Source organism: Cottoperca gobio, chromosome 15 (assembly GCF_900634415.1).
Source record: "Cottoperca gobio chromosome 15, fCotGob3.1, whole genome shotgun sequence".
In the NCBI taxonomy this organism is placed as follows: domain Eukaryota; kingdom Metazoa; phylum Chordata; class Actinopteri; order Perciformes; family Bovichtidae; genus Cottoperca; species Cottoperca gobio.
In genome coordinates, this window is record NC_041369.1 from 19,837,551 (window position 1) to 19,909,639 (window position 72,089).

The 72,089-nt window shown below is 39.2% G+C and overlaps 1 long non-coding RNA gene across 3 annotated transcripts; it reads left to right on the forward strand.

Moving 5' to 3' along the window:
- Positions 1-2,750: 2,750 nt before the first annotated feature.
- On the forward strand, positions 2,751-54,464 carry LOC115020392 (uncharacterized). 3 transcript variants are annotated; one of them, XR_003833567.1, is made up of 5 exons: positions 2,751-3,035; positions 16,436-16,485; positions 46,263-46,366; positions 53,865-54,071; positions 54,162-54,464. It is a non-coding gene; the product is annotated as an uncharacterized LOC115020392 (long non-coding RNA). The 3 variants fall into 3 exon arrangements; XR_003833568.1 differs by having other exon boundaries at positions 53,865-54,067; XR_003833566.1 differs by having other exon boundaries at positions 2,756-3,035; positions 53,865-54,464.
- Positions 54,465-72,089: the final 17,625 nt, after the last annotated feature.

Consider the following 72,089-nt stretch of genomic DNA (forward strand, 5'->3'; position numbering starts at 1 on the left):
ATGTTTTTTTGCTCGTCTCCTAGTTTGCCTTTTTCAATGCAGAGTGTGCCACGTTCAAACTCACGTTCTTGGGAGTTTATTTATGTATATTTTATTGTGCCATCGGGTACAAAAGGGCTTCTGGGGATATTATATATATATATATTATATTAAAAATATATATAATATATCTTTCTATATAATATGTATTTTTATATATCATTTATATTTTTTATATTATATATATTTGATATAATATATATTTGATTTATAATATATATATTGGACATATATTATATATATATTTTATATATTATATATATTTTATATATTTTATATATTATATATATTTATATTATCTATATTTATATATTTATATATTATATAATTTTTATATATTTTATATCTAAATATATATATATTATATATATTATATATATTTTATATATTATATATATTTTATATATTATATATATTTATATATATTTTATATATATATATATATTTTATATATAATATATATTTTATACATATATATATTTATAATTTTATATATATATATGTATGAAGTAATATTGTTTATGACTGTACTTGGCTGTAGACCTTGAAATTGTTCTTGGTCTGAGAACAAAAACTCAGACAAGAATGCAGATTGAGAAATAAATAAAAAAACAAAACTACACATCACAACAAGTAGAGAACCTCCGCTCTTGCCAAAGGAAACTATGTTCACACACTTGTAGCTGTTAGTGAGGCAGTGTGTCTCTTTATCAGCTCCAGGGTTGGTCTTCTTTCCAACAGATAATCTAAATATTGACTCAATAACACTGGCAGCTGAACCTTTCTATGGTTGGATTTGTTGTAAATCAGGATCAGATTTAAATGGCCAACAGAATGTAAGATTGTGTAATAATGTGGGAGTTGTGTTTAGTCCCAGACTACACCGAGGCGTGTTGGGAAACAGCCAGTGTAATGACTGTGTGTCTGTATTGAGCCTGTGGGAAAGAGAGTTCTGCCTTCAGGGAAAGAAATCCTGTTTGTTTCCACAATAAGCCAATCTAAGTGTGTCGCAGTGAACACGCAGTGAAAACCCTGTGGCTTTTCTCACGTCCAAACTCTACACACAGTGTCACAGAGTACTTTTAACTCTTACATAAATAACCCAACAAAGGACACTTTCAAGGACTCTGACAGCAGCGTGTTTTATAAAACCACCAAGGAGACACACCTCAGTGTAATATAGCAACGTAGAGAAGAAGAGGATTTCAAAAGGCAGCAGAATCTCTGCATTTACTTATTAAAGAATCCTGTTTGAGTAATTGATACTAGAGTTTGATTGTGAAATAAGAGCACAACATTAATTAATGTCAATGTTTGGCGTTGGGTTATGTGCTTTAAATATTTCATCATTCACCAGGATAGATGTTTATATAATATGTTCAAATATGAAAGCAGTATCAACCTTCTCATGTAACTCTTGGCAGGAAAATGTGTGTTTTGCATATGTTCAACCAAAACAATATTTGTATATATATTAAAAAGAACATGTTACATCCCAGTCCAACGTACAGAAACCCTGCTGTCCGTTCCTCAGGATCATCTTATCACAAGATGAAATGTGGGTTATTTGTGGGACAAAGTTATTTAACATTTGTACTGGGAGGAGTTGATTATACCAACATGACGCAGCATCTGCCGACGCTCCGAGCAGCTTTTGTTTCTGCAAATTGCTCACTTAGCATTGAAGCAGAAACCGGACAGGGTTCCTCTCGTTCCACATTCCACATACAGACGTGTGTGAACGCAAGAGGAAGTCATCATATTATCCCATTGAGGCTGGAGGGGGAACAATTACTGACAGAGGTGGACACTTCTAAACATGCAAAGCGGTGACGACGACACCATTTCCCCTCTACTAATAGTCGGCGTGTACTTTTGAGCAAGTAATCAATATTAAAATGAAACGAGCTGCAGGGAGTCACCCCAGCTTTTGCCACAACTTCTGCTTTTACTTCCTCTACGTGCGTCCTTATGAAAATGTGCTGAATTTCCCTGACATTTCTTTATGAATGCATGACAGCTTTTCATATATCTGAATGTCCTGTATGATTAGTATATTTTTTTCCAGAACAGTTTGTTCTTCAGTGTGTGTTGATTGAGGATGAGAGGATTGTAATTTCCATGATTTGCGGGTGTATAAATTGCACTTGAAGAAACCCACAACACTGCATACAGCACTAGCTCCTTACATATAAGTAGGTTTGAGTTCCCCTGCTTGGACTGGATGCAAGAACTTGAAGAACAATCGTAGTGGGAACATCAGTGAGGTAAGTTCTCATGCACAACGATACAGCACAGAAAGCAGATTTCCTGACACTATAGGCTGTGTAAGATGATCTGTCCACCACTTTGGTCCAAACTGAAACATCTCAACAACTATTGGATGGATTGTCATGTCTTGTTTGGAGGAATAAGTTGAAGCTTGCTGGACAGAATTACAACATGCCTCGACATCTTTTTGGACACGCTTACCACACGGGTTGCATAGTGTCACTGATACTTCACCCCAGTGTTCACAAGGGTCAGTGATGTTAGTACCTTTTTAAACAACTGAGACCAGTGATAGAAGTATGTCTCCCTGTCTGCATCCAGTTTAACACTGATGACAACCAAAGAGCTCCACACATGACGAGGCTTCCCCTACTGCAGCAGAGAGGGAAGGACTGACAGAAGGTGGGTGTGACCAAAAATACGAAAAATGTATTACACTAGAAGTCTCTCGCAGACACTTCAGTATGAATGGTGGAGCTGCATGGGACATCCCTTGTGCAGCAATTAAAGTTATGGAGGACAGACAGACAGAGAGGGAGAGAGGGAGAGAGGGGGCTCGCACATGGTTTGCTAGATGTTCAAGATGATTTTTATCCCGCAGTGCAAAAGTTTGAAAGTGAAAGAAAACTTGTCAGTGTTGGTGCTTAGTGCGCGCCTCACAAATGTTGACCGAGTTGAAAAAGAAAAGAAGTGCAAAGTTTGCGCCTGACCGCCAGTGATGTGGGGTAAGTCTGACAGTTCATTTTATTTTATGAATTAAAAGCATACAACTCATAAATTCTCAACTTCACAGATTTACATCCTCAAAGTCACAAACGAGGAAACCGTTTGTGACTTTGATGAAACTCTGCAGTCACTCCAGGTTGAATTTGTGCAACTTCACAGCGACATTTGAACACTTTGTGCACAGAAGTAGACTCTGCATAACTGATAGCTGTGTTCTGAGAAGTTCAGGGACGTTTGAAGGCCTTGCATATCTCACACATGCGTAATGGGTGGTGTGCAAAGATAAAAGGAAGTGTGCGGTGTCAGATATAGATATAGTAACCAGTCTTCCTCTTTCTTTTGAATTACACACAAAAAAGTTATTGAATGACATGACCTATTTCGCTATTTCTTTGACTTGGTTACACCCTGTCCGCATATTTCTGTGTGCATGTGTTATATCCATGAATGAACCACAAGTGTCAGACGAGCTGCATCCAGTTATTATTCATATTCTTGCGACTTGTGTGAACTTCACTGATCTTTTTATAGTCTGATCATTATCAGTATGTGAAGTTTGGTTTGTGAGCGTCACCTCCTGGAGAGTCTTACCAGAAACCAGTGGGCGTCACTTAAATACTTTAATACTACAGAGAAGTCACTGGTAGATGCTGCGTTCAGGTGCTGTCGGGAGTATGAGCGCCTTTCATGTTCTCCTGCCTCAGAACCAAGACTTCAAAAACACAACTGATTGTGCTTTTGTTTAAAAATGATTACAGAACAAATTGACAAATAATGAGTTGACAAAATATACTTTGTGCTGCATTAGAATAGTGAAAACAAAATCAGACTCATAATTAAGGATTTAGTTTTAAAGGAACTACACTTTTTTTGACAACTGAATGTTACAGTAAGACTGCTTTTAAGATGTTGAAAAGAAGTGCCCAGGACATGTACTAAACAATCTCTCCTCAAGGTCCATTCAGTAGTTGTTCTGGCGCACAAATAAAGCACAAATACCTGTTAAAATGTGTCATTGAGTGTGTTTTTGTGCCACCATCTTGGATGGAAGTTCCTTAACGGGAGGGCCTTGACCTTGGAAAAAGTAGTTGCGTAACGGAAGTCAAGTTTGACTTTCTATGTTTTTTTTGAGCCTTCAACTGAATCTCAGTCTTTCTCAGACGATGACAACGAGGCAAACTGTACCCACTGATGATGTGGTTGTAAACTCTGGAAAAAGCTGAAGCTTAGTTATAACATTCACTGATGAAGACCTTGAGGTGTGGTTGAAAGAAAAACCTAGTGGACATTAATTTTCTTTCTTTTTTTTGTCGTTTGTTGGCCGATATTTAACATTTTTGTCTTTTTAATATTTTCAACAGTGTTTGAAATCGTCACCAAACTTGAGAGAATATTTTCCCTCCTCCTTTTTGTTTTTTTCTGTCGTAACACGACCGGCTGTAATTGCTCTTATTTTCACTTCCTAAGAAATGTGTTGGTTCTGTTTCCTCCCACGCTGAACCTGAATAAGCAGGACTTTTTTTAAATAAAAAAAAAATGGCCTGAGATGACATTGTTTAACTTTCTTTTATCTTTTTTTTGTCACCACCTCATTTCTACACCTTTTTGGACTGAAACGTAAAGGTGTGTGTGTGTGTGTGTGTGTGAGTGAGTGAGTGTGAGAGTTTCATAATGAGTGACATGGGGTTTCCCTGCCCCTGTTTCCTCCATTCATGTGGCTGGAGACTGAAGTACGGAGCTGCCAACCCGGATATGAGCTGAATATTGAGTGACTGTGTTTGAGGGAGAGAGAGGAAGAGGGGACTGTACACGTGTGAGAGTGAGCAGGAGTGTGTGTATGACAGTGGTTAAACAGAATGTGTGTGTGTGTGTGAGAGAGAAAGAGAGACAATTAGAGTTTTAATTTAAAGAGTATTGTTCTTTGAGATCATGTCTTGTTTCCGTGTGTGATGTAAAGATGGCAGCTCGCTTGCTTCCTCCTTGTGCTTCCTAGTGACCTCACCTGCACAAGCTTCCTCTTGTCTCTTGCAACATTTTGCATCCCCAGCCACTAAATCATATGATGCTTAGCAAGAAGAAGAAGAAGAATAAAACACACGTGGTGTTAACCTGATGTCATAATTTAGTTGCCGACCTTTTGAGCAACAGTCTGACAAATATGGCAATACTGTTGCCAGGAGTCGGTGTTGTGTCTTTCTCTTAGCGAACATCTTGACTTGTTGGTGTTATACAGAGTTTAATCCCTTTTTCAAGCTGAAATATATAAAATATTCTCTGGTTTCAGTTTCTCAAAGGTTAAGAAAGACTTTGATCTTTGGGATTTGGACTGTTGGGTCATTTGACTCGTCTCGCAGGGCTCTTGGGAATTGTACTGGGCATTTTAAAGGCTAGACAAAACTTTCAATTATTTAATTGTCAATTCATCGGTAATGGAAATCGTTATTTGCAGCATTACTTGCAAGACTTATGATATTTAACCATTAATGTTATAAGTTAAACTCTCAGCTGAAGTCTTTTCTGGAACCAGGGAGAAGCAGCTCTCCATATTATTCACCATTTTAAAACCTTTTTTTCCTGTGTGTATGGTTGCTAAATATATATATGGCTATTTCTGCAGTATAAAGCCATAAGGAAGGAAATTGATTTAGCGTTGTGAAGTCCCATCGTGATAAAGAATGACTCCTCCAGTATCACTGTGATATTCAGCCTTGTTGTTGTGTGTCGGTGAGCATGGAAATAAATTCAAAGCAGGACCTGGCTGATTACAGGTTGCTCCGTGTGCTGCGTTGCAGTTTGGACACATTAAGGGAAATGTAGACGAGAGATGTTGCTATGGAGATGCAGAGAAACAAAGGTGTGAAGTTCATTCCAAGTTCAAATTCATCCGTCGCAGCCAAGTGAGATAAAAGTTAAATTTATCGTCCGTTCGTGTGAGAGAAAAATACAGGAAGAGGAAACTATCTAGATTTCAACAATCTGCTGCTGTTGATTGCCTGATTCCGATTAATATAAGCTTAGTTAATATTGCACAGCCACGCCGTTTTCCTGTCATGCTCAATGAAGTCTGGGGAAATTCACACTGAAAAACTGAAACAAGCTGTAAACACAATGACATATTATAAAGTTAATGCCTCAAACTTCCTTTTAAAGCTCTCGTTTTGGAAATATTTGGCTCTTTTTTAGCGGCTAAATGCTCCAATGTGTTCACCAGCAAGTAGCTAACTCTGTCTGTCTGTTTGGAGCTGGTGTACAGTTGGAAGCTTTTTATTTTTTTGCAAATAAATGCTTCCTGTTTTGGCTTAAAACGATAAGAATTAACACAAACAGTGAGGTTGCAGCTGGAAAACAGAAACGATGAGCTGAAAGATGCTAAAACGCTCTGTAGAGCTGAGGGAAACTGCAGGGTCGGGTGTTAATGCTGTGTGTTTGACGCTGTTTGCGACCCCTTTCACATGCGTGTAGTCATTTGATCCATTGTTAATATAAATATTACTCCACCTAGTTTAAACTGTTAGACAGGAGAGGTCTCAAGGATTCATCTGTTGCCTCTTCGCCTGCACTACAGCACTGTGGTCGCTTCACTTTCCTGAGGCTTTACAGGCTTCTGCTGCAGAGAGAGATGCAAACCACAGATAGCTCATTCAAATGAAAGTAAACCTTGTGTCTATTTGTGCAGTGACACATTCAAATGAGTAGGCATCATTTTACATAACACACACAGATACTATAGTCATGAGCATGTAGTCATCTCACTGTCACAGTTGTAGTCCGAATGGGATCCAGTGAATCATCATAAATTGTAATTTTTCCTGTTACAAATGAATTAGAGCTTCCACTACTAATGGAGGATTGTAACTTAACTCTACTTTATACAGTGCGTTTTGATTAAATGACTCAAAATACAAACTTTTGCAGCTGCACATTCATTTTCATGTTCTCACTTCAGTTGAAGGAGTACCTTGTTCCTCTCTGTGTTCCTGCCGTTTTGCTTTGGTCTCATGAAACCTTTTCCAAACCGCAGTGGATAAAGTCACAGATGCAAAGTGGTTTGTTTTAACTCTTCTTCATTGTGTTTTCCATCTACAGCCACTCTGTTTCACTTCCAGCAGTAGTAGTTTCAGTGGTCTTTGTAGGAATAGTTTGACATTTTGCAAAGAGCTTATTGGCTTTGGAGACAATTAGCCTAGCTTAGCATAAAGACTTGTCGCAGGGGGAAACAGCTAGCTCGCTACTTTACCACGAGGTTTGTCAGGAAACCAGCAGAGACTCCAGGAAGTCTCTGCACTCGGCTGCTGTTAGTCAGGGAATAGTTGCAGTAAAATCTGCATTAGCCAGAGATGCTGCTCTAAAGCTACTCTGGTGTTTCTCAAGAAATAATTCCAGCACACAAAACAACACTCATCATTTCTACAATTTCTGTTAATGTAAGGATTAAACACACACAATACAATATGGTAGTTAGTGAGCTTTAGAGGTGGAAGGTGTATTTGTTTAGTAAGAGCCAGGCTAGCTGTTTCACTTTGCTTCCTGTCTCTATGCTTAGCTAAACTAATCTCCTCCCACTTCTTACTTCATATTTAGTACAGACATTTGACATGTAATAAAAGGAGAACCCTAACACTAGAATCGCAGCTTTACTTGTAAATGAAAAGCTTCAGATCCTCTTTGGACCCTCAGGAGTCTCCAGTGTCACAGGTATGACCGTTGATGGTGATGAGATGTTGATTGACAGGATTCTTGAGTCTGCATTGGAATCTACACAGTACAGTCAGTGTGCGTCACCACAGTGCATGTTAATGCAAACACGTGTGTCACTCACAGCACGGAGACGGTAGCACTTCTTTTTCTGTCACTTTCAAACCTGGATTTTGACATAATACCCCTACAATGCAAAAAAAACAAACCCTCTTATCTCCAACATCTAAACTTTTCAGGAACTAATAACAGCAGCCTTGTTTGTAGCTCGACAGGCGACGTGCTGCATAGTTCAAATTAGCCAATGGGCTTTGAGCGACTTTGGAAAGCCTGAGGGTTGGTGAGGAACAAGATCCTTCAATTGAGGTTAAAAAATGGAAACCACAAAATTAGTTTTATGAGATTTTCACATGACGGATCATTGGTTCACTGAGGGAATTGCAAACGTGTGTGAAGGAGTGCATGTTGAGTGTTCAGGCGCTTAGGTTTGTGTGAGGTTTATGAGGTTGTTTGTGCATACTGTATGAGTGAGTGGGTGCAGTGTGTGTGTGTGTGTGTGTGTGCATATATGTCGCTCCTGCAGCCAGCTGTAACCTTTTTTATTTTCTAGTTAAGCTGATCAGCTTAACCTTGCAGAAGCATTCCTGTCTTATCACTGTTTATGTTCTTAAATCTTATCAGCTGATAATTTACAGGACATGTAGTTTACGTGGGTGGCTTTCTTATCGTGTGTGTGTGTGTGTGTGTGTGTGTGTGTGTGTGTGTGTGTGTGTGTGTGTGTGTGTGTGTGTGTTACTGTGCCTCCACAAAGGAAGGTGGTTAGAAGGCTGTGTTGTGTTGTTTCTTCCAAAAATGTCTCAGAAAGTTTCAGATTTGGCTGCACAGAAAACTAGAAAGCAGCTAATGTTTTGTGGTGATGTAAAGTGTCCAGCAGAATGGATGAATAAGAAAGACTGAAGTTTTGCTTCGGAGGTGTTCTGTGTCTGCGGAGGTTTGGAGGACTTGTACAGTAGGACAGTGAGACTATAAGGAACTGTGACAGCATTCATTTTCATACCTTAATAGGCAACACTCATGTCTGTTATCAGTACTTGAACTTTGAAATGAATCCTCTTCCTGATTTGACTTTGAATTGCTCTTGCTGAAATTGTAGTAGTAACCGCTCACATCCGTAATACACAAAGGTTTTTGTGGGCAGGTATTGTTGGGCGACCTCGCTGGTTTCCAGTTAAAGCTGCTGGTTTCCAGTCAGATGCTACTCCAGGGTGCACCTGGGAGGATGGACGATGTGACAGTTCTTGTGTAGATGCCACTGAGGGGTTAACCGTCTCACACTGTGCAGTTCATCGCTAACTAACGGTTACTAGTGTGCACCATATACTACTACAGTGGGGTTTTTAGTCAGAGCTACTGGTTTCCAGTAAAGACCTGCACCCAGTGCCTTCACAGAGGAAGTGGTGGTGGAGCCTGAAACTCTGTTCAGAAAGAAATAAAGTTATCACGCGACAATTCCTTATCTTGTCATGTAAAATGTTATTTTGCCTCTCATGCATTTACATATCTGCTTTTCTTTAATTGAGCTGATGCGACAACAACTTCCTGTGAGGACAACAGTGAAAGAAAAGGTCAAAGATCAAATCCACAGCACACTGCAATTAACAGAACAAATATGGCTGTGTTATGCATGCTGACATGTTTTTATGTCACATAAATGACCAACAAACACCTGAATGTTTCAAGGTCTTAAAGCCTTTAAAGTAAAAAACACCATGTTTAAATCTTTATTTTCTAATAAACACATTTTACTTTGTGAATGGACGTGAAGCCAATGTCGTCACCTTGTGCTAAACACAGGCTTATATCGCCACCTAGTGGAAAAGCACAGACATGACGTTTAGTTTAGGATCCACATCTGTTTAATATCCATCTGCACAACGAGTTCTGCAGCAAAGCAAAATCACAGCAGTTTAATATGATGTATTAATATGATATATTAAAGGTTTATATATTAAAAAGGTTGTTAAAAGCCTAAAAAGGAACACGTATAAATAAACTTGTGATGGGCTATGATCTGTGATATGACTGAATGCACAGAACATGCTCTTTTAGGGCATCTAAGATTATATTCATGCCATACTTATTCATATAAAGAATATACATTTATAAATGTATCCACAAAAAGTATTTTATTTGTCCGTCCGGTTTTTGAAAGGCTCCATTTTATTCTCAACATGTCACTGACAGGAAATGACCTCGTTGACCTTAGTGTGCGTCCTGGTTGTTGCCAGAAGAGGGCAGTGTTTTCCACATCACCCCATCAGCAGGCGTGTCTGTGTGCTGCAATGAAGGCTCAGCGTGTTTGTGCCCTCCAGCCCTCAGTCAGCGAGTCTTTCAACCTCTGTCATTTCCAGAGGGTGAATGTTTGAAACCTCGCCCCCTGAGGAATGGGGGGGGGGGTATTGATTTTGATTGGTGTGTCAGCTGGTGGTATTGATTGGTGACAGTAGGGGAGAGCAGTGAGAAGCAATCAGGCTGTGGTTCACACAGTGGATGAGCTCAGTGAAGGCAGAGACAGCTGTGGCAATGCATTAGGCTAATGTGTGTGTGTGTGTGTGTGTGTGTGTGTGTGTGTGTGTGTGTGTGTGTTACCAGTATTGGGGGTCAGTGAAGCATCATTTCAGGCCACTACGCAGGATGTTAAAGTTCATTCCTTAAAGGAATATTCCACAGTGTTTATCACTTGCTTCTTCACAGAGAACAGTTGCTGTTGTTGTCAACTTCAGATCACATTAGTTACAATTAAATTTTAACAGCAATCTAGTTTCCACAGAAAGAATACAACACTAAGACGCAACAGGCAGGCGAGCAGCTCTGTGAGGCTGTACTTCCAGTACATGCTAACATGATGATGGTAAGCCGGTATAATGTGTTAGCATGCTAACATTTGCTATTTGGCACCAAAGTATAACTTGATGAGTTGATGAGAATGTCTTTAATTAATTATTTGAACATAAACAAAAACTAGCCAAAAGTGTTTTTGTCCTGATTGTGTCACCTAAATGATTTATTACATGAATGAATGAATGAATGAATGTCTAAACATTTTTTTTTATCACAATTCATCCAACAACCATATTTTACAAAATGAACATCAAGAAGAATTGAAATGATCAATAGAGACTTAACAAAACAAAGTCAGATTGTATAGAAGCCTATGAGAAAAAGATCCTCGTAGGTAACTTTTTCCCTACGAGGATCTTTTTCTCATAGGCTTCTATACAATCTGACTTTGTTTTGTTTAGCAAGATGTACTGTACTGTAAATGTTCTCACCTTTTTAAGAACTTGGAACCATTTAATATTTAGCATTTCTTGCTTGGTAAATGGTTAATCGTTTATCAAAATAGTACATCTTTTCAGTCATGAGTGGACCATGATACTAATCCAGTACATCAGAGTACTGCATCGCTTTTATTAAAGTAAGAGTTTCAATAACTAAAACCTCCCACCTGCAGCAGAGACCCAGGTGGTCTCACTCTGGCATTAATCAGTGGAAAGACGTACACATGCTCTCTCTCCGTCACACACACACACACACACACACACACACAAATCCTCCACTTACTAATATTCCTACTCATTGGCAGCACCACAAAGGCTGACGCAGGATAAACCACTTTTTCTGAGGGGAAAATTCCCTCACCCATCCTCCACCCCCCCCCCGTGTGTCTGTCCATTCATCGGGGTGGGCTAATCAGAAACACAATAGCGTCTCAGTGTACCACCTCAAAACTAGTGAGTCAGATCCTCGCTCTGACACATGACTGGACTGCATGAGAATGAGGGAATATTGTAGGAAGGAGAAGCGATGTGAGGCGGGGAGTTCATGTTTCAGGGGGGGGATAACAATAAACACTACAGTGTAATACAGGCCTGAGGCAATGATGAGCTCTTATTGAGACTCAGTGTGGCTGAGTGACCACTGCTCTTCTTTGATTTGCACTTTTCCTATAGTGTGTTTTTGTTTTTAAAACTACTTCAGGAGCCAGTCAGGCAGCAGCTGTTTACTGTAGCTGTATGAACTGTGCATGCAACATTAGTTATAGTGGCACAGCCTTCAGATTTACACTAATATCACACAACTCCCCTGTGCATGATGAATAAATGACTGTGCCATTAACAATAAAAGAGATGCAGCACATTAGTGTGTGGGTGCTGGACCATACCCACTAGTTTCCATAGTAAAACATGACAACTGTTCCACTTCACGTCACCACAGCAAGCAGTGAAGTTAGAGTCATATCTTAGAGGACGGAGGTGGAAGTGTTGTTTTGAGGAGGTGGAAAGGACCGGTTAAGAGACTGATGGAAATGTTTAACTTTGTATTTATTAGGCTAATTTAGTGGAGTACATCTTTCACACTAAACAGAATATAAGATGTATATACTGTACATATACACAATATATTTTGAGACCTTTTTGGATTGGACCTTGATGATTGTCTGACTTTACAATAACACTTAATGTCCTGAACGTTGTTAAATAAAGTTCTCAGGGTGGGAAAAGCAGCGCTGCAGGAAGTTACTCAGACCAACTCAGGGTGACTCTTCCAAGTACCCTGGAGTGAGGCCAGCAGTTAGACCCCTCGCCCCCCCCCTGCAGGACGTCCTACAGAGTAAAGAGGTGGAAGAAACTGCTGGTGACTCAGCATGGGAGTTTCTAAATGAGTCAATGACAATGTAGGAGCAAAGACTGTTGCAGCTTCCGACCATCAGCAGTGCTCCGATCTGTAAGTGAGGAAGACGTTTATTATATGCCATCTGTTTGCTAATCCAGTCATGACCTTAGTCTGTCCTGCAGTAAGAACAATACTCTGTATGTATCGTGGCGGGGTTTAGCGAAGGATCAACTGATTTAGACTTTTAGCTCCATCAGAGTTGCGTTTTGTTTCGGACACCTGTAGACAACTTCTAGATTGTTTAGAAGTTCACCTTCCCTCGCCGAGTAACGGCTTACAGGTCAGGTGACCAGGACAACAGCTCTGAGAGATTCTATGTGTCTGTATTTGCTGGATGTATTAGTAAGCACAGTTTTGCTCATGTAACACAACAGCCATAACAACTTAAACTGTTTGCAAAAGATAGAATCTGTGGTTTGGGTTCAGACGCTAAAAGGCGAAAACCAAACGCTGCCAAAAAGAATATAAAATGCCCTGAACATCCAGAAATAATTCAGAGCTGCAGGCAGAAGGACTCTGCAGTGACAGATGTGGACAGACTACTAACAGCCATAAGACTTTGTAGGAAAAGTAATTATATGACATTTTAATTAGGAAAATCCTGCTCAGTGCCTTGAAAGACTCGATGCTTTTATATAGACAACAGTTGTATTGTTGTCCTTTTTTTATTGTCTTAAATTCTTTTTTTGACCATCAGAGGATGTCTTAAAATATGTCTGGCTGACATCAACAGTTTGTGTTTAGCAGATGTTTTAGTTGTTAGAGACTTATTCAGTGGTTGTTCTGAAGTATATTATTGACTTTAGTTGGAAACTAGTTTAACAATGACTTAAAATATGCAAAATACAATTATGTCTCTCGCTTTTTAGATTGTTTTTCTGTGTCTGTGGTCATTTAGGACCTCCACCATATTGTTCATATATATATATATATATATATATATATATATATATATATATATATATATATATATATATATATATATATATATATATATATATATATATATATATATATATATATTACATAGTATTTCCTTATTTTCAATCCGTGTTTACAGTAAACTGTGATCTTTAAGGCTACTGTAGCTGAAGGGTGAAGCGGCTGTACTGTGGTAATGCAGGAGAGCTTCTAGCCTGATCGTCTTCTACCAGGAACTGGTACATACAGTCTGCAGTGCAGCGGTAACACTGCAGAACTGTCATATCCTGTTCATCACCAATACACAGTGTGTGTGTGTGTGATTAGCCAGGCTGAACTACAGTGGCATCTGGTGCAATGATCTGTGTGTTCCCCATTTCTGTCACTGCCATCATAACTACACATAATAAGGTCTGCTTGTGTGTCTATTAGCAAATGAATCTGTGTGTGTTGGGAAAAGCGTGGGAACTGCAGAGGAGGATGTATGTATTTACGAAGTTGGCCTCGAGTTCCCATGATTTCCTCCGGATAGGACACTGAGCGGTTCGGGGCGGGTATTAGTTTGTATCCCAGTAACCACAGAGGCGGATTTATAATGTGAATATTTACAGCTGTTTCAGAATAGTGGCCAAATCCAGGATTCACTTTTTGATATTGTAGATTATGTCAGGTCTGTTGCGTCTCTGCAGTGCTTAAACATAGCAAACAGTATCAGAATGCATGATACAAGGTTACATCTGACTGTACAAGAGCTTTGAATTTCAGATAACACAAAGAACGGGATGGTGCATTCTCAGGATGATGCAGTCATGTTCGTTTTCACTCCATCAGTCTCATTACTGCTGTGACGATATGTAAAACAAGATGACAAGTTCCTAAATATCATGTAAATACTGGTCTGGGCTGAGGGTGTAGATGTTTTTAAGTGCTCTGATTTACAGAAGTTTACACTAAGTATCCAAGATGAATCCATCTGTAATGATTCAGAGGTCACCATTAACATTTCCGTGTGTGGATTCTACCGGATCCAGCCACCTATGCGCCACTTGAATGCTTGAAACGAGCTATTTTCAATGTAAGATCTCTCACCAGTAAGGCCCTGCTGGTTTCTGAGCTCATTGTGGACAGAAAGCTCGACTTGTTATGCCTCACCGAGACTTGGCAACAGCCTAATGACTTCTCCCAGTTAAATAAAGCCGTTCCACCGGGTTTTGCCTATATGTGTAAACCCCGCAACACCGGGAGGGGCGGGTGGTCTCGCCTTGCTCTACCGTAAGGACATCAAAGTCACTGCTGTCACTGTCCCCCATCACTCTTCTTTTGAATGTCTAGCTGTTAAACTCTCAGGCCCCAAACCCATCATTATTGTCACCATCTACAGACCACCAGAACCCTCTGCTGTTTTCTCACTGAATATTCCTCATTATTAACATCTGTATGTGCAATGTCCCCCACTGTCTCACCGGAGACTTTAACATCCACTTTGACGACCCATCCAGTGTTTTTGCCAATGACTTCATCTCACTCCTCGACTGTCTTAGTATCACACAACATGTTAACTTTCCTACCCATAATAAAGGCCAAACACGCACAGTCTCCTTCGCCCACACCACTCCTTGGTTCACCTCCGACCTTCGACGGCTCAAAACAACTGGTCGTCGACTTGACTGTGTAAGAAGACCGTACTATCAGTACACACCCACATCTATGCTGATCACCTACATCACTACAAGAACGCCGTCTCCACTGCCAAATCCACCTACTACTCCAACCTCATCAGCCCTGGCACCGGTAACACGAGAGCCCTTTTCTCAACAGTCAGCCACCTTCTTCAGCCCCCCAGAACCCTCCCTCTTAATATCTCCCCTGAACGCTGCACTGACTTTCTGCAATTTTTGAGCTCCAAAGTAAGCAACATCCACCTACAGCTGGCCTCATCAGGCGCCCCCCTCGACGGACCCACTCTGGATGGCGACCACGGTCCAACCACCCACCAGCACCCTCTCCAACTTCACGCCAGCGTCAGAAGCCACCATCTCCAAGCTCATCTGTAAAGCCAAATGCACCACCTGCAACAGCTCGATCCCCTCGTCAAAGCCTGTCTGCCGTCCATTTCCCCCATGATCACAAAAATAATTAACTCCTCCCTCATTTCTGGAACTGTACCCCCCCACCCTCAAAACTGATGTTTTATGCTCATGAAGTTATTTCTTCCCTCAGAAGTTACAGTCTCACTTTAACCCATGTTCTGATGTCAGAAAGACGAAGAAGAATTTGAAATGATGAACTTCTAATAAGGCAGTTTAGTAACCCCTCCCTGAGTGGATACTATTTTAAAGACCAGGCCTCTGGGAATTCTGGGAAAAAGGGAAAAGCTGTTTATTTTTTAATGCAGCTGCAGATTGTTTCTCATGACACCGCATAGTAAGGTCAGGTCTCAGGCTTTTACACGCACACACACAGTCAACCCATATCTGAGGGAAAATAGTGGGAGCAGTTTGAAGCTGGTGTGTGTGTGTGTGTGTGTGTGTGTGTGTGTGTATGTGTGTGTGTGTGTGTGTGTGTGTGTGTGTGTGTGTGTGTGTGTGTGTGTGTGTGTGTGTGTGTGTGTGTGTGTGTGTGTGTGTGTGTGTGTGTGTGTGTGTGTGTGTGTGTGTGTGTGTGTGTTTTGACTCAGAAAGTTGGCCACTCTTGAAAGGAAGTGGTAGTTGCTGATGACTCAGCCAAGCCCTGCACTTTATTCTTTCTCTCTCGGCGCTCTCCTCCCGCTCATCTACGTTTCTTCCTGCATTCTATTCATTCATACTTTCTATTCTGGCTCCTTTATATTTTATCTTACTCTCTTACTCTCTATCCTCCCTTCTTAACTCTTTTCTCCTGACTCGTCCTTGACCTTTGGAGGTATCTCTGTGTAAATGTGTGTGTCTGTGTCTGCGTTAGTACACTCAGCAATGTGTGTGGGAAGATAACTGGCTTCCTTCAGAGTGATTAAAACATTCCTTCTCTCTTGTTTTTCCTCTCCTCTCTCTTTCTTTGCTCTTCTTAGTTTGCAGTGAAGACTTTCTGATGAAGAGCAGGATGAAGACTGACAAACTGGTAAGTGAAAGCAAGCTGGACATCAGTTTTTTCTTCTTCAACACTGGCTGGTATTTATCAACAAGTTTCTTGTTTTGTCTGGTAGAGGACGGAGAAGTGCGCCGTCATTCTAAATCAGCGTTTCTGCTTTAAAATGTTTTACGTTCTTTTATTTGTAAGACTGGAGAAAACTTGTGGCTAAAGAGGCAACAAGGATTCAAGAGATGGAAAATATTGAAAAGGTTTTTCGAACTTTGCTGGTATTTGCTGAATGACTTTGATGTTCATTTAATTTCTCTTAAGTTTTCACAAAGCAGCTGATGAGTTTATCGTATACATCATATTGAGGGATTTTCCTTGATCAATTAATAGCACCGCATGCAAAAGAGGTTTCTCAGTCCACAGCGACGCGTTAAAATTAGAAATATATAACGTGTAATCTGACAGGATGATAACCGACGCGCTGAGTAGCACCGTGAGGACAAATGTGTCGACTTTGTTTAGCAGAATATATCGGCTATATATATTTGGCACGTATAATCCGCCGCACCTGTGAAGGACTGAAGTGAAAGTATATCCTGATGATATTACAGCAGCTGATGGAGGAAGGTGATCAAAGAGCTCCATCTTTACTCACCTTCATCAGTCTGTGTACAGGAACGAGTCTTTGAGTGACGTTAGTGGGAGTTTCACAATCTGTACTGACGTTTGTGTCAGGTTCACATTTTCAATCCACTTAAAGGTTTTGTTGAGTGGGCTAGCTGTAGATGACTGTATTGATTGTTGAGTAATGTGTTGCACATGCATGCACTTGGAAGATGAAAGGTAGCTTTTTCTCAATGGTGGGTCCAGTAGTACTCGCAGTGTAGCCACCACGTATCACTTTACATCAATGCATCCAGCCAAACTCAGAACATCGGACTGTATCGGCTCCACTTGGCATTGTGCACCTCTGAGAGCCATGTTGGAGGTCGGCTCTCTGGCGTGCTGATGTTGAGCATGATAACGTTGTATGTGGCTGATTGAGTCGTGATAATTTCACTGATGCATCCGTTTGTCTGATTATCAGCTCGCTGCTACTGTCATGAAACCATCACTTTAATGCATGGATGTGCAGTGTCAGAAGCTAGCCTTTTGGCTAGGTAACACTAAGTTGCTATGCTAGCCAACTCCAGTTCTTCCTTTTTACTTTACTCTCCTCTTTGCTGTCGTCTCCGTACATACAGTATATGAAGTAGAGTCATGAAACTCTGGGATTTGCACCATTTCTGGCACAAATTGAAACATTTCAACTCGCACCGTTGTGTTTTCGCCAAAATTGGCCCAAGGTGACATCTGACCCTCTCGTGTCTTTCCATTGATTGTGTGTGCAATGATGTTCAGTGTACACACAACTGTATTCCTATGCAAAGAGAAGAGATGCTTTTTAATCAGAGGTACTACTATCTGCAGTATTTTCTGGATTGGTTTACAAAAATACAACATCAACGGACTAGTTCTCTGCTTAAAAGTAGAAACTGCTTCAACATTAATATCTATTAATATTAAGAATGAACCACTTTTGTTGTATTGGGTCATTTACTTGTTCTTCTCACGTCCAGAACTGCAGGGACCCTTGTTTCCTTGTGGCCACGTCGATGTGGAAAGTATAACATGGGCTTCCAGCTGAGCAGCTGGAAAAAGTAACAAACGTCATTCCTGAAACATTTGGGGGTAAAGAGACGGAGGAGGGTTGTAATGTTTTTAATTTAGCCAAGCCGTTTCTCCTGTGGAACGTCGTGAGAGATCGTGACCTTCATGGATGTCAGTGTTGATCAGTCTCATGAAACTGCGTCTGAGAGTCGATCTCGAGGTGGTCAGTAGAATAAAGACACACACAATATCTCTCTCACTCTCTTTCTCACTCTTTGCTCTGTTTCTCACTATATAAGTGGTATCAGTTTCCATATATTGGTAGAAGAAGGTTCACAAACACACACACACACACACACACACACACCACACACCCACGCATGCCAGCCCTGTTCCATGAAGGCTCCCCTCGTTTACAGTAAATGTGTGTTTTTGTCATCTGTGGGCCCGATCAAGTGATGCAGTTAGTTTTGGTATCGTGTCCGTGGCCATGCATCTCCACCACTGAGAGAGAACGAGAGCAGTGCAGCGTGGGTAGGCGTGGGAGGGCTGCGACAGAGATGACTCAGCGCTCTGTTGCCGGGTAGAGAAGCATCAAACACTCTCCCACCCCCATACATTTAAAAAATAATCTGATTTAGCTGTCAATCATGCCCCAGCCTTAGATCAACACATTTAAACTCTACATGGATAATAACTGCATGACACGTTGGCACACCTGAGTAGCTCAGTGTAGATAATGCATTAATACAAAACCAAGTTAAAAGAAATACCTGGTGTTGGGACTAATGTTAAAGGACTTAACTACATTGTTTAGTTAACTTAAGTAAATGTAATATTGAACAACTAGCCACTTCTAAAGCTAACTTCTACATAAAGGCGTTCACTAACACCTAAACCAGAATGTTTGTAGCACCTCTGACCATAAAGGTTGTTGCAGCAGTGCCCTCTTAAAGCTCCTTTGGGAGACGAACAAGTGGCTGGATGTGCACGAACACATTCTGCAGCGCTGTATCGGCTGCACGACATGTTGCTTAGCTTCAGTGTTGATCACTTGTACCAAAAGCTTATTGTGTTCTCGTCTTCCCAACATGACCCGTTATTAAATCTCTCTTCTTCTCAAATGTCTTCATGTCACCAGTTGCCATAGATTTGTTCACAGACTTGAATTCGCTGTAGCAGCCCTTATATGACATTTTATTAGCTAAAGGTTATGATGAAACTGATGCGTGGAGACTTTAATCAGTCTGTTTGACTGTGGGCCACATGGCTGATGAGCTCCTGTAAGAACACAAAGTTAACACAACAACATTATCCTCTTGTAGCTTATATTACAGTAATGGTACATATTGAAGATTTGATCATAAATCCTCAGGTGAAGAGACGGACATTAAAGTTTAATGAGGTTTCAGTTCACTGGTTGGACGTTGAGATGAATACAACATAATATTCACAACATTTGAGACTGAATCTATTTATATATATATATATTTGAAGATTAGGGTTCAGCAGATAAGAGTCTCTGCAGAAGTGAGAACTGTGTCATCCAGATTAAAGATTAAAAGAAAGACTTTGCAGCACAGCTGTGCCCCGATCTTTGTCTGAAAATAGACTCATTTACATTTTTATGATAATAATCCAACTGAAATGCACATTAATTATTCTCTTTCATTGCTTGCTGAACTTGGAAACCGACGAATGAATCCACAATGTTTAATCCAAATGAAGTAGCTGTTCTGCAGCGGGAGTACAGGACAGACTTTTTAAGATGTGGTGTTGAGATCGTTTTGTCAAAAAGTGTTTCCAAGGTCAAGAAAGCAGATTTTTATTTGAATTAATTATACATCGTGTGTGTGTGTGTGTGTGTGTGTGTGTGTGTGTGTGTGTGTGTGTGTGTGTGTGTGTGTGTGTGTGTGTGTGTTGCAGGGCTAAAGGCTGCAGCAGAAAACAGCAATTTTGTCTCAATTTCTCTTGAAATGATCCAAGTGGAGCGTGTTTTTGTCCTGCGAACACTTTACAGTAAACGCTGAACACGAGAATAGACAAAAAGAAGAAAACGCAGAACAAGCAAAATGGGGCAAGAATTGTTTTTATGTGCGAGCTTAGTACTGGTTTGAATCAAACTTGTTTTTGCTTTGTCTGAACGTGAAACCGTGACACGGTCCTGACTGTAATGTGCCTTCTCTCTCGGGGGGGGGGGGGGGGGGGTCGAGGCGCCGCGTGGCTCAATCGAATGAATTGAATGGAGAGGGAGACGTTGGAAATTATAATTAAACATAGAGTTGTATGTTTTTCTTTATTTTAATTATATTTAAATTGGGTAAATATACAAAATAATTTCTCATAATTGTCACCAATATAGAATTAAAAAGAATAATTTCACTATTTTTATTTAAAAAAGGAAATCTAAAAACTGTCACTTGCCAAAAAAAAAAGAAATCGTGTGTGTGTGTGTGTGTGTGTGTGTGTGTGTGTGTGTGTGTGTGTGTGTGTGTGTGTGTGTGTGTGTGTGTGTGTGTGTGTGTGTGTGTGTGTGTGTGTGTGTGTGTGTGTGTGTGTGACATTATTGCTTCGGTTGAGAGCTGGTGATTGATTTGTTTCCCTAAATGACGATAAACCGTGTGTGTGTGTTCATGAGTCAGATGTTGGGTTTGAGATCGATAATGTCAAAGCTGAATATCCTGTCAAGGTGAAAAACAGTAGCAGGCCACTAGTGTGTGTGTGTGTGTGTGTGTGTGTGTGTGTGTGTGTGTGTTCTGTTGCACCTTTACTCTCCAACATACAGTAAATGACTCACAAACATCACTCATTACTCAGGAGTTGTAAGAGAAGTCACAAATGACAAAGACGTTTTCAGAAGCTCATATTCTGCGGTGAGCGTCGTCATCTGTCACCTAAAACGTCTCTCTCGTTATATAACTCTTTTAAGTCTCATAGAAAAAAGACTAACGTCCTTCTGCGAGAGATTCCTGTTTCTGCTTTATGAAATAAGGAGGGTTAGGGAGTTTATCTATTCTTCTAAAACGGCCTCGATGTCAAACCTAAACGTGGTTTGTGCTTTTTTTTAAAATGACTGCATTCAGTTGAAACATGAACAGCAACTTTGAACAAGACGCCATCTTTGAGAGGCGTCTTGTTGCCTCTAGTGGCCTCTGATGCATCTTTATAGCATTGCAATTAACACTCATGTTTCTTTTGTTTGTTTAAATTAATCAACAACTGTTTTGATAATCAATTCATCGGTTTAGTCAAATGTTGTCTGCTTCAATATATGATCGTAAAGTGAATGTTTTTGGGGTTTGGACTATTGGAAGAATAAAAACAAGCAATGTGAATACTTCTCTTTGAGTTGGGAAATTATAACTGCCATTTGTGTTCATTTTATAGACTAAACAATTAGTATTTAAAATCAAAAGTAAATCTCATTTGGTAGCAAACAGACTCCAACATCTCGCCACAGTTAAACTCTGTTATCGGCTCTTTCAAGTCGTCTTCTTGATCTTCAAAACAACCAAAGCGATGAGACGAGAGGGCGTGTAGAGCAAACAGCAGGGCTGATGGGGAAAGTACAGTGAGGCTTTATTCTGGGAGTCATTAGCAGAAATAATTGCTCCAGGTGTGGGGATAGAAATCATCTCCATGTTTATGAAAACTACTTATTGAGGGATCAACATTGACAAGAATATATTGATTTTCAATCATGTAGCTCAGCCTGCAGGTCGACGATGTTTCTAGATCTTCATGGACAACGTGAGAGGATGTCCATATTAAACTGGGTACATTTAAAAAATGCATCTTTTTCTCTGCTTTTCTAAGTTGCCTCTAAACCTCATAATCACAAATATAGCTTTTTCTAAATGACCCCTAGAGTGGAAGTACCAGTACAACAGTAAAACACAGTAAAGGTTGTTTTAATAAGGATTTGATCATTTCCATGTAATAATACAAGAGAAAATACTCTATTAAAAGTAACCGTACAATGAGTCCAACAAGTCAAAGTAGTTCTTACTGTGAACAACTTACATACACTTATTAAGGATGCATTAACGTGTAGCGACGCAGCTCATCAGAGGTTTTTATCCCTGATAAAGACTGGAAACTTGTGCTTTCCAGGAAACATTGTCTCTGTTTACCCTTCATCAATAAGTCATCATGTGTGGGGTTTACCTGGCTGGGAGCAGATCTCATTGTGGGGGTGTTTTAAGAAACTGAAAGCATGTGAATGACGGTAATATAAAGTCATGACGCTGGTGATGGGAGGAGGAAGAGGTTGAGAAAGAGACGGGTGCAGTTCCGTCTCTCCCCACTAGAGGGCGACTCCCTCCCACAGAAACAGACGCCCCTTGAACTCTGTTGTTCTCTGCTGCCTTCATTTCTAACCTGCGTCTAAAACACTTTTTCACTCAACTTAAAACATTATTTTCGACGCTTTTCTGTTTGAATTTCGATCTTCCACCGACATGAACCACAAACGGACACTGTTTCACTTTACTAAACACAGAGTCTGAGTGTCAGGAGGTATATTGTCTTTTCAGTTTAACAGTTTAAACAAAAAAAACAAACACTTTTTATCGAAATAATCGCAATTATACACCAGTTATATGAATTTAGACTTTAATAATGTAGCTGTGGCGCTTAATACGGAGTTTAAAGTCATTGTATAGTTACTGCTTTATGGTGTTTATTATTATTACACTTTTCCTACAAACTAAATTACACTGCTATTTTAATTTCGACATATACGTAAGCTCTTCTATTTATTGGAGTAATTTTATTTATTATAAGCCCTGTAATATAATGTATGTGTTATTATAAAACTCTAGATTTGCTTTCAAATCTTTCGCAACAGCCTCCCCTTTGTCCTCCATCGTGCGGTATCTTTATGATTCATTATAAAATGCGGTCATTTTGTCCCTTTTGTCGCTTTTCAACACAAACACAAGTTACAAGTGATTTTTACACAAACGAAAAAATGCGTAAGAGTTTTTCAACATCAGTTTATCTGTTATTGTTTGACCTACATGTCCCGCACCATCATCTTTAATAACTAAATAATATAATGCATGTTTCTGTGTGTGGTAACTGTCTAATGCACAGTGTGATGTTGATGGGGGCGAGAGGAGGCTTCGTTAAATGAGGTTATTTGTCATTTGCATCACGTGTTTGGTGCCGAGATAAGATCTTAAAAAATGTTGTGCAGGAGCGTGACAGTCAAAATGTCTCAGCACGTCGTGGCTTCACAAGATTATATACAAATCAGAGGCAGAAGAAGATTTCTTTATATTCAATAAAAGCCTTACGTTTCTTTATATATTGTTCTGCTGCTGCTGGGAATTAAATATCATCTCGACACAAATTAAATATGATCAGACACAAATTAAATATGATCAGACACAAATTAAATATGATCAGACACAAAACGTCGCAGGAGCTAAAAAGAAGGAGAATTAAATTAAAGTGTTTTTCGACTGCGCGCATTTATTTTGCGGTAATAATGAATTTATTAATCTTGTTATCACTCTACATACCATGCTACTGTATTATTTCAAGTGTCGTTTCATATAACTAGTAATAAGAAGAATACAAGTCGTTTTTATTGATCTATTAAAATACAAACCAAAGCAGAGGAACATCACTTATTTCACGACTGCGTTCATATTTGATCAAATCCGTCCTGAATAAATCAGCAATTAAGACATCTTCATTATTAAAATAATAAACTGTTTAGTTGTAAGAAAACAAACATATGATTTGAATTAATTACCAAATTGTCCCAACGTCCTTTTGCATGCTATGCAAATATCTGTCGGTGTTGTCAGACTGTAAACATCAAAACAACACCAACCGATAATCCAAATGTCACAGCAGAACAAACATCCTGTGTGAGGACATGGCACACGTTTGTTCTCACACACTCTCTCTCTCTTTCTCACACACACGCACACACACACACACACACACACACACACACACACACACACACACACACACACACACACACACACAGAAGGAAATCCAATCAATTCACACAGACAGGAATTACTGATACACGGATGAAGATGGGATTAATGTATAACGTAGCATATATCAAAACATAAATAATAATAATACATTTGTTAGTGTGATTTAATAATTCCGTCATGTTTTAAAGAAGTCATTAAAAAACAAAAGTGTTTTAGTAGTAGCATCTTATTTATGAATGATAGTGACACTAATTTAACCTTGCACTTTGTAGTAGTATAAGTAGTAGAGCTAAACTTAAAGAATAACTGTTCCTTATTAAATATCTGAGTCATGAGAGAAAAACATCCCAAAAAAAGAAACCTGCCTAAAACCAGCCCTGATGTGAATCTCATGTTCTTTGAACTTTGAATATATAAAGTTTCACATCTTAATTCTCGTGTGTTTGTGTGTTTCTGAGTCACCTGCGGTCGTGAGATAATATTCACTGTGCTGTTGCCTCTCACTCAGTACGTCAGCATCAAGTGGATATTAGAATAAGACGGGTTGTGTTTGCAGCTACGAGGCAACACGTGTGTATATATATATATATATATATATATATATATATATATATATATATATATATATATATATATATATATATATATATGTATATATATATATGTATATGTATATATATATATATATATATATATGTATATATATATATGTATATGTATATATATATATATATATGTGTATATATATATATGTGTATATATATATATATATATATGTATATATATATATATATATATATATATATATATATATATATATATATATATATATATATATATATGTGCAGTGGTGCTGTTATTTATCCTGCCCTCATTTAATATAAGTGCACAAAATAGAAACACCTTCAACTCCATCCTCCAAAAATGAAATGAACAACTTCCTGAAAGAGTTTTAAGAGAACCCGAACATCACAACCTCCCTGCCGGTGTGAGTTCTTGCTGTTGTCTTGGACCGCATTAGTTTTAATGAGGTGTGCGTAATAAACGTGAGAGTTGAGCTATAAATAGCCGCAGGGCACATAAGATTAGCTCGTATATTTAGAGTCTTGGAGACGCCATTTTCTATTTAGTAGTTTCTACTATTAGCTTCGTGTAATGACATATTTTAAGTCTTGTTTTTGTCTGCAATGATTTTGATCTTAAATTACTATTTGAGGAAAGAGCAAAGAAACTTCTCCCTGTCAAACTCTGCACACGCATCATCCTGCACAGTGAAGCTCTATATAACATCTTTATTTCCAAGTAATTGGGAAGATATCTGTTCATGCAACTTACAGTTTCTTTATCTGCAGCACAGGAGTCCTGCTCTGAAACAAATGTAATTTGCTCGCAATGCAGCCATATCTGATTTCAGATAAAGGTCGAGTGAAACTGAACAATCGATGCGGTGCTTTCATTTAAACTGTAATCTTCTAATTGGGGCTGAATTGACTCCTGCTTCTACATAAAGTGCTGAGAGCATGAAAGGAAAGCCCTCTTGTTGTGGTTATTATGAGTTTCTCTGTTAATGATAACGCGGATATGTTTCAAAGTATTAAAACATTACATCTGCTTTGTTTAGCTAAGAACGACTTTACACATATTCTAATACTTTAAACTTCTTTAACTGATATCACAATGAAACTTCCCCACTTGATTATTAACATTAATGCAATATTTTTTTGTATTACAAGTTTTCTGAAATAGTATTTTTAAATAATGCAAATGAGGCATTATGTAAGGCTAACTTCTGGTGAATTTAGGAGAAATCAAATAGACAAAGTAACAAAGTTAGTAAAATCAAAGTGTGTTTTGCATGTTTTCTTTCCACCAGTCTGAGCGAAACTCTCAAACCTGACGAGTGCATGAGAAATGTTCTTGCCTGTAGTGTCTCGCAGTAAATGAAGAGTGGGGGACTTTGTACACTTCAGTGCATGTGAATATAAGAAGCCTCACATCACAGTAGAAAGTCAGAACTTTAACTGGTTGTCACCGGTTCCTCTTAGATCTAACGGGCTCATCAAAACCACCTGATTTAAGCAATGATTTTAATTTCCTCGTGTAAACACTGAAACAGCACAATCTATCTCTGTCACACTACAAACACACGATGCACGCCCACACATTGTTCACAATCACAGAACTTAATCTGAGGTAAATTCCTAGTTACCCCAAAAACAGAATTATGAGGAAATGTGACTGGAAAGATATTAGTGCTGCGACTAACGAGGATTTTCATGAGTGTTTAATCAGCCGATTATCTTCTAGATTAATCGATTTGGTCTGTAAAATGTCCATCCAAGTCTTCAACGGTCTTGTTTTGTCCAAAACCTAAAGATATTCATCTTAATATGATAGAAAAAAGAGAAAAGCAGGATATTTGAGTCTGAAAACAGCTTTTTTTTGCCATTTTTGCATGAAAAAAACAATCGATAATCAAAGTAGTTGGTGATTAATTTTGTCGATCGTCTATTCGATTAGTCGGCTAATTGTTGCAGCGCTGCAAAAATATCAATAACATTTAAATGCTCCAGAACGCATTGAAAATATGACAACTTTGATGCTTTTTGTATTGAAATGCCAAAATCCATTCAGCTTTAAGGTGAAGCTGACGTCGTTCAGTGCGGAGACTAAAGTCTCTCATTTGAAACCTGCGTCGGGACATTTTCTCGGGAAGAATCAAAAGAGTGGTCCAAACATCTGAGGAGAGGATTGGCACTAACATATTCTCCCTCTGCCGTGTGTGCATGCGGACACGTTATGTAAGGCCTCCATCCAGGATGATGCTGAATCAATAACCGCCTCACTGTCCCAGTGTTTACGTCTGTCACCTACAACATCTGGGTCACTTAGGATTGCTGAATGGCACAGGATGTGTTTTCCACTGAAGGTTAACTTGTTGTTGTTGTTGTGAAGCTTCGAGGAATTAAAGCGAGGGTCCGGCCGCGAAGCTGCCAGCGATTTTGAAGTGAGACAAAAAGGTTCTGGGAAATTTTGGGTGTAAATCAGACTGGATGACCTAATCCTTCACGTCTGGTGCGCATTAAGACGTCCCATCGTTCTCCTCGTACCCACACACTCACTGTGTCTCTCTCACACACACATCTAATCCTCCATCGGCACGCTCTTTTACATCTACATCTTCTAAATCACATATACCGTGTGGTGTGTGTGTGTGTGTGTGTGTCTGTAGTGGAGGGACAGTACAGTACCGTGTGTGTTGCTTTCTTGCTTCTGTATATTGTGTACAGGAAGTGATGTTTTGCAAACACTCAAATAAAAACAATGTCTCCTACACTCTGACATCCCCATACAGGGAAACTGAATCCTCAATTATGTTTTGAGGGACATGAACTGCAGTCTCCTGGGTGAAAACAGTGTGTGTGTGTGTGTGTGTGTGTGTGTGTGTGTGTGTGTGTGTGTGTGTGTGTGTGTGTGTGTGTGTGTGTGTGTGTGTGTGTGTGTGTGTGTGTGTGTGTGTAATGTATTTGTGATACGTCACAAGCGGTTTGACAGTCCAGGCTGCAAATAAGGGCTTTTGTGACTCATGTGGATGCTCGGCACACATGGATAGATGATGATATTTAAGAAAGCATCCTCTGAGTTTGAACTCATCTTTGACGGTCAGACTTTGCTGAACTGCTGTCAGAGACCGGATTGGTCATGCAGCTGTTTGGTCATGCAGCTGTTTGGTCATGCAGCTGTTTGACTCTCGCTGCTGGTCAGAGAGGCTGCACCAGTTTGACCAGATGCTTATGTCCTGACCACAATCACTGCTTTAGGTCGCTTGCTCCGGATAATACGACATTTTGAGCTCATGTTCGTCGTGTGTGGTCAACCGGCATCATTCCCTCCCCAGCTGTTCCCGTCGTCAGATTTGTTTGGACTTCAGGACTGCGGTTATGTCCTCCTGTATGTGTGTCTTTAGTGGGCTGATGTTAGTGTTTTAAACTCCATATGTGTACATTTGACACATCATTTAATTGTGGCAGCATGGAAACAGTTTTTGAACCTTCATATTGGAAGATGAAACAACAGCTTTATTTTAATGTCCTGTAATTTCCTAATACTTTCTGAGAGCGCTCGACACAGATTTGTAATTTGGTACGAATTCCAGGGAAAATGGATACAAAAGGTCGGGCAGTAATTTGATTTGGAGTTCTTTTTTAAGAGGAATTTCCTTAAAAGAACTTGCATATATGAATAAAATGAAACATGTAAAAACGTGGCAACTCATTTTGAGTAAAATATTGTACAATAATACTTCTGCCTCATGTGTTCTGTCAAAAATGTCACTTTGCTCTCTGCAGGTTGATGCATTTCCTGATGTTCACGGTGCCGTCAGCCTGGCATTTAGAGCAGATGAGCAGATGAGCAGATGAGCGTGACCTTTTGATCGTTTACGTTAAGAGAAAAACTCATTTGAATCTTGCACACAGCTGTAAATACCGGGTGAATCACCTTGTTACTGCCAGAGTCTAAAAATATACATCTTTGCAAAAATAAATCTGCGTGTGTGTGTGTGTGTGTGTGTGTGTGTGTGTGTGTGTGTGTGATTAACGGAGGGAGAGAAAGTTGAACTCTGAACAGAAGGTGTGTGTGCTTTGTTGACTTTGTTTGTGCGAACAACTGATGACATCCCTGAACCTTTAACTCCGCAAATACTGAACATGTAACAGAAAAGCATCTGAAGCCATTTAGTTGTGGCTTCAATTCTTGATATGTTCCAGGTAAAAGTAAATAATGTGCACAAGGTCAAATTATTTCCACATTTTTCGAGGTAAACATCTGTGTTTGTTCGGTAAAGCTGCTGTTCTCTACGAGATGGTGTGTGTCGGAATGATCAGTTCTCGCTCAGAGCTGCTCGTTTGTTTAAATCTGTGAAGAATATTCACTTTAGATCCAAAGATTACTTTTGTCAATTGGAATTAATCTATTAATTATTTGCTATAAAATGTCAGAAAATTGTGTAAAATATTAAAACGGACGCTTTATTTAAATTGCATCTTTTGTTGGACCCAACATTTCCGAAGCAACAAAGAAAATAAAATCATTCACCATCAAAACAGTCCGATTTTAAATTTGACTAATTGCTTTAACTCTACAATCAGAAAGATTAAAAGATGAGAAACTGAACATGTACAGAATAAGCGAGACATGGTGTTGAGGTTCAGTTGAGAGGAGTGTGTGTGTGGGCTTTATTTGGCTCCACAGATGGCAGGCACACACACACACACACACGATGTTAAATGTCAGCGTGCAGTAATACCGTTGCCTCCTGTCACACATCTCCCTGAATAGTAAAGCATGAAACCCACAAACCTTTTCTCAGTTTTGTTTTTCACAAGTTGACAAGAAAAATGTGTTGTTTCAGCTTGAAGCCGACTTAATATGGTGTGTTTTGAGACGAGATATATATATAGTCATATTTCTGGAACACGCACTACACTATCCCCCGCCGCTCGTCACCTGTTTATTCATCAGAAACAGTTTGTGAAGGGTTCCCATATCAGTCTGTTCCTGTTCAGCAGTCACGCGGCTCAGTGTGAGGAAACAATCCGCTAATTTGAGGTAGAGAGAGATCATGTGCAGCCTACAGCCGACCTGCTCGCCGCCCGCCCGCCGCTTATCTGATCTGAAGTCATTATTAAAGCAGAACTCTGACTCGTGCACCTGAACTGGACTTTCCCATTTTGTCATATTCATCACTTCTGACCAAAATGTCTTCAGTTGCGTGCGAACGTCTCACCTGTTTCTGGTTGCAGCTTCACAAATGAGGCCTAAAAAATAAATCTCATTTTTGTTTATCAGTCAAATAAAAACCTTTTTAATTGTTTTATTGTGGGGAATAAAAAGGTCTTGGGACTCGAGCCAGACAGACTGATATTTGGTGGATTGTTTTAGTTTATTAAAGAAACATATTATATAAGAAATATACTGTACATCTGAACAAATAGTTTGTTCACCAGATGTTCAGATGGACAGTATATTTCTGTAGCTGTAAAGTGGAAAACAGGGGTCATTTTTAGATTTCTTTGAACATGTTTTTATCTACAAAGGGGGGGGGGCTCTGCAGGATAGATGTGGGAACCACTGAATGGACCTGTCATCTTAATTTATTGATGCACTCTTTTTTAAATTGTGGAGAAAGCTGCCAGGGGGCATAACAAAACAATACGGAGTTGAAGCAGTGACTAAGTCGGCATCTGCAATTTGAGAAAGATTTGACTTTAGATACTTTTTATTATTTTTACATGAGTCACCAGTGAGTTGGAAAATACGTGCGATGTCCATTTCCTGTTAGGACTGCTCAAAACTGGGCTGGTAGAAAAGATGTGTGCTCGACAGTAAAGCAGTGTTGTATCTTTGTAAGCTCTCTTGTTTTATCCGGCTCTCTGGTTTACCCGTGACTCACTGGGAGACACATTCACAGGTTTTCTCTAACTCAAAAAGGTAAAATAAATAAAGACGCTAATCGTTCCAACATGGTGGAGTATATATAAATATATATATAAATATATAATATATATATAATATATATATATATATATATATATATATATATATATGAAAGCTCTTCTTTAGAATATATATATCTTTACTATATGTGGAATTACTGCAATGATTTGGAAAACGGCAGATAAAATCAAATATAGAGATTAAAATGATATAATTATTACATTTGTAGATGAAAAGAAAATGCAATGTTACAAAGAATATATTTATTTCTGTCTGTAAACATTTGTATTACTGTGCAATCATCTTATTGTTGTTGTTTTAAAGATTTAAAATAATCTTAATGCACAGTACAAAATTAATAATAGTTTTTTATGCAACAAACTGACAGATATTACTTTGTAAACTGGACAATTAAAAAAATAAAATAAGTATTCAGTGTCTTCTCAACTGTGGGTGTGTACCATTGTGTGTTTGAGACTTCTCCCACTTGTGGTCGTCTTGTCTCCAAGACCGTAGGAGGCCTGCAGTCTCTCACATCAGGACAGCTAGATGTGTGCATGCCACTAAAACACACACACACACACACACACACACACACACACACACACACACACACACACACACACACACACACACACACACACACACACACTCTCATGCACTGTTCTCACACATTGTGACCTCCCACATGACCAGATAAAATCAACCTCTTACTGTCGGAAGATGCACGGACATGTTTAAAGTGTAAATAACTTTAAGGTGTTTGAGGATTGAAGCTTTTTAAAGAAATCTTCACAGCTCAGAAAAGCTCAAGTTGTGCAGAGATGTGATGTTTCTGCACTACTTTGTATTCCCAGTTGATGTGGTGTTTTTGTATTGGTAACTTTGCATACAGTCCCGTTGTACAGAGAGGTGTGTAAACAGCCGTAAATGTGATGTGGTAGAAGAATCTGTTGTTTGATAAACCCACACCAAAGGTCACAGTTTTGATTCTTGCAACTGCCAATTTAACACATAACAGCCTTTTGTTGAAGCAAGCTTGTAGTCCGTGTACTCGCTCTGCATGCTGCACTGGACAAATATTAAAATATAAAAGGGGTGTTAAAGCATTTAAGAGAGATTTAAAGAATAAGGCTGGCATACTTTCAATACATTCCCAACAAAGGACCATATTACTTCCAACAGATGTACCTAACCTTTTCAAACACGGCCGTGTTGAGCAAAATGCTAACATGCTGAAGTTCACTGAGTCACAGGAAAGTGGTCCAAGTGGATGGTGAGCTTCCAGATGGAGCTTCCAGACTCCCGTCTGCGGTTCGGGAGAGATGGTGGACGTCGAAAATCACGCTGCGTCTCAACCCACTGCAGATTCTCTGTCTGATCAGCTGTTTAAAACCCCCAAATAGTCAATACGAGGAAAGCAGCAAGTTTGATCGTCTGCTGGTTGCAGATCTTTAGGAAACTGAAATCATTTTTCCTCTGGGAAATAAATTCTTTAACGTTAATAGAAAATATGTTTGCTGCAAGTTTCCTGTTTTCCAAATTGCTTTGCTCATCAGGAATGTATCGCAGCCCAAGCATGATATAAAATAGGGAAGGTAGAAATACAATCAAATTAGGGTTCTCTAATGGAGAGAACAAAGACCCAAACTGCAGCTTGTTATGCATCATGTAGGTCATCCATCATAGTGAACTGATTAAAGATTCAATAGTGTGTGTGTGTGTGTGTGTGTGTGTAAAGAAGTCTTTCCTCCGGGCCAGAGGTGAAGTTTGGACCTCTTCCTGTAACACTTTTAATCTAATAAGCTATAGACGTTTTGGTTGTTTTACAAGTTATAACCGAGTTAAAGAAATTCACTGGAGAAGAGCAAAGAGTTTATTCTTGTACAAGTACAGATCAAAACTCTGAGGACACAGCCGGCTGAGTTCTGCCAAAGTAATGATCTGGCCCTGGTCGTCCAGTTCTCCTACCAATGAATGAAAACGGTGTTTTTCCCTCTTCATCCTCTGAATTTAAAACATTCCCTGACATCAGGCCCTTTCCGAGGATGCCACTGGGTCTTCATCATGGTTTAGGTCAGTCGTGCCCTTTCCACAGGCGCATGTCACTCCTTATCTCCTCCTCGATATGCTAAGGTCCCCCCTATCCCCTGCCTCCAAATATCCGAACTTTCACTGAACTATGCCGTCATATCTGCAACTCCTCACGATTTGTAGATGTTTCATAAACCAGTGTTTTTGTCAGTATCTGTGTCCTTGTTTTGCGTGTGTGTTCTTGCACCATCCAGCAGCCCAAGCCTTAAACCACAGTGTGACACACGCACACACCTATCGTTTGCTCTTTCCTTGAAGGAAAGGGAAGAATTGAAAAATAATAATTATGTGTGTGTGTGTGTGTGTGTCAGAGTCTTATCTCTCAGTCTGCACAAACAGTTGTTGATCACCAGGTTTATAATGAGTGATACAGCTGCGAGAATATAAGGAGCCATTCATTAAACGCTCTTCCTGCAACACTCTGACTAATGTGAGTGATGGCTGACGAGGAAGTGAGCTGTCTTAAGAAAAATGCAAGTCGCAGGTAAAACTGACGCTTTTTCAGCCCAAGCAACAAATGATTCAGATCAAAATTGTCCAACATTCAATTTTGAAACCGCTTGAAACTTTTTTAGCATAAATAAAAATCAGCGGTTTGTGTTATTACTGTTATTTATGGAAACCGTACATTTCTGTAACCAAGTGTCTCCGGCTGCTTTTGCTCGTGGGACCTTTTTAATAATACTTCATTAACAAGGTATGTTTAACGTTACGCCGTTTCCCTTTTTATATGATGAAGTCAGCCGCTATTACGGGTGATGCATGACGTTGTTTTGCTCTAACATTTTCTCAATCTCAGGCCAGAAATAGGTCAATTCAAATGCAAGTCTGGACCTCTTCCTCGAACACTTTAAATCTAATAAGCTATTGAAGTTCTGGTCTTAAAGTTATAACCGATTCAAAAGAAGTTCACTGGAGAAGACCAAAGAACGCGTCTCTCCTCTTGTACACCACAGCTGTGTGACGGTACTGAGGCTTCAAGGTCATTCAGTTCTCATCGTCTCATTCTCCCGAGTCAGCGTTCCACAATAAATCAAGGGACTGTGTTTCCCTTATGATCCAACACCTGAGTCCACAGGACAGCCCCGTGCATGAAGCTTCTCTAGCCTGTGTGAGAGGCGCTCACAGTTATCATGCGTAGTCCACCCCCCCCTTATCTCCTCTTTGGTATTTGCTGATGGTCTCATAAATCCTTTCTGAGTTAATTGGGGAACTTACTCTAAGAATGACATGTCTGTACTCCAGACCTGCTGTGAGTGAACACACAACAGATTGAGTATATTGAATATCACACGTTATTGACTATTACATGCTATTATCATATATGCTAGGTATAAAGTACTTGCTGGAGACAACACTCGATTTATTACCATGAAAGTTGCACTATTAGTACAATAACACACTGATCCAACTTTGATCATCGTATCTTCTGAGCGCTTTGATGTTGATTTAAACATTTAAAAGGAAGGTGAGGACGGAACCAGGGTGTGAACCTCTCGCCAGCTCTCTTGTTGACGCTGTGACAACACAATGCAAGTGTGCGCCGTGATCTCCATATTCACCTCACGCGTCGTCTCATTCCCAGGTTGTCAGATAGCGATGCTTTCTCACGGCCCTCAGAATCTTCTGTATGAGACGCAGCAGGCTTTCAACTAACTCACCCGCGGCAGTGTTAGATCCTCTATTCACTCCTTCTGCCTTCACCCATAGACAAACAAACGCAGGACTCTCCCCAAGGAGACGGCTGTTTCGCGCCCGTTTGAAACCAAAAGTCAACATTGACTTATTTAAGGTCCTGAACTTATGTGACGTACTGAACTTATGTGACATACTGAACTTATGTGACATACTGAACTTATGTGACGTACTGAACTTATGTGACATACTGAACTTATGTGACGTACTGAACTTATGTGACATACTGAACTTATGTGACGTACTGAACTTATGTGACGTACTGAACTTATGTGACATACTGAACTTATGTGACGTACTGAACTTATGTGACATACTGAACTTATGTGACGTACTGAACTTATGTGACATTTGTCATCCTAAATGATGATCTTTTCCTAAACTTAACCTAAGCTGTGTTGCCTAAAGGGTTTACCCAGTAGGTAGAATAGTGATGCCAAGGGTTCCTGACCAAGTGTGTGTCGAGTTGGGCACAATATCCCATCCGCCCCCTCTCTATGACGGCTGGACCTTCACCACGCCTCTAAGCGTGGTCATTTACTAGTTCTGTTTGAGCATAAATACACCCTTAAACTTTGTACTGTGGAATTATGTTGTACCAGAGGACTTTGTTTACTGTTGTGAAATCATAGTTGTCTGTAACCAAGTATTGTTGGTGTAAAAGTGGCCAAAGCTACAGCAGAGATGGTGCATCATGGGACATGAACATCTCTTGTTGTTCGTGTTTTATGATTATGATATTGCTCGTTGTGTTTTGCACGTGGTCAGCACACATTTGGAGTTGTGTCGCATGAAGCCGCCTGCGAGTCCAGTAGTAATATATAAACACCACTGCAATGTACTGGAAGTTCATCGTGCCTGAAAAGTCCCAGAATGCACCGTGAAATGCGTTTGAGCATCTTTGCTTGCTCTGTAGTGGTTTCACAAATTCTTGTTGTGACTTCCTCTTGTCGACTTCCCTTCGGAAGATCCCTGTTGCCACCGTAAGGGACGCTCCCAATGCTCAAGCGGAGATCAGTGACGCTGACCCGTCAGGAGCGTTGTCTAATGTTCCACGCTTATTAAAAGCAAAGCGTTGCAGTTTTACACTCGAATGTTCAGGCACTAAAATGTTTGAAAGATGCAAATAGGGAGTCACAACTGTTGTCAGATTTTCAGATTGTCATTTACACACCTTGCCTTGTTTCCAGAGAAACCACAGATTAAAAGCGTCAACACACGTGGAGCGCAGCGTTACTCATTCACTTTCTCCTCACAGTTCTTCTCGTCGTCTCCTTTTTAAGCCAGCTGCGCTCGGGCAGGACGGGTTATTAGTCACAATGAGTGAAGTTCTAACCACATGATTCAGCTCTTAACTCACTATGTGCACATTTATTGCATGAATATAACCATTTGGAAAACAATGCAACAATTGTAAGATGCAGAATAAATGATGTTTATATTCACGACTAGTTGTTTTCAGATGAACTCAGTCGGTGTTGGAGGTGTGTGAGGCCTATAGGTTTAATTGGTTGTGTCTCACTTCAACACTTTCAACAGATGGTGGTGTCGTTTTCACATGTCACTTCAAAATGGAGACGTTTGTGTTTGTAGGCCACATCTCTCCTACGGACTTTTGTTTTGTCTCTGATGTGCAGCCTCCCACATTCTCTGAGCTGTTATTTGCAGCAGGTCTACACGAACCACAATTCAACCAACGAGTCTTTTCTTTTCTCTTTTCCTTTTTTTCACACTCTTTCACTTTTCTCTTGTTGTTCCTGCTTCAAAAACATTCAGAGGCACATAAAAGAGAGAAAAGTCGATTTATTTTTCCTCCACTTTCTGTAAAACTGAATCAAAAGTCGAGAATATATCATTTTAGAATTTATGACAAACCTTTTATTTAATTAACAAATCAAAAGCTTCACGTATTTCGTTTTGGTGTAGATTTCTTTTACTCAGAAACTCCTTTTTTAATTTATCACAAATGGAGAGTAAATTTGAGCTCATGCTTTCAAACTGATTCCAAATAAGTTTGTATTTAAATACATTTCTAAATTCTCCTTTTTGTTGTGGCAAATCGTTTTTCTTTCTTACTTTCTTCCGTATTTTTCTGCTTCTTTCTTGCCCTTATTTATTTAACTGTCTCGCCTCTTTCAACTAGCAAACATCAGCGGCAGAGAAAGAGGGAAAGCAGCTCCTCTACCCACTCTTCCTCACAGCTTCCTTTTCACTTTTGAAACGCACACCGTGCTCGATCGCATCAAAGCCGAACCTCCACGTCTCCTCCTTTTTTATGCTCTGACTAATTTTGAGAGCAAAAGACGGCGAGTAAAGCTGATCAGACTATTCTTTATATCGTCAGGAGTCACAGTCATGCTGCATTATGTCATGTCTTTAGGGTGTACTTTCTGAAATAGGTCGGCGGTACGATCGTCTCTAGCGACGGTTGTTTACATCCCACAGAGACAAACTCGGGCTCAGCTCTCTGGGGAAAAATTGTCCATCTTAGTTGTGATTTGACTTTTGTGTTTACTGTTTTAGTTTGACTCTAGAAAATTGTAGTCGGTTAGTTGGTGATTTGTCACAGGCCCATGTTCCTCATGTGAACAACACAGTTAAAAGAGTGCAGTAATAAAACGTAAAGTGCAGAAAGTGACGTGTGTTGCTTGGGGAGTTTGTGTTTTTTAATAAATAAAAGGTAGTAATAGTGAAACTCTGAATCATAATGAGAAGTACTTTGATCGATGATCCTTTAAAGGTGACATGTCAGCTCCTGAGTCGTTCGTGGGTGGCAGTGCGTTTTCTTTAGGTGCACTTCTGAAAGTGTGCAGCTTCATCCTAACTAAGGCTTCATATACGAACACATTTTAATATATTTATGGAACTATATATTTCCACTCTTTAAATTATACTTTGTAAAAGTGACTTATTTAAATCTTTTTAAATTAAACTGATTTAACTAAATTACACACTATAAAATAAATAATTATGAGCATTGTCACACTTTAATTATATATATTAAATGATTTGTCACAATGAAAGAGAAGCACTTACTGAAACTCAAACATATTTACGTGTGTTAAATGAGTTTAAATATGTATGTATATAAATCTAACCTGTGATTGTATTTTGTGTTAATTTGTGTCAGACTTGTTTTCTTCTTATAAATAAATCCATAAGTCATACTGAAACTGTGATGCTTTGGAGTGATAATATTACCAGAGCACCAGGGGAAATTTGCCTTGTGACATGTTCTCTGACAACCCACTCAGTTTCGACTGGAAACAAAATCTTTTAACCTTTTTAGCAACAACAAATGCAAGTTTAAAAAAAAAAAACGACGAGTGAAATGAGGCTGGCTGGATATTAGCAGAGTGCTGTTTCCTCAGCTCAAAGTAAAATAATAATATAGCAAGATCATACAGTCATCTAAAGACACAGTTTGACTCTCAGTTTGTTGAGCGTGCACAAATTCATTATATTTTCTATTTCACATATCCTGTCTCGCTGTTTGATGATTTCTTTCTCATGTATGACCCGAGAGAAGCAGTTTCAAAATGAGACTTAAGATATTGCACCGCGCGTCCCGTACATGCGTGTTGACAATATTTACGTTGGCTGATGACCCACTTGTGATTATTGTAGTTGCACTTGAATTCGTTATTCTGAATGTTGTTGTTGAGGAAGTTTTGGTCTCTAATTAAACATTTGATTGGAGTTTAACATTTGAATCATTGTTCAAATTATTATTATTATTTTTTTATAGGTGAATTGTTTTTATTATAGAAAGCTGTCTTTGTATTTTACTCTGCAGGTGAGACATTGCTGCTCATTTAAATAGCCCATAATTCTCTTAAGTGAGTGAAAATGTTTGCATGCAGTGCCGATTGTCAGACACTGCTCAGACTCCCTGATCTTAAAGGAGACGATGAGTAAATATAAACATGTTTATGGTTTCAGTGAGGCGGGTTGCGTGTTCAGAGTCCGTGGGTGGACTCACTATGTTGCCATCAGCAACTGTTAACTGACAAATCACCCCACTAACTTGTTCCGTGTGTGTGTGTGTGTGTGTGTATTTATTCATATACTTGTATGTATTGAACTGTATGCATGAGATACAATGACCCACAAAGGAATGATAAACAGATTCATAAACCTGATAACAAAATGTTTTTGTTAAATTAACTATAAATCGAAAAATAACAGCTGTGAGCTTTTAAAATAATTTCCTATGATTATTAACAATTAACATGTTTGTGCTTCTGTCTTTGGGGTTCTGTGAGTGTTTATACTTGCGGTATTTGTCTGAATATATTTATACATTATGTGTACATGCATGTATTTATGTTCTTTTTTCAGAGTGTGTGTGCAAACGTGTTTGTACTTATTACACATATTAGGGTACAACTACTACAATCTGTGGGAATGTGTGTGTGTGTGTGTGTACTTCTGCAGGCTACGTGTGTGTTCAGTGTGTATGCATGTACTTATTACACATAGTGTGTGTGTGTGTGCCTGTTCTATAAGTGTGTGTTCTTGTTTATCTACAGATTAAAGGAAAATACTTCAGAAATGAACATGCGCTCCGTGACGGTGTATTGTTTGTGTTTTTTATATTCATGTTTGGTTATTAACTCAAACTAAAATATGGTTAGCTGTGTTCGACATAACAAGCATCAGCAACAGGGCAGGCAGGTATGAAAATGATGCGACTCATACAGTATGTTATGGCTTTCACAGCCACCTTAACCTCCTGACATCCATTTAACATCGAATGAGGGGAATATCTTTATAAATAATATTGTGGCTCTCTGCCGAGCAGCATTGAAGCTGTTCTGCACCTCATTAATGCACTTTTTAAATGTATTTGCCAGCCGTCTGTAAGTCCGTTTAGTCATGAACATCTGCATGCACAGCATTCGTCACTATAGGTCATGTCCTAACATATACAGTAGCTGGTGTGTTTGTACAGAACTGTTTATATATTTGCATACACGTGGCCGTGTGAAAGAGCTTGTTCCCTCTTCTCGCTGCTCGTTGTCCGTCCCGGCTGACATTTACACATTCAAATCAGAGACAGTATGAGGCACATGACGTGAAGATGGTCGTGCTTTGTTTAAGATAACCACTTACGTTTCTGCACCACAGACTCTGTTTCGAATGGAGACACATTTGATGGTCCGTTGACGTCAAATAAAAGCCTCACATCTCCCAAAAGTCAACTTTTCAGGAACTAAGAGACGCAGCGTTGTTTTTAATTTGAACAGTGTTGTTGACTTTTGTATTATTGAAATCTCATTTATGCGGTTTTAAAATGAGTTCATATATTTGTTGTATTTGGGGTCCTGGAGACCCTGTGACCTCTTTAACACACACTCAACACTGTAAGACTTCAATACTTTGAAGTGAGGTCAGAGGTCGGCTCCAGAAAAGTACGCTTTACTTCTGTTTGGGGTCTTGAAGAATAAGTTTTATAATATATACATCAAACATTTTGAAGCTTACTGTTCATTTATTTTCTGTGAGTGACATGTTGGCAAAGAAAAATTAATATTAACTTGTTACACTTTAATCATTTCCTTATTTTGTGTAATAACAATGCGTCATGCTTTCATACTTCATCAAAGGGAGGGGTTACCACTTCTTTTGAATAAGCTTTTAATAACATAAGAAGAAAAGAATAATACATTAATAACCGACTACTGTTTTCACACATACAGCAGTCAGGTCCTGTAACAAGGAGGAAGTTATTAATGTCAATACAACACGATGGATGAGCTCTTTGGGTTTGAAACGTGTATATTTCCTGTACAGGACGTCCTCCACCACACGGCTCCTCAGCTTTTGTCATATCATGAAACATTTTGTTTTTCTTGATTTTTATATATATATATATAGATATAGATAGATATATAGATATATATATATATATATATATATATATATAGATATAGATAGATATATATATATATATATATAGATATAGATATAGATATATATATATATATATCTATATATATATATATATATAGATAGAGATATATAGATAGAGATATATAGATAGATAGAGATATATATAGATATATAGAGATAGATATATATATATATTTATATATAGATATATTTATATATATATATATCTATCTATATATTTCTATATTTCTATATATATATATATATATATATATATTTCTATATATATATATATATATCTTTCTATATATATATATATATATATATATATATATATATATATATATCTATAGATATTATATATATATATATATCTATAGATATTTATATATTTCTATCAGTATTTACAGAGCACTTAACAACTCAAAGCTACACGAGTTAGCACACACAGGGTGTGTCTGTGTGATCGGTGGTTGATGTTGTACATCGAGCCCGTCAGTAATAGATTGTTGACATACAGCCGTGTAATGTAGCGCAGATGGACATTATTATAACAAACAGGGAAAGATGAATACATGAGTTCAACTAAGGTGATTCTGTAAGCCATGATGTCCTTATTGGCAGTTATGACTAAATGCATTAATTTAACACTCGGATGCACAAACTATGGATTCTGTTAGAGAAACAAATACATTGTAAAGAGCAATTTATTTATTTCACAAAAAAAAACAAAAAAACGTTTCACTCTTTACATACCATATAGACAAGGTGCCCCCGTCTCTTTAGTCTCTAAACCTCCTCCAAGAAGAAGAGAAAAAATTCTGACATTATTGCAATTAATTCAGTCTGTTTTGAATAAGTGTTAAATACATTTGTAACATTGTCTCACTCAAACAGCCTCCTTTCAGAGTAAATATGAATCTCCCCATGAGGCGTGTGTAAATACACAAACGGTGCATAATGTAAACAGTGTTGACGGTGTCTTGGGAAAGACGTTTTTTAAGGACAGCAGATGTTTTGCGGCTGATCTCTTGTGCAAATACAGCGCAATGCAAAGTGCGTCATGAATCTAATTAAGCAATTAACACTTAACAAAGCTTACACCGAGCGCTTTTATCATCTGGATGTTTTTCTGACCATGAATAGTTGTTTTATTCCAAAGAGCTGCGGAGTTATTGTCACTTTAAGGGCTGATCCACTGAAATGTAGCTCGTCAATAAATGCGCCGTGTGTCCACGGTGTGTAGCAGGACTTTTGTTTCTGTGTCTCTTCCCTACATACCTGTCTGTTCGCAGGATTGAGATCCTTTTTCATGCATCAATGAGAATAAAAACTACTCTTACTTCTAACCATCTGCAAATGACCGTTTGAGTTTTACAGGCCGTGCAGGCTGTTGGGACACAGTATGCCGTGGTGAATTGTGGAGTACACATTGTTCTGAATACTACTTTGAAGTGGTAATGGGGAAAATGTTGCATCAAGGACTGTGCGATGGTATTTTTCCGACATGAGACACACTTGCCTTCTGGCAGCGCACACTTCAGTGCTCAAACCTGCAAGTGTGGGCATCGGGACAGACGCAGAGACAAGGTTTTAACAGACAGCACATCGAGGTGTACACAAAGACCAACAGAGTAACCAGTAGACGGGCATTTCTCTGACTCTTCTCTTTTTTTTGTTGGCAAGAAGTTGAACCTCGCAGGTTCCCATGAATGTCAGTCGCATGAGCTGAGTGTTGAAACACATTGATTCTCACTGCGCTCCTCAGTCTCAGCAGCTCACTGATGTTAAACCTCACTTCCCTTTTGTAGCCGCTTTGTTTACCAGCCAACATGCTATTTTTACTGGAGGCCTCTCTGCTCGCTCACAGCCTCAATTTACTGTTGAAAAGGATGCGTCCTCTTTAGCACGTGTCTCGTCTGAAACGACACACACACACACTTACTTTTCACTTCTTTGCTTCCTGTTCAATGCAGACAGTGTTAACAACATAAACTTCAACTTATGCTTGTTCTAAATCAAGAGGTGATGCATCGTAATATTCCTGTTTGTATTAGATAAGATTAGATATCTTGTTTGTTTAGTGTACAAAGACCAAAGTGTAAACATTTCAGGTTGTGATTTTATTGAGGTTATGTGCGAGGCTAGCTGGGATTGTTTACATTTGAAGCTATGCTAGCAGTCGTGTTAGATAAGCTCTGCTAATCGCCTGCTGGCCCTGTAGCTTCAGACAGCTCATGCTGCCTCTTGAACATGACAATCGAAGAGGGAACACTGTTGACAAAGTGTGAATGATGTGTCATCTTCAAGCCTTTAGTGTCTTGGAGTATTTTATTTCTCTTTTTAACGTTGACACAACATAGAGCTAACGGGAGCTCAAAATGGCATGGACACAGAATCTTGAAATTCAATATATGTCTGATATATTCTTCCCTGTTTCCACTTTGCAAAGCTGTGTCAGAGAGGTGCTTTGATCACCTGTTGGGCTGTAGTTAGTGTTGTTGTGGCTCATAGCTCAGTGAACTTATAGCTACAACAGGAACAGATAATGCAGCTCTCTGCCTCCACGTGCTGCGAGTCATATCAAATCAGAGTCCTTGCCGCTTTTGACACATTGAGTGTTGATGAGCCAAAACAGGTTTTACAGGATGTTATTGTAGTCAAGATCTGTCCTCTAGGCTAGGTTCTGAAGAAGACTGGATCCCCACCACTAATATTCACTTTAACCAACCTTGTGAGTACAATTCCCCGGGGAAGCACTGGACTCTGGTCTGGGTCCGTCCCCTCTTTATACCCACATTTACCTACAAAAGGTAATAGCCCAACAGGTTAGAGAGTATATTCCCATACGGTGAATCTGACATGCTTCTGAATTATGCCCTCTGATACCTTTATCTGGAATCTGCCAGCCCTGTCCCCTATATGTATCTCTGAATCTCTTTTTCTGGCATATTCTGGTTTGACAGGCACCGGCCGAGCCTGCTATTCTTATCCCAATCTTATAAAGGGGCCCATAAACCTTCCTTTTTACGAGTATGAACTGGGAGACTCTCTTTACACTTTTCACCTCTTAGAATGCTGTTATTCGGCCTTTTCCCCCCAATGTTTGCTTGTGTCCTTTCCCTTTTAGGTTGGTTTACGATTGATTATTACACATTTATATATATATTCATAATACAAACCATTATACTTAGTAAATCCTACTACAATTATGTACTAATAAAACCTATTACAGAACACATTTAATTATATCCCTTAATGAAACACACACTTATTAAATCCTCCTTGTTGATGTCTTTATAAAATGATTCTGTGCAGTCGGGCTTCAGGCTTCAGGACAATGGATTTAGGATGCTAACATTTACCGGTTGGTTTTGTCCAAACCAGTAGAAGTCCAAGTGCGTTTAAAAACATTTCGTAATGGTAAATGGGCTGCACTTATAGTGTTTTTGTGACTCTTTTAAAACACAAGCATGAACCCATTGGCACACATTCACACACTGGTGGCACAGGCTGCACTACAACAAGTGATAAACATTCACACACACTCACACACCGTAGGCCGTACCATTGAGAGCCATTTGGGGTTCACTATCTTGTTGACTGCATGTTGTAGTTAACGTTAAACTAGCTGCCGGCTGCTTGTTAAACCACAATGTCTCGTTTTCTATTTCTACATGTGGGTGTGAGGCTTTGGAGTTTAACGGCATCGTTGAAGGGGTTGTAATGAATAACAAATACAGAAACGAGTACCAAAAAGCGTTCTGTTGAGTGACTTTTACAATGAGTACTTGTTTACAGTTCTCAAGTAACTAGTTCTGTCTACATCTGTTGAGTTTGAGAGTCTGGAATTAGCACTAGAGGAAATAATAGTCAGTGCAATAGTGTCATCACTATTTATAATTTTTTTTGCCAATATGCAACACAGGCTTGCACAACAACATGCAGCTGTAGCTTAGTTCATTATGCTGCACATGGAAAACAGAACAGAACAGAAATAGTGGTAGTAGCCGTGCAATTTTTTGAATTTGCAACAGGAGGAAGAACAAATTGGGCTCCAGCTACATTGTGATGAATGTTTGTACAGCATGTGATGCTGAACATGCCATTTAGTTTTAGAGGCCTTTGTCAGTTTACAAGTGAAGTGAACAATCGTCTCCCATCATCTTGAGTCATCCTGACTTACCCTGCAGCACTGTCACAACGACCTGACGCTCATACCTTTAGAACAAAGGAATTGTTGTCTCATCACCTGACAGTCTGTACACAGTGTGGCAAGAATACACGGAGAGAGAATTGAAGTCTGGTCAAGTCTGGTTTAAAAGTTTGTTTTCCCAGGTACAAAATGTACAGAGAACTTAAAAGAAAAGGCGACAGTGGGAACATGCGAGGGGACTTTACAGAACTCGGTAATAAATCAGGATTTGTGTTCGCAAAGAACTTGAGATGCTCCATTTCAAAATGTACGATAGTTATAAAGATGCAAAGCAAATAGCAAGGATGACGGCAAAGGTTTTATTTATTTATTATACGATATGTTTTTGAATCCTCAAGGGAGAATTGTGTCAGTGCAGCTGCTCACTATTCAAGCTGAAGAGAAAGAAGATATAAACGCTGAAATATGCTGAATATCTTTAGTAATGAAAGATACATTATGAGACAGATTAAAAGCTGACCACCCACATCTGATCTTCTTTCACTTTTTCTCTCGCTGTGACACACACACACACACACACACACACACACACACACACACACACACACACACACACACACACACACACACACACACACACACACACACACACACACACACACACACACACACACGCACGCACGCGCATGCATGCAAACAGCCTTAAGCTTCAGTCAAAACGCTGCCCACACAAAGCCTCTTTGCATCTGTCTGTTGTGTGTGTGGGACGACTTTTCAGACATTGTCTTATGTGTCAGACAATATATTAACACACGTGAGAAAATACCTCCGCCTCCATGATTACAGTATGTTTGTTTGCAGGGCAGGTTTTTCAGTCCCGTTAGTTAGTTAGTAGAATATCTTGAATACTTGTTTACAGTTTGAGAAGTGATGAAGTTATGTAGTGCAGATCCAGAGGAATTTAATTACAGGATCAGCAACAGTCTGAGAGAGAAAGACACTTTAGGAATTACTGCACTTTCTGATTTAAAGATTAAATGTTTGTGTTTGGTTGAAGCACTTCTTATTGAATATGCTGCTGTAGAAAGCCTCCAGACGTATTTGACATGTATGTTTCACTTATGAAACGAGACGTAGTCATCCAGCATCTTTCAGTGGTTTCAGTTCACGTGGGAGACGATTGATTCCAGCGCTGAAGGCATTTTGGTATTTCAGATTTTAAAAACAATTCTGTGCAGAAGTTGAAACGGTGTCAATCCAGTTCACTGTGAGAACGCTGCTCGTGTTGGGGGTGTAGGTTCTGATTCGCAGGCGTTCTCAAAGTAGAACTGGTGTGAATGTGCATGAAGAGTCTGCAAGTGAGCATGCGTGCGTCCACACAAACTTTGCACCAATCATGAGTCAGCTGAAAGGAGTGATATCATATCGTGCCAAAGAAAATTATAACATCAGAGACAGAAATTGGGCAACATTTTCTTTGAAGTCTTAAACTTGTCAATGATTGAATGAAACGGCACGGTGGAGAGTGCTGGTAAGGACATTATCAATGCCAGACATAGCACAGAAAAACCTACTTTGTGTCCAAATAAGATTAAAAAGATGTGTTGTTATTAACTTATGGATGATTGAAGATGAGACGTTCAAGGGCTTTGAAAAAAACCAGCAGTTTAAAAATATCAGTTGATCTCATTTAACCTTTTGAGACTTTTGTAACAAAATACTAAATGTAACGAGATAAGTTTACTTTTCTAGAAATGTGTGTTTCCATCTTTATAACAATAGCGGTTCACTCCATGGAAATATTTATTTGCTTGGTACTTTATTTTTAGGATAAATGACTAAATGGATTTATGTTTGTTTTGCAGGACGAAGGCAGAGGATTGAGAAACGTCTCACTGCAGGACTATCAGGCTGGTTTCCACCACACTCACACATCCTGACAGCAGATAGGGGAAACAAAGCTCAACCGGTAAGAGATTCTGTGTTTGTGAACCAGTGCACTGGCAGTCTGATGAGAGATGATATCAAATCATGTTGGTGGATAGTTAATGTGGAGTTATGTGTTAACATGTGGTAGTAAAGGTCCGGCCGACCGGCAGCAGAAATGTACTCAATCAACAGTGTTTGTACCTATTGATTCATTTTATTTCCCCACCCGTAGATGCGGTGAATATGTTTGAAACACGTACACAGTGGGATATTTGTATGATTTAAACAGCTGTATATGCACGTTATGCTTGTGGAGTCTCCATTCTGAGTGACAGACGACAAAAACGCACCTTGATGCTTTCAATGGGGAAACTACTCAATCTACATGGAGCACACATAGCACCTTAACATTTAATAATATGGAAATGCCCTACATGTTTTGAGAAGCCTGTTAAATGCACTTTGCAAAAGATGTACTCGTATAAACTGGCGGTGCATCATGGAGGGGTTTCACTGTAACTGCTTTCAAACAGGCAAACGCACCATTTAAATTGCAGGCGTCTCAAAACGCCTAACATTTCTAAATCTTACACCACATCCTCCCTCCTCTTCTCTCCTCCGTCATCTACCGTTAACGTTATAGCCATTCAGTCAGCGCTCTAATGCTGGCTGACTGACAGTGAGTGCAGCTGCAGCGGCTCAGATTAATTAGCTAAAGTGGAGTCCATCCATTCATCACAAAGTCCTAATGATCAATAATATAAGTGTCATGGCGTCAGACGGGTCAAAAATACAAGTGTCAACACCAGAAGCTCATACATGTGTGTGTGTGTGTGTGTGAGACTGTGTGAGACTGTGTGAGACTGTGTGTAAATGTGTGTTTGGTGCTTCATACTGAGAGAAACTGCTTGACAACAGAGGCGATGCCAAGAACTATAAAGCAGCTGATAACAGCAGCTGACGAAGCATTTAGAAAAACTACACGTGTGGAGTGACGCTGCGTTAAACACGTAAAACTGGGACTTTCATCAAGGGTACATAATATTTTACTTTACTATGAAGGTTGCTAGATGTACGGTCAACAATGTGGTTGCAGGACTTGCATGAAGCTCATTTCTCTTTATGTAACTGTGATTATTGCCTCAGCTGGAGTTCAGTGTTATCAGAGTACCCTGCAGTATCTGAAGCACTGGTCACAACATGTTTACACCTTCATCAGTTATTTCAGTGTGAGCAAGAAGCTTGTGCCTTCAACCGCAGCAGCTCTGTCGGTTTGTTGGAACACTTGGAAGGACGACATGTCAAACGTAAAAAGGATTGGTACATTTGGTCTAATTATAGTATCAACTGGCGTGTAAACAAATGGGCTTTATCTGTTTCATCAGCCCCGTTTTAGACGGTTATTTTATGATTACAGGTTTTAGAATTGTACAAAGATAATGGATATAAAAAGGGTAGAATCCTGCCGATAGTATTTTATGATCTGACTTTGTGTCGTTCTAAAGGGCCGTTAAAAATATCGTATTCTGTCATTTAATCGGGAGCAAATTATTGTTTGGCTTTTGTCTGCATTAAACAAATGAGAAAACATTAATTATAAGGTTGGTGAGCGTCAGACGTGCTGGTCAGCAGACTTTCCTTTGGACAGAGCCAGGCTCGCAGTTTGATTAGCTAACCGGTTACTTCTCCTTCTTACACACACGAGTGGTTTTGATCGTTTACACATCACCCAAAATGTCGTACTATACAAAATTAGTGTGATCAGCATGTTCGGCAGCATTGCTTAATCTTTCTGCAGACATTTTTACAGGGTGCAGTCTGGTGAGGGTTTATCTTACTTTTATGCATTATGTGAGTTCCACATGTTCCACATATTGAAATCATTATAGGAATCACTGGCGTAGATACGGGCTTCACCAAGATGCAGTATCCACCGCAGACACCAGTTCCCTGGGATTGGTCAATGCTGTGATTTTTATTCTTTAAAAATTTTGTCTTCAAATCTTCAAGCTTTTGTCTGACAGTGACAGGATTTATTTATTATAATTTTCAGTGTGAGTGTGTGAGCGCCCATGTGCATCTGTGTGTTAACAGAGAGGAAACTGAAAGTGTTTCCAGTCAACCTTCCTGTGCTCAGTAAGGACACGGCCACTAGGCCAACACACACACACACACACACACACACACACACACACACACATGCACACACACTGTATCAATTTCCCCCCTAAAAAGTGCCACTATTCATTGACTTGTTTTGACAGATGTGTGTGTGTGTGTGTGTGTGTGTGTGTGTGTGTGTGTGTGTGTGTGTGTGTGTGTGTGTGTGTGTGTGTCTGTGCGTGTGCGTGTGCGGACCCCACAATTGGGGGATACAAGTGCAGTACCAGTGAGGGGGGAACACAAGACTGTGTGTGTGTGTGTGGCAATGAACTGCTGCAATGGGCAATTCCTCTGCTGTTGCTGGAGTCCATGAAGTCTCCACCTTCTATGCCGTGTGTGTGTGTGTGTGTGTGTGGGTGTGTAGAAGATCACAATTTGTGGTAAATATCCTTGAAATTTTTCCAATGTGGTTTTGGCTCGGCCATTTTATCCCCCCACTCAGACAATGAGCTCATTCTGCAGTGAAATGTAAACAAAAGAGCAGATTACATGAGTAAAGCACTCGACTACAGTATTGTATTAAGATTTACTTTAAGAATGTGAACCATTAAAAAAAGTCATAAAATCTAAATCAGTTTCTCCCTCCAGGATGCTCTACCTTTGTTTGTCAGTAGACGTGTCGCAGGTAGTAGATTATTATTATTAGCATTATTGATTTGACTGCATTCAAAAACCAAAAATGTAACCTTAGGCAACATCAGATATGTAACGACAACATTACAGGAACAATACAAACACACACGTGAGGCTTTTTTCAAACCTTTGAACAGATTAAATGTTCCGTGTGGTTTCTCGGCGCTGTTGAAAGCGGCCTTTTCTTAGTTTGATCACAGCAGATAAGTCAGTTTTAAATGTTCATTTGTTTTTCCGGGTGTCATGTCTCGCATGTTTCACGTTGCATTCAAATACTCTTCTCTGAGCTCTGGAAATTAAACAAAGAATATGAAAGGTTTTTTAGCTAGTACGTAGATCATCCACAAATGTAACGTTCGGGATAGTGAGGAGGATGAGTCCCGCGCCTTCACCTCTGATCTCCAGCCAATACATGCAGCTGGTGTTAAGTACTCCTAAACCTGATGCAGGTTTATCAAAAGAGACAACAAGACAAAACGTCTTCTCATCCATTAAACCGGTTGATCTCCTTTCACCGATGATGAATAGACTGATTTATTAAGTGGAGAAATCCCGTGGCGTAACCCCTGATCTCCAACCCAACTGCAATTTGTATTCACTCTTACAAGCTCCGTGAGTGAGTGAGTGTCAGATAGGAGCTTCAGCGTAACATCATTTTCTTTTTGAAGTGATCTGATACAGCAGAAGAAGAAGCTTTTATATCCTCGTGTTGCATAAATGTCACATCTTTCAGATTTATCAAGCAGACGAATGAGGGATAAATGCAAGTTGTAATTCTTTTGTTATTAGAAACGGCTACAAAATCTCTCACTTGGTGAAAATTACCTACAGAAATTAGAAGTTGGTCTCATTTAAAATTCCATATTAACACGATAAACACGGCTGGAAAATATATAAATGTTCTAATATGTGCAAAAGCATTACTTTAAATATATATTTTTTACAATTTAATGGAAATGCATCAGCTGTCAGACAGTTAAATATATAAACCTTTAAAAAATATATACATACTTTTTATTCAAGGATCATCAAACTTTCATCTTGGTGAAGTTTATTAAACTTTACGTGTCAGACATGAATCATTACCAACATAGTTTCTGTCGCATGTTGTAAAACTTAAAGAATATTACTCTGACGGATCAGAACAATCTGTACTTTCTGATTATTTACTAATTTCTCTAATTAAATCCACCGTCTGAGATGAGAGGCTGCTGCTACAAGCTTTTAAATCATCCTGTCGTCTGCTTTTTCTTCCTCCTTCTCTAAATGTGCTGCACATTATTCAAAGCTTTCCCTGAGAGAGCAACATGCACGTCCACTTCATCAGGCGGGAAAGACGAAGCACAGAGTCTTCTATCACTTTGCTTCAGTAAATTATTCACCATCGTAATACGTCTTTGTCCTGAAGGGGGGACAAGGCTCCTGTTTAATCCCTTTTTACTTTACCGTCCTGTATAAAGTCACAGTTTACTTTGGAAGAGAAGATGATTTGTTGTAATTCAGAATTGAAAATGTGTTTCCTGTTGTGAGAATCTGCTGTTGGCAGTTTTATCCAACACTCGTACTGACGTTGACTCTTATGACAGCTTTGTGTTGAGTCTAAAACTAAGTGGTGCTCCACTTAAAAAGGGCAGCCGACTAATTCATCTCCTCCGCTCTTAACAGAATGATTAACAGCGTCACCGAAGCCGAGACGCTTCAAACCGTCTGGCGTGCGGCCGGTGTAATGGCTACGCAGTTAGGAAAAGGGCTGGGTTATAAATGGAAGACTGTAATTTATCTTTTGTGTTATCTTCTTACACGATCTTTAATCACAGCGTCCACCTTTTGGGACTTGAAGACATTCATCACCCGTAGAAGAGCCCGTCAGTCAGCAGAGAGATTCGTCTTAATGAACATTGTGTGTATTTGTATATAACATTATGTATTTACAGACGATAGCTCCGTCTACAAGGATTACATTTGTGTATTTATATTCTTCATCTTATCAAGTCATGTTTGAAATAAAATCATCACAGGAAGGCAAATCACTGCACCAGGAGTCAAGAAATGACAAATAATAAGCCTTTAAACACACAAAAATATATTTTATTAGACGGATATTTCAGCTACAGACTGCAATAGGAATGTTTATATATTTTATACCAAATAAAATATATATTTTTTGAACCAAAAGGCATTAACAGCACAAATTACAATTAAAAAATCATCTATATCAGGGGTGTCAAACTCATTTTAGTTCAGGGGCCACATGCAGCACAATCTGATCTCAAGTGGGCCGGACCATGTAACAGCACAGCATAATAACATATAAATAACAACAACTCATAATGTTTCCCTTACATTCTGTACATTCTTTTTACAAAACATTATGAACCTGAAATGTATCTACAAAGGCACAACACATTTAGTCACAGGTATCTGGAACAGTATTTTACTTTATGATCATTTTTACACTTTGCAAAATCATCCCGCGGGCCGGATTGGACCCTCTGGCGGGCCGGTTTTGGCCCCTTGGCCGCATGTTTGACACCCCTGATCTAAATGAAAAGCACCCACAACTAATATGCATTTAAAATGCTGCAGCCTTTGCAGGAGCTATATGCATTTAGTCACCAGCGCTTATACGTACGGTGTGTGATGTGACAGATTATTATAGAATAAACAACACGGGGGTATTAAATGTCTGCTATCAGCCTTTTGTCTGTTTCCCAGTGACAAACAAAGTTCTGGGAAAGGATTCCTGTTTTTTGTGTTGTCAAGCCAAAAGCTCGAGACGCTTTTTTTTTTCTACCAGCGAGACAAAACTTCAAAGGTTGTTGCTTTCATCGGTTTAGACTGGCAGGCGTCTCCATCCTGACTAAACAAAACGTGGTCAAATCAAAGTGACCTTAATTATTAGTCTTTAAAGCAAATCAGATGTTTTAAATTCTGTTTATTTAAAGTACACTTTCACAAATTTTAATTCTGTCTGTGGTAATGAGGCTGTGGGTGGCATTGTTGCTTCTTATACTTTTATACATCTGGATTATTATCTTATTTAATTGGCTCTAAAGCAGGTTTCCTGTGCATGAAGCCTCTGACACGGTGGCGTTTAAACTAAAATAGTGAGACTAAATGGTCACTGTCTCCTGATGCACCTCTGGCTCCAAAATATCTCTAAATTATTAATTTATTTTACATTTAAATTCATTTTAAATAAGAAGGAGTTTGTCAGCAGGATTATGGAAAAACTACTGATGCGATTTTCATGAAACTTGCTGGAAGGGTGCAGCATGGGCCAAGGAAGAAACCACTCAAATTAGGGGGGAATACATGCATTATGTTTCACTAATAGATGTCTTCCCTTCATCAGTTGTCATTGGCCAGATGCTAAAAAAGCACCTTAAAAATAGAATTAAATAACAACGTTTGTAGCCTAAAACATGTGCACAAGATATTACGCATAACAAAGCATTAGCAGACGATTGTGTTACTTTAAATTATGTTTCTTTTACTTTTGTGCCTTAACATAATTTATCTTCCTGTTAAACTTCTATCTGCTCCCAACATGTTGAAGGAAAGAGAAATACAATTCTGCTTTAATAAGAGCGGGAAGATCATCTCTGGATTGTGACTCAGTGTGTATTTTTAAGTCAACATCATAGCCCGACATTTCCTTGTGTTTTCGTCAGCGCTTCCGTGTGTGTGTGAGTGAGTGTGTGTGTGTGTGTGTGAGTGAGTGTGATCCAGAACCCGGACAGAAAGTCTGGAAGGAAAGCAGGAAGCTGCAAAGACGTTGAACATGGTTCACAGATGTTTATCAAATACAAGTGTTGTAGTAAAGAAATAACTTATTTGCATTTGCCAAGTTGCTTTTTGTCTAGACTTGTATTTACGTTTGTAAAGGCAGTAATTATGGAAGTGTGTTTTTACTATAATTAGAAAAAACCTAAGTGTCCTAAACCATGAGGACTTCACAAGAGACGCATGATGTGCAGACTGTTGCAACTGATGTATTAATACTTGTTTGTATCAGATCAGATTTCTAATGTTGGTAGGCCCGAGTTTAGTAAATCATGTAGAAGGCATTCAGGTGTATGTGCTACTGTACTAGTAACAGGATACTTCATACATTGTCACTAATCGGACATTTTAAGAAGGTTTTAAGGAAAGTTAATGACTTTTTCTTGTGTTTTTTATTTCTGAAGAAGCAGGAAGACTGAACAACAGCAGCATGATAATCATAAAAGGCTACTAAACAGCTGATCTACACTAGAATACCATCTCAGAGCTTCAATAATTTATAGAAACATCTGCTACGAGTTACCAGGAAACACGTGTAAAACCAATAACACTCCAGATTTTGATGCATCTGCTTGTTATAACATCAGTGATGCCAGTAGCCATTAGAGTAGTCATTGCTTAATATCCTGACATTAAATGTTATATAGACGACTATAAATTCTGAATATAATACCTGCGGACAATCTGAAGTCCAGGTTGTTCCTTCTGTTGAAATGAGTTTCCTTCTCGGTTTTTATTTGTGGCCAATAAAAGATGGTTTTGTGTTGGGGATTGTGTGTTGTTCCGACCTGTTGTGTTGCATTTGCTCACAGTACAATACACTTAATGACGCCCTAAACTACCTGAGCACCACCACCGTCACCTTCTGTGTTGATATTTCTATCGTTATTGTATACTGTACTTTGTGAGTCCTTTCCCTGCATCCTTAACAATGTGTGTCTCTGATTGTGTTTCAGTTGAGATGTTGCTGAGTCAGCCATGACATCATCATGAGATGTGTGAGCGGCGACCACAGGCAGCGACAGACGAGGAGCGCTCTGTGTCGTGGTTTGCAGCTGCTGGTTCTTGGCAAAATAAAAGTGCTGTGCTGTTGCCTCAGGGAAAAATGTTCTCAAATGTTGAAAGGAAGAACAAATTCAAGAGGTTTTGAAAAAGGGCAGTAAGTAAGTTTTTTATTTTTGTTGTTATTGTTGCATTGCTCCAAATGACCATAAAACACCTGCAGGAGGTTAATCGTGTCGTTAATTGTGCAGGTGCTGAGGTTTTTTAGCTTTCCCGACTCTTTCCGGCTTGTGGGCTGTTTTGGCTCCAAACTCTCCACACCCAGTGAAGTCATGCTGTTGAAATCCCAGCTTGTGGTGAACGCAGCAAGTAACACGAGTCACATGTTACTCAACCTCTGGAGTAACATCTTTCTCTTTAGAGGCGAGCTGAGAAAGCCAGTTATTAATATTTGAGTGATTTCCAGGCCTCCGTAGACTTTTGTATTTTGTCTCTTAGATTGATCTGCTGTACTTGTGTGTATAAATAATTAAACTATATTTTTACAACCATGATCTCTTCTATTATAGTCATTTTTAGACGCCTGTGTCATTTTTCTTGTAATTTGGGTTCCTGGCAGATTTATATTGTTAAATTAACTACACTTAAAATTTTTAACCTTAAAATGTAAGTTTTGGTCTGCCTAAAAAAAACATTATCATCATTAGTGAATATTGAAATTTAGGCAGGTACATTTTCTTATTTTGAAATTCAATATTTAACTTTAAATAACAGTCGTCCGAAGCATCGTGTGATGACAGAATGAACTTGTTCTGTGTGTTGTAGATGATGCACGTCGCCTGTATTTAATAAATAAATTAAATCCAGCGCTTGTTTTTGTATTTCAATATAAAAAAGGTAACTGTCATGAAATGACTCTCTAGTAAGAACAAGTGCATATTGTGAACATGATGAACTCGTTGGTGCTTGTTTGGTGCAAACTAGTTGAGGAAACGTTGATTCTCAGGATTTCCGAAAAGATTTAATTTAATTTTAACAGCTGATTTGGTTTCACAGCTGATCCATTAACTGCTGATCGTTAAAGTTTGAATGCTGAGTAACACTGCAATGTTTAAAACTATTAAAAGGTCACAATTTATAGGTTGAGTGAGTTTCAGACCCTCGGGGCTGGAAAACCACATTGTTAAAATAAAATGTGAAAACGTGCATCATCACTGAAACATGTACTCTTCGTAAACATTTCTGTTTGTCTGAGATTAACTGAATTTTCTATTTTATAAAAAGCCTCAAAGTGACGAACGCATCAGAAAGTGAGAGAGCGGTTTTGTGTTGAGGACGGAGATGTGTCTGCAGGCACTGTTGATGCTAACAGGGTGAGAGAACGGACATGAAACACCACATGTTGTCCTCACTGGGGACTGAGACCATGTTCCCACGACTGCAGATTTATAATAAACTCTCATATTTCTCTTGTTTTGTCCTCAAACTACTTGAAGCTTCACTTTCGAGCACTGAAACTGCTCTCCATGTGAAGGATTTACTGTTCTGTTCTCACTACTGATGGAGAAAAGAGTCAAAAGGATCTTAAACCTTCTTTTATGCAACTCCTGCATACATTTTATTTTATTTGTTTGCCATATGACCCTTGTGGGCTTCCGTACAGTTTCAAGAAAGGAGGGAAATTGGTCAGTTTATCATGAATTTCTGTCTCATCTACAAGTAAAAACATGCATATCTTATGATGCATGATGGGTACAATGGAGACATTTAACATTTATTTAGAGGAGTTGAAGAGACCCCTGTATAGAGAACAACCGGACCATCGGAAGTTGTGTTTAAGACTAATTTAGGAGCTTGTCTTGTCTGTGTGTTTTTAAGACATTGTGCTGTTATCACAAAATCATTCCAGCGGCAGAGAGAAGAGATCAAGAGCGAGATAAAATGCTGACTAGAAGAAAGGCGGATCATGTGTGTGTGTGTGTTGGTGTTTGAAATAGTGTGTGAACTACTGTAGGAAGAGAGAGACAAAGAGCGAACAGGAAAGAGTGCGTGTGAAAGAGAGCAAGACGGAGTGAGTCAGGGAGGGAGAGAAAGAGGAGGGGTGATATATTTGTCTGCCGATAGAGCTCAGAACGCTTCTCGTTTTGGGATTTCAGGCCTGTCGAGTCGAATTTAGCAGAAGTGAATCCCGACTGTAAGAAGACAATAAAACATCTCAACTCGAGGACGCCGTCTGTCGTTTGAAGGAGAACAACAAAACTACACTTCACGCTTCTGTACATTTAAAACACACACGCACACACACGCACGCACGACTGGTGAGAATATTTCAAAACTGAACTCTTAACCACAGGATGAGACCTTTTGATTTCAACAATGCTGCAAAATGATGACAGCAAGTGACCAACAACTACTTTGTGCAATCGGACTGCGTTTTACAATCCAACCGAGACTTGTAAATATAACGTGCAACAACACGTCTCATGATTAATTAGCACGTGTGGGCGTGCATATGCTTTAAATAGACACCAGATAAATGTACTTACTGTACATTTTGAATATGGACAGATACAATGGGAGTCAAGGTTGTGTTAGTGCGAAGATCAATACATTACGTTTCTTGTAAAAGGTCTACCAGTCTTTCATTAAATGTCAATAACTCCGTGTCTTCCAATTCTCAGGTAATATTCATAATTAAAACAACATTTATAAAATAACTTAAGCGGCTGTAAATCTTGTTTTTGCCGACCTGCATTTGTTTTGTTTTGTTCCTTCATGATGTGGAAGTGTAATTGTTGGTGTGTCACTTCTCACCACACCCAGCAGAGGTGCAACAGACGTTAAACGTTCAACCAGGGAGGGCGGTGAATTACTGCTTTTTAAATTGGTTTAAAAGGAAACAGTTGGACATTTTGTAAAATAGGTTTGATACCACTCTCGTGTCTGTGTGACACCGATGAAGATACAGCCAGAAGACGCTTAGCTTAGCATAAAGACTGAAAACAGGGGGACACGGCTGCTGGCTCTGTCCAAAGGTAACACAATCCCCCTCCCAGCTCACACTCCTGATCAGAATACACGCTACTTATAACTCCAGAACTTGCCTGAGAATTATAATGTTTTTAAGTGTTGTTGAGTATCAAAGTACTTCAGTGGTACTTGTCTGTACGTTCGTGGGTACATTGCAAAAAGGAACTGCTCATAGCTAATTCGGCTCTTTTAATGGTGCTTTACAGTTTTCCAAAGTGTATACAAGTATTGGCTAAAGTTGTAGCTCACAGCATAACTCGCTGACTCCATGGCTACATTGTACTTCCTCTTTACGGCTCTAAATGATGGCACCGTAGTCTGCTGTCAATTGGTGATAATAATTTTGAGACTGGGTAAATATATATATTTTCTTTCATTGAATCATTGTGTGATAAGTGTAGCATGATTAGCTTAGCTTAGTATCAAGGCAGGGGCAAAATATCTCCTTTTTAAAGTTTGACATTTTCCTCCAGGGTCAAACAGATTTACAGATTTCACCGTGGGGAGAGTGACGTTGGACGGGCAGGTAGTTTAAAATCACTCGCACTGAAAGTTCACGACCTTCTGACAAGGTTACATAAGGTCACATGTAAACAAGAGTCGATGAAAGTCTGTTTTCTCTGCTGAGGTGAGAGGACGACACATTGAACGTCTACACTTTTTATTTGTTTACTATATTGTTACTTTTTTATTTTATTCTTACATCATATGACATTTTTTATGACAAACTATACGATGACATTTGACATGTTTTGTGACATTTTTACGGCTTACTATACTATTTTTTGAGACATAACTTTATAGCTTTTTTGAGACATGTTATAACTTTTATGACTTTTTAATGACAAACTATACCATGACATATTTTTTGTAGTATGGATTTGGGCAAGTTCCCAGGGCAGCCTCAATTTGTCTACAAATTCAAAGTCATTGGTAAAATGTGCACTTAGATCCAGGTGCAGCACAAGCAGTTAGATATCTAGGCAGGCAGGTAATTGACCCAGGTAAGGCTACTGTAACACAATTCCCTGTTGACAGTGAGTCACTGGAGTGTTCCTGCTGCAGCCGTCAGACGATAAGAGGAGCGTAAACAGATAATCATCAAGATGTGCTTCACGTGTATTCTGTATTCTGGCACCTGGACTTCTCAGAATGTGTGCAAATGCAAATTTCTCCAAAGTTCTGACACACACACACACACACACACACACACACACACACACACACACACACACACACACACACACACACACACACACACACACACACACACACACACACACACACACACACAATTTGAAAGACTTTATGTTCACTTGCACTTGCTGGAGATCCATGAAATGGGCACGTCTTTGTAAACAATGTGTCTTCAGTGCGACCTCATGCTTTACCAGTCCCCCCCCCCCTGTCCCCAGAACTTTTTAACAGACAGGTAAACATTTAACTCAATTATTATTATTTGTAAATTGTATTTCTCCACATGACAGACTACAGTAAAGTGTGTGTGTGTGTGTTTTTATCTGTGGGCGAGCTGACTAATTGTGATGTAACCGCGCCAAGGTGCCGTACAAAGTCTCGTCTTGTTTGTTAGATTACAAATGCTGAACCAGACTGGGGTTCATCACAAAGAGTGTTACATAAACACAGAAAACAAATAGCCGGTTGGATCATTTTTAACACTGTGATGACAGCCAACTGGAGGTTAAACACGCACACAGGATCACAAAAGACGGCTGATGGTTAGAAATACTGCACAGTAAATGAAGACTCCAGTGTTTGATTCCTCATGAGTCCGAGATTCTCATGCGTAATTATTACAATTATCTTTTAATTAAAAAAAGTTAGTCTTTTCTTTAGGTTTAGATTAGTTTGCACTCATGTTTCACCGGACAATACAAACGACTGTACATGGGGGCTGTGTGTGTGTGTGTGTGTGTGTGTGTGTGTGTGTGTGTGTGTGTGTGTGTGTGTGTGTGTGTGTGTGTGTGTGTGTGTGTGTGATAAGTCAATGCAATATGCCTCCGGCCTCTGTGCAGCACTGACTGAGAATACGCCCAGACATGTCTAAGAGCAACCTTGCCACACATGCACACACACACACACGCACATTTAAATCTACATGCTGCAGAGATACACACTTCCACAGAACGTGCCACACAAGCACACAGTCATGCACTGTGGTTAAAGCCAGCTGCTCAGCTGGTTTACAGCCCAGATAAGACAGACAGTCCCGGGCTAGGCCTCACTGACACCATGGACTCACTGTTCTGGTAAAATGAACAACAACCAATGACCTAGATGACATCTAGCAAGGCAGAATTCAGTTAATTGCACGTAAGAGCGTCTCTTCAAAGATAACGTTAAAGCGATGGTGGCAGAACTCTCACAGGTGGATATCTCAAAAACCTTAGAAAATAAACCCCAAACATATGAGAACACATGTTTGGTCATTTGGGTGAATCCACACTTTAAATGGACTGTTTTTGCTCCCTACATCCTGTTCTACGTTGGTATAAGTTACAGCTCATAGCTCAATATTACAGACCGCTCTTAGTATGGTCAAAGTTCAGAGCTACCAGAAACACATGTCACTTCAGAGCGATCATGTAAAAGGGAAGTGCCAGGAAAAGAAAACGAGAATAGGGTTGAAAGTGGAACAAATTTGTATTTCCATTTACTTTCCTCCTGTAGCTCTCATCTAGACTGATCATGAGAAAGCAGAGATCTGACCAGCGCCTTGCTCAAGGACACATCAACAGAAGACTCATTGTGTGAATTTGTATTTATGCATTCACAGATTAAATCTAGAGAAACACTGCGGCCTCTGTGGCAGAAACCTGCATTTACAATGAAATAAAGTTGTGACTGCCAAAATAAATGGGTCATGTGTATCAGTGTCTGCTCAGTGAAGTCAGTTCACCTCTCTGTAAACAGTTAAAATACATTTCCCTTCCATCTTTGGTGTGAGGGACTTGCGGTTTTCACAGCTTGACGTCTGTTAGCTGAGGGAGGGAACGACGGATCTGGGAACACTTGCTACAATGAAGACGAACGGGACGAGAAAATCAATATCAACCTGCCAGATACAATAAATAACGTTTCCTAGTATGTTGCATGTAAAACATAAATTCTAAAAGACCTCACTACTTCTACTACTAAAGTTGTGACTTGAGAAATCGTCCAATATGAATATAGTTTGGCCTGCTTGTGTTTCTTACCCCATTAAAAGTATTTTTAGTTAAAACTAAGAAAGAAAACCAGAATCATCCTTTAAAAGTGAATTACTGATCCTCTTCAGGGTCTCTGGCATGTTGTTAAAGTCCTTCGTCTGGTAGCTTAGTCCTGGTGGGCTCATCAAACCTCATTTCTGAAGGACGTTCCTTCTCTTCTGACACTAGTGGTCGAGTGCATGACACAAAGAGGAAGAGTTAAGCAGTAGGAGTAACCGCTGGCACTGCACATGACCTCTTGACATGAAGGAAAACTGCTTATGACCACAGCAGGGGTTTGCAAATCCAGAATTCCTAACAGTTTTTCTTTCAAATAAAGGCTCGTTATCTGCCGAAGAGGCTGTCCGAGTTGAACGAGGCACTCAGTTGCAGAGTGTAATTTACTCAGAGTGAAATAAATTGTAATGCGTTTGATACTTATGGAGAATTAATTTTCCATTCGTGACCACTGAAATTGAGAGTTGTGCGTAAAACCCATTTGTTATACTACTTCAATGGAAAGTGAGTCGAATCCTGCCCTGACGTGCGTGTGTGTGAAACCACACACACGCACAAATATGGCACAATGTGCTATTTTGAAAGTAGCTCAGCAGATAAGATTTGCATCGCTGGTGTGGGGCATATAGTGTAAATGTCAAATCTATTTGTTACTGTATGTTGTTGTTTTACACAAAGTTACTTGTTATAGTGTAATAACGCAAGGAGACGTTTTTATCAAAACCTATATACAAATAATGGTGCTTAGTTAAATATATATTGTTTCAAAAGAGGTAAATTATTTCCTTAAACACACACACACACACACACACACGTTCAGACAAACATCTGGAGGACATGTTGAAATGTGAAACTGCAGAGTCATACTCAAACCAACATTGTCGCTATGATATCATCAGGAAGTGTAGCAATTTTAGTTTTGTATTAGTATGCGACACGGCTTCCTGCGCATTAACACTGAGTGTTAGTGCGTCCTCATTATTTAGGATTTAGCAGTCAGTTTGGGGCATTTGCAGAATAATAATACTGCTTAGACAAGAAAAACATTCCTGTGGGGAAATTAAATGGAAAAATGAGCAAACAACTACAAGAATAAGCTATAAAATAGCAGAAACATTACAGCAATGAAAGCAGTAACATGACACAGAAAGATGAATGTTATGAAAACAGATGCTCATGACAATTTCAAGTAAATGTTTTGCATATTATGGAGGAGATTCACTAATGTGCATGGATTTAGAGTCATATTTATTAGTTAAAGTGGCAGTGGACAATAATGGCACCATCTGCGTTTAGATTGCTTCCCTGTAAGCCTCACTGTCACGATGCAATTCTGTCTGCCTCCAGGTCGCAATTACCTTTCATAATAAAACCGCAAGTATTTCAACAAAGTCCTTACAGTAGCTATCCCCAGCAGAAATGGTGGATTGTGGAACAACCAGAATGTTGGAAACTACCCGGCATAAGTGCTTCGTTGCCTGAGAAGGCAAAGAGGGAGCGTGAAGGTGAAGTAACGACAGCTTACTTGTTTACTTATTAATACTACAGGGTGTCTTTTTAGTCCTTTATCTTTTTTTTCCTCCAAAACTTGCAATATTCATACTAAAAACATACAATTCTGTATATATTTCCACACAACCAATTATCTGATTGACCTTCAGACTGACACCAGATCTACAAATTCTGCTTATCATATTTTTCCCATAACCAACTTAAAGGAGTGTCTTTCGCCTCCCTCTCTCGCTCTATCTAAACACATCCACTAAATCTCTGCTGTGTTTATATATCTGCCCAAGAATAGCACAGCCAATCACAAGAGACCACAGTTACAGGTATCACCCAATCAGCTGTCGCATTAACCTCAGGAAGATGGGTCACATTAACTAAATAGAGGCAGAGATCTGATTGGTGGGAAGAGATCTGAGTCACCAGGCAACAGTTCCTCATTGGTGGAAATGTCAACCAATGACAAGTGAGAACCAGTTTTAGGAGGGGGATGAATGAATGATTGACTTACACTTTAAACAGAGGAGAACATTTTTGACTTTGGCTAATATTACCTCATATTCAAGAGTGGATTGACAATTTATAAAGCAGGTTGGTACATATACAGGCATGAAAAGGGTTTATGTTATCACACAGCGACACATATTGCAAACAAAGAGTTTAGAGTTGCTGATAAACTCCCGGTATAAAACCTTTGTATTTAAACGTTTTGGGAATATAGCCAAGATTGAGTCCTTGTTCTCAGGCTCTTATTCACATTTGTCTGTCGTATCCGGGTAATAACCCAGATGAGATTTGAGTACTTATGAACTACGAGCGAGACAAAAGTTTCATCTTTTTTAATTAAAACAACTAATGGACAGAGGGGACAGACCATGGATGTTTAAAGAAGACCTGGATTACTCTACCTTTAATGATCTATAAAGCTGTTATCAATTATTATTCATCCATTAATGAAGCCATTAGTCACAAAGTGTGAAAAAATTATCTCAACTCTTGGTTCACAGCTTTGATGAGGTTTCGACCACATCTCACCGCATTCATTAACCAGTAGGCTAAACATACCTTGAGTTGAGATTATTTTGTCACATGTACTGACCCCATCGTCCAAGCAGGTCTCCCACGCCTATCAACCAACAGTCATGCCTTTTAATTAAATCTGTATCTAGATGATTAAGCAACCAAGCATCACCGCAGAGCTTCACATCTATGCAGTCAAACCACATTTGGGACTGAAATGTCGGGCACAAACTCAACCTGTAGCGACTCATCTTCACCTCTTTCTTCCACTTTCCTTGCCCAGATTTCACCCACTTTACAGTAAACCCACAACCTGCCCATCACAACCCCACCTCTTCAACCCCCAGGCTCCCTCTGTCCCAGAAACATCATGTCCATTTGGAAGACACCTGGTGAACAGCTGATCATTTCCTGTATGTGGTTATTGTAGTGGAAATAGGTTTAGGTTCATTCTCATCCTACACCCTCTTAGATAAGATAAGACTTTATTGATCTCTGACGGTACAACTTCTGTAACGAAGGGCAGAGTGACCAGGGATCCGTTTGGAAAAATGCCTCATTGTTTGTTTTAAACTGTGTGAACAAGACTCTGCTGTATTTATTCTGCGTCTGTGGTTTCCGGACAATACAGCCTGAAAGTGAGATCAGTGTGCTCACTCCAGTGTGAGTGGAAAACAGGCCGTCACTGGGGCGAGTTTAATCTGAATATTTCATACAAATAGACAAATCCTGATAGACTTGTTGGGACACTAACCAATGTCCAAGACAAAGCAGAGTGCAGGAATCCTTGTCCTGAGAACAGAAAGCTGACTTTGCTTTGCAAACCTGCTCCTAATTACGCTGGAACATTTTCAATGAACATTTGTTTTGCATTACCTCTGCTTGTACAAACTGAAGCAAAGGGAAAAGACACCTTTTGAAATCCGTGAGTGAAAGCAGATTTAGTTTGGAGGTTTGGACGTCTGGTTCACACTCCCTCATCGACCCTTCTCTCTCTCTCTCTCCAGAGGAGGAAGACACGACATACAGCATCTTAAAAAAGGAAGCGTGAAATATGCTTTGTTTGCTTGGTGATCACGTTGGTTATGTGCGGGACGCTTTCTTGATCTGGTAACAGCTCAAAGCCAAGAAATAGTCCAGCACATTCCTTGTAACACCGGATCTTTTTACCACTTTGGTTGAAACACACAAGATACAAATGTTAATAGTGATCTTAAGGTGTTTTGGTTGGTTGATGTTGTTGCTTTAGCCAAAACCTGTTTCCCCTGTTTCCACTCTTTGGGCTAAGCTAAGCTAACAGGCTGCTGCCTTTACTCACAGATCATTAGAAACACAATGTGTACTTTTTTAAATGTGTAACTTTTGCTTAAAGTTTTAAAAATTGTTCAACATTTCTGTTTAATATGGAGCTAAGAGAAGAAGAAATGGGTGAATACAGTGGCATTATCCACGGTGGCTGAGCAGGCAAAGGACAGAGCATTGCTTGCAGAGAAATTTCAAGGAAGTTAAGACAATAAAACGCACACACACGCACGCATGCACACACACGCAGTACAACATGAAACCAGACCCAATGAACTCCCAACTAAAGGGGACCTTATCAGAAAGTAATAAACTATATATTCTGTACAATGCTGATAATGTTCAAGCAAAATCACATTTAGGGCTTTATCTTAACTTTAATAGTTTTTCTAACCCTATACTTACGTCTACCAAAATGTTAATAAGAAGACACATTTTGATGTGCTTGTTCAACATCTTTGAAACAAAGCTGCAGTCTTATCAGCGAACATGAGGCTGAATGTGTGTCTTTGTAGACGCATGGTTCTCTACACACAGTGGAAGTATGAAAGTGAGGAATCAGACAATTCCCCATCCTGTTATTCCTGCTTTCTGACTCGGAGATGATTTATGCCTTTGTCAGTTCGCTGGTATTTCATGCTGGACATTGAAGACTCTTATTTATATATTAAATGTAATATATAAATAAGAGTCTTCAATGTCCAGCATGAAACATTCACATTCTGGAAGCTTGAAAAGTGAAACTAAACAAAGTGAAACTAAACAAAGTGAAACTAAAGACCAATGTGTCACAGAGCCACAGGCTGAATCATCAAAAAGAAAATGCACAGATTCCTCTAAATGTGCAAAATTAAAGATATCTCAGAAAACTAAAGTGACTCATGTGTTTCACATCTGTTTTAGGTGGGGGGGGGGGGGGGTCGCAAAATTGTTTGTAGATAAAGCAATTAAAAAAAGAAGAAAAACAATTCCCTCCTCATGCTGTACTTCGAGAAGGGCGGCGACACACACCTACAGTCAGAGACAGAGTGGAGGAAAGGAGAGAGGTGAACTAAAAATCTCCACCAGCTGCCAGGTACTTTCAGATGGGACAGGAAATTACCTTGAAACACATGAAATAGCTAGATTTCTTTTAGAAAATTAGTAGTATTTATTATATATATACTGCATTTCTTTATATATTTTAATTATGTACATGGATGTAGACGTGAAAATAGAATAAGGAGAACATGATAGTGATCTGGCAACGCAACTAACTTAATTATATTGTTAAAATAAAGCAACCTCTTTTGCTCCAAAATACTTCAGGTAAACGTTTCTAAAGCAGAAGAAAGGTGTTTTAATCATGTGCCTGAAGTTGAAGAACTGTATTTTCTTGGGTAGTGTGATTTAAAACAATGTATCACACATTTAGTTTTCACTCTGCAAGTAGTTCTGGTACTTTGTCACGTATTGTTTGCCTTAATGCTTGAGTCAGATCTTCCCCAAAGGACTTCTGAAACTCAAGAGGAGGAACTTTATCAGGAACAAAGTAAACCACCTTGTACTGCCAGAGGAGATGACGAATTAACTTCTGCCTCTGAGATAAAGAAAGGCGGAACTTGCCATATGGCGTGATTATCAGTAAATGGGGGATATTGGGAAAGTACCTTAAGATTTTAGATGGGGCATTCAAGATAGTGAGTGTGTGTGTGTGTGTGTGTGTGTGTGTGTGTACAGCCTTAAACTAAGAAACTAAATTGAGTGACTTAAACTGAACATGACATGCATTTTCTCTGCACATTAAAATATCATGTAATTTGTTTGTTTTTCGTTCTTCCTTATCTAATAAGAATAATTGTCTACTGCTATTGAGGAGCTTGTTGCATGACATACCTTGACCCGTGTTATAACTATAAGCACTCACACTCAGCGACACGTATGTGAACGAGGAAGTTTACGAAACAACATCTTAAAAAGTTTTTTTGGAAGTGGGAAGATAGAGTGGAAGACACGGACAGACACAAACAAAGAGACTCCCCTCACATTAGCAGAACCAACCTCTGTTTGTCTCAGTGACACATATTTTCCATCACCCTCCAGGAGGCCTTCAGATGTGGTTGACCCGACTGAGACAGCTCTGTGTCCACATATAACAACAAACCATATGACTCAATCATGTCTGCTATAACAGCAAAACATTAGCAAGATAGCGTCTTTTGAATATATGTTTGCCTTATTTGGCTGCAATTAGCAGGTAACGACAGGAATGAGTGTGTTATTGCTGCTTGTTCAAATTAAAATACTAATATATATAATTTTTTAAACACCATTTCCGCCAATTTCCCTACACTGCAGTCCTCTTGTGAAGTGGTTCAGCAGTAACTTAATACAGCTCTTATAGAGTTATTTATACAATGTAAATACATTGAATAGTTATCATGCAGTAAAAATGGCATAAGCAGTTGATAAAAGGTTTTTCCTCTCAAACAATCACTGAAGTTACTCAACTGCACACTCCCTGAAACGCAGACGTTTCCCAATGACTTCATGGAGAACATGCAGTGAGAGTCTGTAACTATTTAACACATACTTCGAAGATGAATCCATTCATGTGTACAGCTGGGGACTTTCTCCAGCAAGGTGCTCCCGGAACACATCGCCAGTCTTTCACAGGGCGTGACTTCTATGATCAGCATTATTATGGTCTGATTCACATTCAGGAGGATTTTTGAAACAGTTTAACCTCTCTGACAAAATGTGAAGTAAGTAATTCCCCCTGACAGAGATGACTGGATGTTCAGCTCATGTCCCAAATACGCATGAGACAACGCGTATTTGCCATCATGTTTGCCATCGTTTTCTCACAAAAAAAATTACTCACTCACATTTTCAAGAGTAACCCAGCTAAGTCCGTCTGTGGTTGAACATGTGCCATGAGCCCATGTCTGATGTATGAATTTACAAGGTAAACACCACTTCCTCATTTATTTTCTGGGAAGTCAAGGTGTCACCACTCACACTCTCTCTCTCTCTCTCTCTCACACACACACACACACACACACACACACACACACACACACACACACACACACACACACACACACACACACACACACACACACACACACACACACACCTTGGACTTTTCAGGGAATTAACATTTGAATATTAATATTTGCTGTGTTTTTCCAATGAGAGAAGAGCAGATTTACTTTGAGGAATTTCTAATGTGGGAATTAAACTTATTTTGTGCAGAAACTACAACATACAGTTTTATTATTTCAATATATCTGAACACATGTCTTGAGAGGATGTTTAAGATTAAGATCAGCTCTTCTATCATTAACTCAGATATACAGTATGTACATATTTTACAGTATTTTCATTGTATCTTTCTTATTTCTTAGTATTTCTTAGTATTTTTTCATATTCTTATTGTGTTTCTCTTCAAATCAAATCAAATCAAATTTATTTATATAGCCCAATATCACAAATTATACATTTGTCTCAGTGCGCTTTACAGACTGTACAGGATACGACACCCTCTGTCCTTAGACCCTCTGTCCTTAGACCCCCTGTCCTTACACCCTCTGTCCTTACACCCTCTGTCCTTAGACCCTCTGTCCTTAGACCCTCGTATCGCACAAGGAAACACTTCCTAAAAGAAACCCCATAATTAAAGGGGGAAAAATGGAAGAAACCTCAGGGAGAGCAGCTGAGGAGGGATCCCTCTCCCAGGACGGACAGACGTGCAATAGATGTCGTGTGTACAGGATAAACAACATAGTACAAATACAACATTTGACAGAAAATTATGTTGTGTTGAAAAAAGAGAAAGTTTGGATGAATCCAGGAAAATGTCAAAAGGCTTCCAGCAGGACCAGGGCAGCAGGCGCAGCCACGATTCATGATCCTGACGTAAACTTTATCAGTGGCAACCTGCCACATGAGAGACACAGAAATAGTAACATATATTTACATAAATGCATACAGATAGAGAGGGAGAAGAAGAGAGGAAGAGAAGGAGGAGAGCAGGGAGGTGTCCCCCGGCAGTCTAAGCCTATAGCAGCATAACTAGGGGCTGATCCAGGGTAAACCTGAGCCAGCCCTAACTATAAGCTTTATCAAAAAGGAAAGTCTTTAGCCTACTCTTAAATGTGGAGAGTGTGTCTGCCTCTGGAAGCTGGTTCCACCGGAGAGGAGCTTGATAGCTGAAGGCTCTGGCTCCCATTGTACTCTTAGAGACTCTAGGAACCACAAGTAACCCTGCAGTCTGGGAGCGCAATGCTCTAGTTGGTTTATAAGGTACTATGAGATCTTTAAGATATGCTGGAGCCTGACCATTAATTGATTTGTAAGTCAGGAGAAGGATTTTGAATTCTATTCTGTATTTTACTGGGAGCCAGTGCAGAGCAGCTAATACAGGAGTAATATGATCCCGCCAATAGAAGGTCATTACTCTTCTAATTTATGTTTCTTGATTTGCTTTTATTTGATCTTACTATGTTTATGTTATGCACAAATATACCGAAGCAAATTCCTTGTACGTGAAAATCTGCTTGACAAATAAATTCTTTATCGTTTCACATTAGTGCCGAGGAGAGCCCGTTTTATCTGAGTCGGTGCGTCTCCTGTTCCATGACCTTGTGAATGAATTCCTACTCTGACTGACTCACTGATCCAGATGTGAGCACCATGTTTACAAAGCTTTTCTTAAAAAAGATATGTGAAAAGTGTAATACAGTGATTTAGTATTGCACTTCCATAAAGAGACAAGAGACTGATTCAGAAGAAGAAGCAGCAGAGCTATTCTAAAGGATTCAGATTTAAGAGTATGGGTCAAGCCTCCAAATAGTACTGAATCCTACATTTCCCATAATGCAACGCAATAGGATATTTCACCAGACTCTCCCTGCTGGGCGAATACCCGTGTCTTTGAAACTCCACACCCACAGTGTGTGAGCTCTCTGGTAGAAAAACATTCTAGTGTCCAAATCTTTGTAAGGAACAACCGGAGACATCATAAAACTGCTCCCAGTGACAATTAAAGTGAACTTGATGAGTACTTAATATGTGGAGTCTCTTTAAGTGCATCATTTCTGTAATTTATTGTCCCATGAATTAATTTTAATGCATTTTATCACAGCACAATGCAACACAAAAACAAGACAACAGCACAACAAAACACAACGCAACGCTTTGCAACATAGACCCTCAAAGCAACACTGTACATCTACAATAAAGTAAACGCAAGTCTTATCAAATATGTTGCACAAGCCTTTCAACTTTTCACTTTAGTCAGGTTCATCTCACATCATGTTTTCCCCGGAGTTCAGCAGGAAAAATCAATTCCATGAGCACGGGGCTGTTTAGCTGCCCGAGGAGATGGAGCAGCTTTGATATCTTTGTTTTTGAAGATGTGAAATCTTTTGATTCTGAAACCTGTGGTTGTTTCTGCAACAACACCAGATTTTTTACTTAAGTGGGGTTTAAAAAGGTATTTCACAGAGATTAGATCTGTTTGTCTGCGCGCCTGCTTCACGGTTTTACAGTAAGTCAAATGGCTGATGAAATATTACAGAGTGGTGTGATGAAGCACACGGCAGGGGAAAGTCTTGTGATGGAAAACCCTAATGTGTGTCACAGATAAACCAGAGTTTCACATGTGTGCGGTTAACACATCCTGTTTTCATTTATCTAATAAAGCTCAATACAGAATTTACACTTTACAGGATTTAAAATTAAAGTTATGCCATTTCAGATAAACTAGTATATGAATCACAGATGGACTTTGGATATATACACACACACACACACACACACCTTGTGTGATTATGGTGCCCGTATTCTTCTTTTATTCTCTTTGCACTGAAACTGAGCTACCATCCTGTACTTAAAGAATTACCTCCAACACACAATAATAAAGTATTTATCCATCTATGACATCAAAACAGCAGCATTTCAACAGGAAAAGCGTCATTGAGCAGCGGAGCAGTCGATGTAAAACATCTGCAACAGTTTGCATTCTTTCTGGTTAAACAACGTGCGTCATTCTTACGGTGTGTCATGATTTACAGCATCATTTTATAGCATTTTGTCAAATATGATGTGTGTAGAGGAGGTTAGATTAACAGAAGGCATCAACACAACATTAAACACATATTCAAACCCTCGTTATTAACAGCACTTGTCTAGAACACTGAGGTCGAAGTTCACCCAATACAACTTATTTTATGTTTTATTTATTGGCTTAACTGTCAATTATAATTATAAATCCTGTTTTAAATCCTTCTCCACACTGAATACAATTCTGGTAGGGAAACGCATATGTTGGCATAAAAGTATATTTTAATTTAAAATCTATCAAACCCAAAAAAAAGGAATCCACCTTTAAAATACCCACTATGTGTAGGTTTTAATTGTAGAATATAAAAGCCCTCAAAGTTGCTTAAACCACCAAAATACACACAAACTAATCAAATCAAGATGTCTGCTACAGTCTGCCCCCTGTTTTTTAAACAGATGTTTCCCTGTCTGGTGTGAGCTTGCACTTGCAGTCAGAGATCTGGTGGTGTGCAGCAGCAGTCTTGACATTCTGTCCAAGTAAGTCACTCAACTTTGAGCAAACTTTATTTCTCTGTAAAACATTACAATTCATCCCATTCCAAAACACATCTGCAAACAGCCTCCTGAAGAAAAAAAAAGTGTCTGATAAGTGTCATTAAACTTAAACCAAAAAGGGAATAACATCTTCTTTTGTCTCGGCGAATATCATGAGACAGAATAACACTGAATCTGGCGCTGAGTCACTGAATGACGTGTTTGCTCTGCTCGCTGCCAGCGATTATATGTTGTGAGACAAACCTGTCATTAACCCCGAGGGCACAGAGGCCGAGCACCAAACCTCCCCGATGAATAGTCAAAACTGCTCATTTGGATTTATAACACCTTTCAACATTTTAAAATAAATCATTCTCGTGCAAATGTTTCTTTATTTTTAGTGAGAAGGCGACATTTCAAACTTAAAGTATTTATAAGTAACATTTATAATGTTCAGATGTAAACTGACTGACTCCCTAAACTGCACTTTTGCCCTTTTGCCCTCACAGACTCGCTGACATGACATGTGTCACATTTTCTAAGGAAAGAAAAGAGGCACAGGACATTTACTAAGAAAGGGAAGATAAAAAGACGCACTTGTCACTGTATGTATAACCAGCACAGAGCTGATAAAACCTCCATATTGCTAAATATAACAATATTAAAATGACCAACATTAGACTTTTAAGGCTGTTACAGGACAATGCTGCTGTGCTGACAGTAGTTTTAAGCAACATAACATACATACACATGATACTAGGCCACTCTGTGTTGACCTTTTCAATCCAAACTCATCATATGCAAATATCCACAGTCTCTGAGGTTTCACAGTAAAGCAGAAATGCCTTGATGGTAATCTCTATGTAACTTACTGAAACTCAGCTGTTCTCCGGGCTTTGGGCCTGTGTGCAGCATTTCCTATAAGAGGAGCAAAGGTTTGTGGGATGTTGGAGCTGTAAACAGGAAGTAAAGTTGAGTACAGGAAGTGCATCAGTCAAAAACAATTTATCATTTCCAATAACTCAGTTCACTTGGTTGCATTTTACAGTAAGTTGCAAGTATACAGACACAGTTGGGACCACAATATGGAAACAACTGTTTCCATTAATTGGTATAATGATACAGTTTGAATATTTAACCCACTATTATTTTGTAGACTTACAAAAAGTCACCTTTTCATGACACATCAGATGAATCCATAAAATTAACTCTTTCACAATGTCTCAGCCCTGTAGTTTTACAACACAGAACTCAATAGTAGTAAAAAGTGCTTTTGTTCGGGACCATTTTTAGCCACAGATTAATTTGCATTTGGTGAAGAAGTGAGTATTAAGAGCAGCACATGGACAAGACTTCATGAATAGTTACATTTGTTGTTGTTTGTCTTTTTAGGGAATTTGTTGACAATAAGAAAACAATGGAGGGGTGAAGCCGGAGAAGTGGAAAGTTGATAATGTTGCATGACTCTTCGGCTTGGAGCGGCATGAAACTCTCACGGTTAAATCATCAGTA